Raw genomic sequence first — 70,877 nt, forward strand, 5'->3', positions numbered from 1 at the left:
CCCGCAGTAGGAGACAGACAAAAAGAAAACAGGATGGGTTGTTTTTTTCCCCCCATATATTTCAATTCACAGAGCAGTGCTCATCATCACTTGCAAAGCAGTGCGACTAGAAGAACAAAATTATCATTTATGGGAAATGGATGAAATTTTCCATCAGAAGACAAGGGTGGGAAGGGCTTTGAAGATCACTTTTAAAAAGAAAAAAAAAAAGGCAGAAGATTCCTGCTGCCTTCTGTGACGTTTGCATCTTGGTGGCCAAGCAGGAGCGAGGCTCGGAGGGTGCTGGAAGGAGGATGCTTCTTCCAACACCTCCAACATGGGGCCACCAGCCACCCAGCTGGGGAAACGTCTCCGAAGCCTGTCCCTGCACAGCAGCTCCCAGGGTCTCCCCACCACCAAGGTCCATCAGCAGCGATGCCCCTTAGCCATTCCACCGCAGAGCAGGTGGCATCAGCACCCTCCCGGCCCTTTCTATAGACTATAGAGCTATATATTAAATATATATGTGCAGGGAGTGGTTTGAAACCTTCACGCTGAGGATGTTCTTCCCTTTGCTGGTAGCAAAGGCCGCACGGCCATGAAGGACATTTTAATTGAAGAAAGGCAAAAAGCAGAAGGGGGAGGTGGGAGGAGAATTGTACTGGCGATGGAAGGAGGGAGGGAGGGAGAAGGCAGGAGGTGGGAGGCAGAGATAACGGGGGTGTGAGCTATCAGCTCTCCCCGGGCTGGCAGCAGGACAGGGGACAGGGGTTAAACCAGCTGCGCAGCCGTGATCACCCAACCCCAGATAAACACCAGCAGCCCCACACCGCCCCAGCCCACCCAACGCCCTGTCCCAGCACCCGGGATGGAAACCAGCCCGGCCCTGGCTGCGGGTGCTTTGCTCAGCCTGGCTGGGGGGGGTCCCCGTGTCCCTAGAGTGGGGCTGTGCCTGGACAGGGCTCCCCACACCCCCCAGGCTGGAGCCTGAGAAGGGCCCCCCTCTTTCCCCCAGGGGGAAATGTCACCCAGAAACTCCAAAAGCAAGTGTTGGCTGCCGGGCTGCTGGGTGTGAGGGGGCTGAGCAGCTAAGCTTTTGGGGGGATGCTTTGAAAAAGTAAGGGATGCTTTAAAAGACTCTGTTTAAGTAGGTAATGACTCTGAAAATTATAGAAATTAAAGACAAGAAAATATCTGCGGTGCCATTCCTGTTCACCTGCTCCGTGCTATGGGCATGGTGCTGCCCATGGTCAGCAGCATAGTGCTGTAGTTATATATATTTATATATATACACACATATATATACACACGCATGCAATGGACCACTTGGCCTGTAAACACTCCCTAACTAATGTTACCAGCTGAATCGGTTTTTGAAGCATTTGTGCACAAGGCTGCGATAGCAACTTCTTTTTTTTTAAAAAAGAGGAATTACCGTCATTGCCTATGAAATCGTGACCAAACACTGCCGGGGCGCGAAGGGAAGCAGCATTGCCCCCGGCAGCCCCCTCCCCACACCATCCCCCACACCAAAAGAGGGGAAAAGGCCATGGGAGTTTTTTGGGGACCTGCAAATAATGCACTGGGGGTAACGCGGCAGCAGCTGGTAACGCTCGCCTGCGGCGGGGGGATTGCTTCACCGCCCGTCTTCCTTCCTGCCGGCCCCGCGTGCTCTTCCTCCCGCTTGCTCTCTCTGCAAAAGCCCAGCCCAGGCTGGACGGCGTGAGCCAAGCAAGAAAAAAAATAGCAGATCCTTTTGCAAGGTTTTTGCTGCCTGTTTATGACTTTTGATGGCCGGGGTGGACCGTCCTGGCATCCTCACTCCAAAACGCAATACCAAAGGAGTGATGGATCCGAGCGACGAGGCAGGAGAGAGGCAGACAGCAAGTGGAGGCTGCTTTGTAAAACTTTATTTAGAAATATTCTTGATATATTCATTATATATATATATTTATATATACACACACATTACAACAAATGTGTTTTCTAAATAGCACATCCACAGTGGGTTGAGACTCAGGGTACCAGGTCTGGTTACTTCATTTCTGCAGAAAAAATGCAGAAATCTGAAGGGAGGGTGGCAGAGAAAGGAATGGGGCTGAAAAATCCAAAAATTGTAAGGTGGGAATTCACTCACACGGCACGACATTGCCCCAGAGTGCTGTTTCCAACAGAAACGGGGGGCGATGGTCCACACGGCAAGAGATGAAGCAGGCAAGAGCAGAGGTGGGCAGAGGAAATGTACCATTCAAATCACAATTAAAGTACAACTGTACATACCCCGAGAGACCTACAGCGCAGCGGGCGCACGTGTGCACGGGGGTGTTGCGGGGGGGTGCTGCCAAGGTTGTACCATTTTCCCAACTGTTCAGCTACCGAACAGATTTTGTAAAAAACAAACAAACAAAGTTGTGGGGAATGAGGACTTTCTGAGTGTCGGTGATTTTTTCTTGCACTAGTTTAATATAAAGTGGGTAAAACCTTACCACAGGGTTATTTTGAACGCTGAAAACCAAGAATGGCTTTAGCTGTGTGACAGCGTCCCGCTCCCTTCCCGGAGGGCCCCCGCCTGCCAGCCCCCGCCGACCACCTCTCCTGCCCCGGTGCCAGGAGCAGCCCAAGCCTCTTCAGCATCACCCCTCGCCCACCAGCACCTCTCCCCTGGCCCAGCCCTGCGGGAAACCCCCGTTTACAAAAACCCCCATGCATGGGTGATCTGGACCCGGGAAGGAGTTTTCCTCCTTTTCCCCAGTTTAAGGAGGTTGATGGTTTTGGAGAATTTGGGGTCTATACTGGAAACCCTTGCTTGGGCCAGGACCCCTTCCCAGGCAACTAATTCCACCTAATGTGCCAACCCACGCGCCAGCCTCCCACCTATTATTTACAAAGAGGCATTAAAACCAAGTGGGGACGGAAATGACGGGGCTCTGAATGAAGCCTGGAGGGGCTTGGGGACACCCGCCCAAATCCTCTGTGTTTCCTTGTACCTCGGCACCCTTGAAAAGGAAGGAGTGCGCCGGAAAGTGTCCCCGCCAAAGGACTCCTTCCCTTCAAAAGGATGTATGTGGGTGCTTTTTTTTTTTTTACTGTAGCATGGTAGAGTTTTCTGTGCCTTGACATCTCTGCAGAGGGAGAGGACGGGCTTGGGGCAATCGCTCCGTCAGGCATCAGGCGGCGGGTGAGATGGGCCTGATGCAGCGGTGGTGGCACGATGCGGTCCTCAGCCCCCAGCCACCGCAGCAGCAGCCTCCTGCTCCCCATTCCTTCTGTCTCCCAAACGCTCTCCCGGGGGCAGCAGGGATCAGAAGATCTGCTCAAGTCGCAGCCATCCATTTTGCAGCCATCTGAGTGCTCGGGAACGGAGACTAATCCCACCGCTGCTTTTAGCGCTTCTCCCCAGGATTCAGAGAGGCTGTGGGCTCCCACCAGCCTCAGGCAGGCGAGGACCCTCCTGACGCTGGATTAAATCCAGCGCTGTAGCCCAGCCTGCAGGCATTGGCGCAGCTGAACCACCACCATTTTCACACAATAAAACCAAAAAATCCAAAGCATACCATTAAAACCCTTTTATACCCTATGTACACACACACTGTTGATGCATCATCGATTCCTTTTGCCTTTTTGCTGCTTTTTGAATTTAAAAATCCCTCAGTCCAAGGGGATGCTTCACTAGCAAATTTTTTTTTTTTCCCTTACCAATTCAGAAATTCATCTTCCTTGAGAGAAGCTCTGGCCCTACAGACACCGCTGGGAAACCTCTAGGAGAACACAACAGGCTTGGAGCTCGCCCGCTGAGCGTTACCAGCAGAAAAATCAGGGACTAGGAGGGCGGCGGAAAACACCTATGTACCTTTTCGTTCAGTGGATACTGCATGACAGCGTTAAACAGAAGTAATCCCACGTTCATAAATACAACCACCCCAAACAATCCAAAGTTAGACAGCAGAGAAAGGAAGAAAGGGTGGGGAGGGAAAAAAAAAAAAGAGAAAGAAAAAGAAAAAGTCTTAATCCTTTTAATAGTTCTTTTGCTGAGGGTATTTTTTCACCTCTTTAAAAAGATACAGTCAAAAGCTCTCGGACAACAGGAACACGTGGCCCCAGCTCCTGCTCAGACCAGTTGTACATGCCACAGGCTGGAGAAATGCTGTAGCGCTGGCGGGTTTCAGCAGTCTCCAGTGCCACGTGGAGCTGGAAAGCTTCAGTGGCCTCCACCGGCAGTGGAAGAGGAATTTCATGTCTCAGCCAGGTGACTGTTTATAAAGTGACGGTCATCAAATGGTCTGAGAACCCTCTAAATGCTGGAGGCGTGCTGGCCACGTCTCCTTCCCCTCCACAGAGTCACATCATGAGCAGTATGTACAATGAAGATGACTTCAATGCTTTTCTTCTTTGTACGATCACGTACCTAAATGCCGAACGTCCATCTGGTTTGGTCTTGTCCTCAGCCAACGCCCTGGCCACTCTGTCCTGGGCTGGGGAGGTCGGGGAGCCCGAGCCCCCGGGGAAAGGCAGAGTCACAAATCCCACGGACACAAATTCCAGCATCCGCACGCCGGGGTCTCGCCTCCCACCTTGGTGCTTCGGGAGCGATGCGGAAGGTCATCACCGCTGCGCGTTGCCTTCTACAGGGAGAATGGCATGGTGCAGGGTCCGCGTGTGCTTCGAATCCAGTGTTTCGTGGTCTTCCGTGAAGCTGTCCGGGCTTGCTGCTCCATCTAAAGAACTGCCACAGCTAGAGTTAGGAGACAACATGTCCTGCAGGAGGTCTTCCTGGACTATCCCAGAGTCTTTGTTCACTTTGCCCCTTTGGTTTCCTTCTTCCTCCTGGTCGTTGAGCAGCTTGGCCAGGAAGTTGATGTATTTCATAGCCAGGCGCAAAATCTCATTCTTGCTCAGTTTTTTGTCGGGCGGGTGGGTGGGGATGAGCTTGCGAAGTTCTGCAAAGGCTCCGTTGACGTTCTGCTGTCTCCACCTCTCCCGGCTATTGGTAAAAATGCGACGAACCACTTTCGTATGAGGACCTGCAATTGCAACCGTGCAGCATTAGAAGCCATGCGTAACAGGTCATTTATTACTTTGCTGAATACGTCACCATCTCCCAAATTAACCAACTTATTTTAGTGACATCAGCAAGGCAGTGAAACAGGAGTTTCCAGCTAGCTGGAAGCTAACCCGATGAGCTCAGGTAGCCATAATTTCTGTTCAATCCAGTGGAAGGGAAAAATGGAGTTGCGTTTTTAGATCTCTCCTGAGATGCCTATATTTACCTCTCCAAGGAGGAAGGCTTGGGCCATGACACATGTGCAGAAGGCTGCTATATTTTTAGGGTATCTCAGCAACGCAGGTCCTATTAAAAAGTTATCTCACTAAATGGTTTTATTTTCTACCCCAAAAGCATCTTAAGGACATAGCACTGGGACGGGATGAAATTAGCTTGAGCAGAGGCTTTGACAGTTCTTAAGATCCAGAGATCTTCCCGGATGTAGGCAGGATTCAGAGCTGATAAAGTCTGTAGGACTGCCACCAGCCCTCGGGTGGTTTCTATGGAATGAGGTGGCAGGATTCACCCCGTAGCAATGAGGACAGGTAGCAGTGTGACCCACAGAGTGAAAGCAGTGTCCTTGCTGGAAGGGTGGTCACAGGTGGAGGATGAAGCAGTTTCACAGCTGACCTGAGGACCGCCTGCTCGCTCTGCACATCAGTGCTGCAGGGCAAAGACTCCCTGTCTGGCACTAATTGGAGTGTGGGTCCTTGGGTCCATGGAAACCAGTTCATGTAAGGAGACGCTACCATAAGATGCTTTTATTATCACACCATTTCCATCCCCACCTTCAGGAGACACCAAGAGTGGAAGGACATGGCGATCTCATTAAACTATGGGAGAATGACTGTGGCAGAAACTCCCATAAGATGGGAAGCACCACATAGAGTAAAAACCATCACAAAGTACAAAGCACAGATTTGCAGATACCATATCGGTGAGTTGTAGCCCAAGGGACAGGCTGTGGATATTCCCATTTGCACCATCCCTCCCCTGTAGCCCAAGTCTGAGACGCTTGCCTAACTACTCCCTCCTGGTGGGAGCAAGTCCGGGGCCGTGGTCAGCAGTTTCAGCCAGCAGCTCTGCCATCACCCACTGAAACCAGCATCCTGAGGGGCATTTAAACATATTTAAATCTATTCTCATATAGCAAAACTCATGGCTGCTTTGACTGTGGCAAAGCAGCCAAATGGATGTGATTTTGGGGGCATCCTGGTCAGGCTGCACCTTGACAGGTCCCACATGGCACAACACAAGAGGAATCCCACGTTCCAGCTGATCAAACACCATCATGCTTTCCCCCTTCAGGGGAAACCAAGCCCCCTCGGTCTAGCACATCACACGAAATACCCCCCACCACAGGGGGGACACACTCCCAAGCACATGGGGACACACTCCCAAGCAGCCAGATTAAAGCTACCGGCTTCTCCACCATGCAAACAGCCATACAACTCAATTCTCCTCCCACCATGCTCAGGAGCAGGACGTCCCCCCAAAATCACAAAGAGCCCCTGGCATAAGCTGGGGGGATGTCAGAATGAGAAACTCATCTCCAACCTCTAAGATCCCAGTCTGATGCTTTAATAAAGCAAATTTTCCACTCCCAAACAGCATGTAAATGCCCTTCATATGAATTAATGTGCAAGAGCTCATGGAAAGGGAAGGTTTATTGTCCCTGATGTGCCCATGGAGTCGTGGGGAAGGTGGTGGGGACTAACGGGACCTCAACACCACCGGGCTGCCCAGCACTGTTAATAAGGCAGTGGAGAATGTGCTGCAACCTGCTCCAATAATACAACAGCTTCAACACTAAAATGCTCTTTCCAGACAAGACAAAGCAACCAGCCTTGAATCCAGAAGGAGATGCAGCCTAAACCCTTTTTACTCCCATAAGGGTATGAAAAAAAAAAAAACTTGGATACTATTTATTTAAAAAAAACAAATCAATCTCAAGAGACCTCCAGTCTTCACAGGCTTCAAACATGTATCTCTATTCACCGAAAGCTGCCAACTAAAAGGCATCTATTCATAAAATATTGAAATCGGAAAAAAGACCTGTTTGTTTTCATCCAGGGGCAACCAAACCAAGCTCCAGTATGTAACACAATTTCTGACACCACTCAGATTTTTGATTCCTGCATCAACTGAATTAAATATATCTTTTAAAAAGAGATCAGATTTTGGCCAAAGTGTGTCAAGCAATGGAGAAATTTAAAATGCCCTATAGCTGTGTTATAGTAGAATAAATCTATTTCCTGTAAAGAAACTTGCCTCAAAATTAATTCAAGCAGTCGGCTGAGAATTTTTGCCAGGTTTTTGTTCCAATTGATTGACTGATGCTTTTTTAATTGCAGTTAGAGACCTGAGGAAAATCAGTAAAAAGATGACCTTCCAAAGTTACAGAATATCCTTGCAGATACTTTTTTTACATTTTTATCTCCATTTGTATCTATTTTTTAAGAAGACATTCAATGCACCAAACTTTCCCAAAAATGGATAAAGAAATAGTTGCAAAAAAACCCCCAAAACCACCAGCACTCATTTCCTTACAAAGGAATCCAATCACCAAGTGCCTGGCAAGACCCTCCTGCCCTTCCGCACCTTCCGAGGCCTTCAGAGCCACGGGGGCGATGCTCCAGCGTGCCGCAGATGCCACCCGGCAGGTGACCATCAGAGCAATGAGCGATGGGGCAGCAGACCACACAGATGCCTCAGCATGGGATGCACATCCCTACAGACTGCTCCTGTTCAGACAGCATTGCCTGGTACCTATTTTCCCCCCAAAAAAATTCTGCACCCAGTCTTGCAAATTCACATGAGCCAGAACCCGCAGGATCGGGCCCAATGTGTACACCTGTGTTAAAGCACATACCTAAAAAATTAGTTACAAGCAAATAACTCTGTAATCCTTAATACCTAATTTAACAGCAAGTCGAAAGCTTTAGTCAGACACGGCGATCTGATGGACTGTCACCGTAGCCGCTAAGCCCGTGAACCGAAACCCAGACAAAAGCCAGGGGCTGAGACAAGCCCTGTCCCACGGGGCTGGGGTCTAAAAGGACCAGGCAGACGGAGGAGGGCAGAGAGGGACTGACAGATGCAGATAACGCCCTGAGCCCCTCATTTCGTACCGTATTATTTTAGAGTGATGTGGATTGTGGTTTGATCTGATTTTAGCTTCGCTGGGTACGAGGAAAGGGACAGCTAGCTAGAAAGAAGGAAAATTAATTGTCTGGCGACTGAAAGACAATCGCTAAAGAGAAAACACGTTTCGATGTATCTCGCTTCTTAACTCTGCCGCAAACGTGTCAGCCTTCCACGTGCAAACTGTTCTTGCAAACACCCCTTGGTGTGGGCAGCGCTGCCGCCGGCACGCAGCCTCCCGCAACCCACGCAGGGAAACCCTGCCCTGCCTTCTCCCTGCCTTCCTTTCCGTGAAACGATCCTGCCCCACACCTGGGATCTCTGCTCGGACACCAGACCGTCACCCTCCACATCTGCTCCCAGGCTCCGCCACAAGACCAGACACGGGATGTCTCTCCGCGCCGGCTGCAGCACGGTGCGGGTACAGCCTGCATCAAGCTGCAGATAAGCTGGCGAAGGGACCAGCCGCGGTCCCGCTGCCACCCTGCAGACCTCAGCACAGGTTTATCTTTTTGCTCCTGGGCAGCTGAAAGGCGGGGCGGGGGGGAATATCTTTCTGCCCAAGGCTGGGGTCTGCGTTACAAATGTCTCCTGGCTGAAAGGGTTTGCAAACACAGCCTGTCACCGCAACGGCCCTGATCCAGCCTCTGCGCTTCAACAGGGACTTAAAATTTAGTGGCTTCCTTCGGATTTGATCTCTAAACAATTTGTAGAACAGGGCTGTAATTAACCATCCACTGAACTGCTTGGCTGCGTGAACGCAAATCCACCGAGCGGGCTGCTGGTCGTGAGTGGGGACAGAGCCTTACCGGGGGGAGCCCCCTGCCCCCACGGGCATTCTATTTGCCCGTTACGATTTGGGGCTTTAACCCCAGATAAAAGTGCGGCAGCTTCGCCCCCTTCAGCAGATGGGGCACCCCCCGGGAGCCAGCGCCGGGGCGAAGCGCTCTCACCATCGGTGATCTCCATCTCGTAGGGAGAGGGTCTCCTCTTCACCCGGTTGCTGCCGTACATGGAGAACGAGTCCGGTTCGCCGAAAAACCCGCTGCAAAGGAGAGGCAAGAGAGGCCGTGAGGACAATGCCGGCAGCCCCACGGCACGGCACGGCACGACCCCCCGTGGGACGGGGAGGGGGAGCTCCCGGGGCCAGGGGGAAGCCGAGCAGCTCCGTGACCCCAGAGGAAGCTCACGGCTCACGAAGCCGAGCCCGGGGTCGTGCGGCGACACGACACGCGGCCGCTCGGGGTTCACGCACCGAGGGACGCCAGCCCTTGGGTGGGCAGGGGAATGCTAGCGGCGTGGGGCACCCCAGCTGGGGGCTCCCGGGCAAAAAACACCCCCTCCCCGCGGCTTTCTGCCCCTCCCAGCCGGCAGGAGAGACGGCAGCGTGGGGACCGTCCCCGCACGGGTGGGCTCTGCCCTCGCGGGAGCATGTCCCGGCCCTCGCCCGTATTTGCGGGACTCGCGGGAAGACAGAGAGAGTCCCGGGGAGCTCCGAGGGTCTAAACCGGCTCTCCATAAGTACCGCGTTTACCAGCAGACCCCCGTACTGCACCTCAGTGCGGGGTCACCGCCGAATCCCTGCTCTGCCCGGGGCGCTTCTAAAGCGATTATTTTAATTATTTTCCCCTCTAGGAAGGGCAGTTTTTCGTTTCGGGTTATTCCTCCCCCTTCTTCCTTTGCAAAGTTGCATGCCGACCCGCGGTGACCGAGCCCCGCGCGAAGGAAGGGATGCCGCCTCCCGCCCCGCCCCCCCGCCCGGGAGCCCAGTGGGGCTCCCCGCGGGGCCGCTCCGAGGGACCCCGCCGGGGACACGGACCTGTTGATGGTGGCCAGCGGCTGGCCCAGGTTGTAGAGCATGGCCCTGCCGGGGGGCTGCAACGGGAGCGCGGGGGGGCTCAGCTGCACCATGCGGGCCTCGCAGGCGGCCTCGGCGGCGCGGCAGGGCTCGGCGCCCGGCGCTCTCTGCATCGCCTCCCCCGCCGCCTCCCGGCTCTTTAAGTCCAGGGAGCCCCCCCGGCGCACCAGCTCGATGACGGGCACGGGGGCGGCGGGGGGCCCGGGGGAGGGCCGGCCCGCCTCCTTGGACGCCCCGTTGAGCAGCAGCTGGGGGTCGGCCGGCGCATCCATGCCCCCGCGGCTGCTCTCCGGCTCGCTCCTGCTCTCCGCTTCCGAGTCGTGCCGCCGGGGGGGGCGGGCATCGCGGGGTTCACTGGGGGGCGGCGGGGCGGGAGGCCTGTCCATCGTCCTGCGGAGAGAGGCGGCGGTGAGAGGCGGCCCCGACGGGGCGGGGAGGGGGGAGAGGAAGGGGGGGGTAGAGTGCTTCGGGACTCCTACTTCGCAGGCGAGAAGTGGGGGGGAAACACGGAGTTGGGGCGGCACTAATCACCCCAAAGCGGTTGGAGCTTGCCGGCGGGACGGGCCCCGGCAGCGTGGCGAGAGGGGGCGGGGTTCCGCGGAGCCATGCCGCCGAGCCGTGCGGTGCTGTGACGTCATGGAACGCCCCGGCCCTCCCGTGACGTCACGGAGCCCCGCGGAATGGTGCGGGGCTGTGACGTCGCGGAGCGCCCCGGACCCGCATGACGCCCCGCACAGGGGGCGGCCGGGCCGGACCCCCCCCCCCGGCTCCCACTCCACAGTCACGCAGCGGGGCCCGAGCGGCGCCCGGCCCGCCGCCACTACCCGCCGAGGGCTGACATCATCAAGGCGGCTGATGCAGCCAGAGGGGCTCGGCCAGCACCCGGCGCGCCGCGGCGGCCCACTGTTAAATTATGCGGCCAAATTACGGCCGGGCGGGAGGAGGCTCAGCCCCGGCCCCGTCCCACCCGTCCGGGGGCTTCCTCCCCGTTTCGGGGGCCCCGGCCGCGCTTGCCGCCCCGCCGAGCCGGCCCCATCGTGCCGGCAGCGGCCTCCGCCTCACGGGCGGACGCCTCTCCTCCCCTCTTTATTTTCTTTTTTATTATTATTCTTATTTTCAAACAGCAAAATAGGCCCGAAGCCCCTTTTTGGGTGAGAGGGAGGTTACCGCGGCCCGTGACGGAGCCAGCCCCGCGAAGGATGGAGGAAGGCGCCGGGCGCGGAGCCGCCCCCCCTCCGCAGCCGCGCATCGGTCCCCTTTTCCCATAGAACGAATACTGTCGCGGCTGGGCACATCGCGTCGAGGGCAGGGAGCGATATTGCGACTATCGTCACGCTGTTACTCCCACCACCCTCCTCGCTAGGCTTTTTTTTCCTATAAAGAAGTGGTTGCCACACACCGGGTCTCCTCCCCATCCTTCTCACTCCTTTGCCTTGGGAAATTTTTTGTTCTGGTTTCTGCTGGGCTGAATTGCAAGGGAAAAAAACCTGGTTTTTTGGCCATATCTCACCATCTCTCGGAAAAAACAAAACCCAAACCAAACCCCAACCACCCATCCTAAAGCACAAGCTCTCCGCCTTGCCTCCAGCCCCCTCGAAAGAAAAATCTAATTGCCTGTTCCGATATTGTATAGGAAGAGATTACTCACATGTGTCATATTTAAGTAGGGACACCGCAAGTCTCTCCTGTTTCAACAAAAGCGCTCTCGGTGTCAGGCTGAATTTACTCCTCCCACCTCAAGGTACTTACGACTTTACAGAGAGGAAGGACACCCGCACCGGGATAACACTGCTAAATCCTGGGAGGAAGAGAAGGGGGGGAGAGAAAAAGAGGAGAGGGTGGATCTCGTGGGCCCGGATTGCCCGAGACCGGTGGGGAGCGGGGTGCAAGGGAGAGGGAGGGGGAGGCCCCCGTTATAGGGGACAGACGGACACCCCAGGGTCGTTCCCCCCCGCCGCCGCCGGGACGCGCCGCCTCGCACACGGGGCAGAAACGCGCAGCAAAAAAATAGATAAAAAAAGGCGTGGGGGAAACAAAAACACACACACAAAAAAAGGAAAAATAAGCCCTACATTTGGGGCGAACTAGGCCGTTTTTTGGAGGCATCGCAAGCCCGGTCTCCCCGGGAGGAAATCCCAGACGGGGCCGGAGACGGGAGTTGTTTTTCTCCCGCTGAGCTCGCACCGAGCGGCGGCGGCCGCGCCGTTTCTCCCGCCCCCGGCTGGAAAATATAATTCCTAAAGGGGCAAATTCACTTGCCGGAGGGGCCGGTTCCCGGCCGCGGAGCCACGGGACGGCCAGGCCGGCTCCCCCCGCCGCGCCCGCCCAGGGAACCGGGAAAAACACGGTCTTCCCCTTCGCAAAAAACCGAAATAATCCCGATGGCGTCTCCTCCCGCTTTCGTTACAAAACGAAATACACAAAATCGCAAAAAATACCGGCAGCATTTTGCCTTCTTTTTAGGGGGCATTTCGTTTGGAAAAATAAGGGGCTCGGGGGGGGCATTAATTCTCCGCCCGCTGGTTTATGCTCCGCAAAATCCTTTTGTTTTCCAGCCGCGGGATCGGCAGGAAATCCCCGGTCCAGAAACGCACCTCCCGGCCGGCCCTTCGTGGGGAAACTGCCCCAAAGCGGAGGGGCGGGAGGGAGAGGTATACGGGGGTAGCCCCCCCGGAACGAGCGAGCAGGCCCCAGCCGCGGGCTAGGCTGGGTCCTGGGGGCTGTGTGTGCCCCCCTGGGAGAGGCTGAGGGGCGCCGGGTCCCGGGGGGGACACACGCACGCACCCCACAGTTTCAAAGGCGAAAGCGTCTTCTCCTCCTCACCCACCCCGCATCAAAGAAGGAAAAAAAAAAAAAAAAAAAGGTTAAAACCCAACTGCGGAAAAGACGCGGTAGGTTTTTTTTGTTCCTCCCCCCTCTCGCCTGTCTCTCACGTGGGGCAGAAGCCCCCCAAGCACCCCTCACTGCCCCCCCAGACCCTCACCGCCCTGGCCCGCTGCAGGGCCGGATCTCTCCCTACTCACCATTTGCTTTTCATTGGGAAAAAGTGAGTGGAGCCATTTTGTGGCCTACGCATCACGGCTATATTTGTAGTAAGTGTTGGGTGGCTTCAGCTGGGTAGGCTCTAATTCCACATCACGTCCAGTTTCCTATTTAGTATGGAGAGCGGAACACTACTGCAATGTGGCCGAGAGAGATAAAACCCCAGCAGTGGCCCGCCTGCCCTGATAAGCTTCTAAACCCATTATTTATGAAATGATTCATTATTATTTGGCAATTTTATCGAAGGAAAGCGGAAAATTATTGCAGGGATATGCATAGGAATAACTCCGGAATGCATGCCTTCTAGCTTTTTATGTGTGTGTGCTTAGATGCTCTTAAAAAGACACTGCAAAAAAAAAAAAAAAAAAAAGTAATAAAAAATTGCACCGCGGCTGCCCGCATCTGAATAGCAATTCTTTATTTTAGTCCTCTTGGAGGTTATTATGCCCCTACTTTTTTTTTTTTTTTGCATTTTTTTTAATTAAATATGGAACACCTACTCCATTCTTAATTAAATTTAATGAGTCAAAATAAATTGTTGGAGATGCTGAGAGAGAGGGAAGGGGTGTGGGCTGCTTTGGGACGAGAGGAGGTAAATAAAGCACATTGAGAGGAGATGTTTTGGAGGGAAGCGGCCCCATCCCCAGCTTTTCTCCCCCCACTGTGGCTTTTGGCTGAAGGGCTAAATTGGGGCCAGCTCCCCGTCCCACCTCCCGTGCTGAGGCGGGGGGAGGCCGAGCGTCCCTGCGGGGCCAGGGGATGCTGCGGGCCGGGGAGCGGAGCGGGTACCCTTCGCCCTTGGGAAATTCGGGATGCGAACGTAGGGGAGAGCTCGGTGCTGACGGCAGGGCTGAGCGAGGAGGAGAGAGGCTTGGGGAAGGGCCTTTCGCCGACCCGGACCGCTGCGGGTTGCGGGGCTCGGGGCTGCGCGTCCCGTCGGGGCTGGGGTTCAGACCGGCTGCCGCGGGCTCCGGGCCTGGGGGAACGGGGCCAGCCCCGGCCCTGGCCGAAGCCGCCAGGCAGAGGAGCGGGGGCCGGGGAGGCGGGCGGTGCGGCGGCTGGGAGCCCCGCGCCGGGCTTGCAAAGCGACGGGACGCGTCCGAAACCCTCCCTAAACTGCCCCAGGGTCCCGGCAGAGGAAGGAGGGGGGAGAGGCGGGGATCGCTGGAGGGTCCCGGGTCTGCTACCCCCGACACCCGCGGATAAAGCGGTCCTACAGACAGCGGTGGGGAGCGGTTTTCGATAGCTCGGGGGATCGGCCTGCCCGGTCAGCCGAAAATCAACGAAATCTCTACCGGAGCGGGGCGGTGAGGAGGAGGCCGGGGCTGAGCGCACCTCCCGGGCCGCCCCCCGGCCCCTGCTCGGGGCTGGGGCGAGGCTGCAGCCGCCCAGCAGTGCGCGGAGCCTGGGGCCGGAGGGAAAAGCCGCGGCCCCGGCCGCCTCCGGGGAGACGCGGGACCGGCCGCACCTGCCGGGCGGACCGGGGAGGGGGGGGGGTGTCAGCCGTGGAGGGCTGGGGTGCGGGGGTCCCTATTGTCTGCCCGCCACCTGCACGCCCTCCCGCAGGGGGAAATGCCGGAGCTGTTATTCTTCCTTTCACTCCTTCCCCTCAACCTCCCGCTCTGGACGCGGCCGTGGGAGAGGTTTCCACAAATCCTCCCCGCGCCCCCCACAGCCGCCCCGGGCGCAGCTGGGGTCGGGCCCCGGCAGGCAGGAGTCCGCACGATGCCGGCAGCGTGCGTGGGGCGGCGGGGCAGGGACGGTCACGACGCGTGGCGAGCCCGCCGTGCCTCCCGCCAGGAAACACGACCATTTTCAAGCCGGCTCCTCTGACCAACAGGAAACGTTAAAGATAGAACAGCCGGGGCTGGGCGGGGGAGATCAGGAAGCCGAGCATCTTCTGTGCACCCAGGGCCGCTGCGGGGACATCCCCACCCGCGCCGGCCCTCACGGCACCCCACTGGGGTGGGAGTCGTGGACGTGGTCATCCCACCTCTGCCCACACGGCTCCCCCTCGCTGGGCAACCCCACCCCGAGCCTGCGGGGGAGCCTGGGGTGGCAGGTAACCTGCACGTTTCCCCACCACCCCACTGCCACGGGTGGTCTTCCCAGGTGGGCTGCCGAGCAACCCAGGGCTCAGCCCCTCTCCTCGCTTTGGCAGGGCAAGGAGGCAGCAAGGCCAGCGGGAGGCGTAGGGAGCACCAAAATGATACAGAATTAAAGAGGTCAAGGATGCTCCAAGCAGGCCCAAGACCTTTTGAGGGAGCACTGTTGGTTTGGTTACAACAAAGGAAAGCCAGAAACAACAGAAGCAAGAAAGAAAACCCAGTAACAAAGCCGTGAGCTGGGCTGCCCCTCTACACATGTGGCTGTCTGAACAGGCAATGGAGCCAGCGCTTGAGCTGAGTCCCCATGGCTCAGGGTTAACAAAGCCAAGCCTGGCTTTCCATGTGTTTTTGACTTCAGGCCACAGTAGATGCTTCAGGAAAAAAAAAAAAAAAAAACAGGCGCCTTGAAATTACTCAGCACTACACGATAAAAGGAAAACACCGCTTTAGGGAAGGGTGGTTTTTTGTTGTTTTGGTCATGTAAATTAATGCTGCGCTCCCTCAGAGGTTGCTGTCCGGGATTATATGATTTGTGTGACTGAATATAACACCACACCCTTGTCCTGAGCTGTGGGCAAGTAGTTTGGCTTTTGTTTTCAAATTGTTTCTAGCCCTCCAGCATTTGAAGAAAGTCTTTAAAATATTAACCAATACAACTGTCATCTTCCTGTGTTTCCAGACATTTTACAATAGGAAACAAAGAACAAAACCCTGCAACAATAGCTCAGAGGTATGAATTGCCTCATTCATCTCACTGGAATGTTCAAAAACATTAACTATTTTTTGACTGATTCAGCAGAAAACATGCTGCCAGATAAGAAGCTTGTGCTGGATCCAGGGGAGATTCAGGGACTGGGAAAGGTTTTATTTTTCAGCACAGCAAAGTAGCACCTTTCCTGAAAGGAAGCAAATATTCTTGCTGATGGAAGAGGCTGCGTCAGAGGAGAAATTCTGACACAGCTTGAAGGGAGCTGCTGCCTTCCTCTCCCTGTACCGGCTCCGAGATAGCAAATGGCTTATTTCACCCCGACTCTTAACACACAAAGGCCCACCAGGGTGGCACAGGTTGGAGAAGACCCTCGTGCCTCCATAATGAATTAATGAGCTATTAGTGCCCGCTCTAACATACCATGAACTAACAGAGCAGTCCTTCACCTGTGAAGGGGAAAGGCCCAGGACTTCAGTGCAGGGTGTTTTGATCTCTAGTTGAACAGTCTCAGAGCAGGAAAGACAAGGTCAGCACCATAGGCTGAACTTCTGCCATCATTAAAACAAAGTTTGTTCAAACTCCCATTAAAGCATGTCACTGCGCTACAGCCAGTGAGAAAACAGATGGCTCGACCTTCATTCAGCCCTGTTCTCCCCTCAGGAATGGTGGGAATGGGAATGAATTGCTGCTTCCAGCGCTGCCGTCTCATTTCCAAGACCAAGAGGTCAGGACAGAGCCACATTACGGCACAGCCGCGCTCACCGAGCTGTGTCCTCAGACGTACTCACCCAAGGAGGGCAGAGCCGACAGAGCCAGCACCGGGCACCTGGGCTTTCCTACACCAGCCCGTTCCTGCGTAACACAAGACAAGACACTAGTAACCACAAAAAAACGCCTGCTACACCTAAAAATTGAACACAGCCAAAGCCTTCATGAAAATGGAATCGTTAAACAATAACTTGTGGAATATTATCATCACAGGGTGATGGAAAGGGGCTATTTCATTAATAGATCGTTGTGCTTGATGACAGAATATTTGTATGTTAATACAGAACAAAGTAAAATAAATTATTTTTGCTTACCCAACCACCCAGTATCAGAATTCTTGAAGAGCGTTCTAAACAATGACTGGGAAGTGGCAAATTAATAAATAAAGGCTACACCAGACAACTGAAGATTTTTTTTTTAATGGAATCTTTGACCTTTATCAGCTATACATACTTCTTAAATAAATAGAAAACATTAATTCAGAAAATAAAAATTAAAAAAAAATATCACAAAAGTTTTAAAAGTGCCAGTTTTTCCAATTTCCTTCCAAGATTTCATGATAGAGAGAGTTATATGTGCCATTTTATGCCAGATAAAGCAACAGTTATACTTCCCTTTCCACCACACACCCCCTACCCCAGTAACCCAACCATTTCATCAAATTTCTAGAAATTAGTGCTTTAGCTCTGTTACCCCTGCTCTGCCACACACAGTATCAGTGGCTCACAATTGGCACAAACATGTAAAAGTCAGTGTTTTAAAACAGTCAACATAAGAACGTTTAAATAAGCATCATTCCTAGAAGTATATTAAGAGTACATCTTGGGCTCAAGTTGATTCACCTTTTAGATACTTTAAAATCATGACTAACTGTAAATTAAAGTGCACTCATACTTCAGTGCGGATCAGCACGGACTCAGGCATTTAGAGGTGGCTGTCCCTGACTTGGACTGAAAACTCAGTTCTGCAAAGTTTTACTTTGCTACAACAGTGACCCCTTCACCGATAGCTTAATCCTTGGGTTCCTGTAGTCTTTCACGGTGAGATTTGAAACAGTGGTTGCCAGCCATCTCGGAGAATGCTCAGAACAACTTTGGCAACTGCCTGAGTTGTTTCACATCAAGAATGGTGCCAACAGAATTCATGCTGTTCGACTGGTTTAACGTTTCAAGGGCTGGAGTATGCAGATTTCCTGGGAAAACCTGGATATCTCCTTCATCCTTCCTGCCAGGTTGTTCAGTGAATTCAACCCTCCCAGGTAACAATTTGGTTTTTGATTTTAAATCCTTTAAAATCTGAGCTGACCTTTCATCTGCTTTGGGAGGAAAAATTTCATTTGTGATATTTCTTAATACAGGGCTGTTTAATTCTGCATTAGTAGTCAACTCTTTGCTGTGACTTTTCAGATGAATGGGAAGTTTTCCATCAATTCTCTTAGATAATTCAGTCCAGTGGTTGAAGCCATCCAACACAGGGGTACAGTTTTTGTCCGGCATGCTTTCGTTTTTGACAGTGCCAGAACTGCCATCTTGAACCTGCAGTTCCTCTTCGTCTTCACTACTGTCATTGCCCTGTATCAGCCCATACCGCTTCATGTACTTCTTGGTTGCAAAAGACATATTGTTTGGTGAAATTAAGCTAAGACCCACCATGCTCTTGTCCATATTTGTATGCAAGATGTCTTGGAAAGAGAAATCTGCAGGAGGATTTTGGCCTGAGCGACTGAGAGAAAGTTGAGATAACTGATTTTCACTGAGATACTTGAGTGCTATAGCGTTTGCTTCCATGCTTAGATCAACAACATTAGGAGTTAAGCCACACATGCTGACATTGGCAAATGACATATAATTTAGCCCAGGAACCACTGCTTCAGGATTTATGCACGCTAAGATGCTGAAATAAAGCATAAAAAAGTTAGTTTAGCATTACAGGAAAAATATGCATTTCACAATATAACCTGATAATTTCAATTTTGCTTGCTGTACTGATTTCTCCTTCCTTCTGAATACCGCAGCTTGATCAGGCTGTTCAGTGCCAAGATTGTATGTGCTGCATATACTAAGGAGCAGCTCTCCAGCTACTCACACTGACAGTACCGAAGCACTGTGTTAGAGAATTGATCATATTCCCTTCTGATTCATTACTAACCACAACCCTCGCATGAAGAGCCTGCCTCTAGCAGGTTTCAGAGACTGTTTTGTTTTTAAAGTCAGTTTGAGCTCTTGGTCTATTGTCACCAGTGATTATGACACTGTACACATCTGACCCCAAGAGTCTAGGTGCTGCCATCCAACCCAAAATTTATATCTAGATAGAAGATACAAACCAAATGATAGAGACCAAGAACATCTCCTCTTTCCCAATGCATGCCAATTCCAGAATTTTTACAAAAACTCTGACATAATATCTGTTTCCAGAAGCCTGCAATGTTCTAGTTTTTGAAGGCATCCTTCAGTAAGGGAAATGTTCTTTTGTTCCATTGCTCGGTACACCAATTTCTTGTATACATTAGGTGTTTAAAGGCTGAAAAGGACAAGCTCTGGTACACTGGTAGTGATTATAAACCACTGCATTTAGTACTGTGTCATATACTAGTTCATAAACCCAAACTCCTCAGGTTGAGAGTTAAAAGTCTTCCTATTTCACTGAGCACAGATTCTGAAGTTTGCTTAGGGAGAGTAAACTCCTCGCTCAGGTAAGCAACCACTAATTATGCTATGGAGTTGCACTGTTGCTTCCTTCTCTACTGAGCTGTAGACCTTTTCTCAGAACTGTTTATCTGTCATGAAAGTGGCAGAAGGAAGAATCCCACGCCGCTCCCCAAGTTTGAAGAAAAAACCCAAGAATTCCAGCTTTGTCTTATGGGTTCACTTATTAGCATATTATTGACATTAAAAGAACACTAAGAGACTCTCCAGCCATGAAGATAGCCCAGGAATTCCAGAAAAATGTCTGATGAGATTCGAGTGAGAGAAAAAGAGCTTAGAAACTGGAAACAGCTTTTGATACATAGCTGAAGAGAAGATTAACTAGGACATGGTTAGATTCTTTTTGTTTACCTAACAGTTATATACTAGTATCAAGAAGACAATAAGAATGAAAGTGAAGCTGTACCAGGCAGTCAGCCTATGCATATATAAATTCCTGTGCCTCAAACACCTTCTTCAGAAATTACTTCTGCTCCTTCTTTTGTTTCATCAAGGCTGTTTCCCTTCCCAGCCACTGCAGCCTCCCTGTTTCAAGTCAAAGCACTCGCAATAACAAGCGACTAGGACAGAACCAGTTTTGATTACGTATCAAAGCCATGATAACAATTTCACTCATACTGGTGAAGTGCAAGACAAGGGTTAAAGTGCAGTGACAAAATATATAGCTGCTTAACATTCAGCCTCCCAAGTCCAGTGATTCTCTGCAATACTTTGACATAGCCCAAAGGATTGAAATTACTCAAGCAGCTTCGTTATTATCCTAGGGAATTGTATGCTACTGCATGCACAATACTTTAAGAATCACCAGATGCTGTAACAGCAAGAGCTACTTGTGTTACATTTAAATAATCTGAGTTTTGCTAGCAGAGCTCTTAAAGCTATCTGAAATACCCATAGCATGAGCCAGTGTTTCATCTTTGCAGGAAATGTGGATCAAGTTGCCAAACAAATCCCCAGTGGCAGTGAACACAGTCCCTTCTCTTTGCTCATTGAGCCAATCTTCATTTTTGGTTGGATCTACAAATTACTACTCAAAACAACCAGTATTTTACCTGGCATTCTCCACTTTGTGTGTATTCTTCTTCATTTTGCCAGGCGAGTCAATTGTTACTCCAAGACTCTTCAGCTGTTTGAGTGTAGCACTAATCACACTCTCTTTATCCACCACTCCTGTGTCAGTCGCTGAAGACAGTTCTGATGTATCATCGATATCCTCATACTTAGGATCATCATCATTAGTAAATCCTGATTTTACAGGCAAGTGATCTTGCTCTTCCGAGGACTTTAAGAGGTGGTTTACCTGGCCCTGCAGAAAAGGGAGCAGGGGAGAGACCACATGGACAAAAACATCATGACATGCAGTTGTTGTCAAAAGCCAAAATCCTAGTTTATTCTTATGCAACTTAAAATACAACTTGATGGGTTAACAGCTTGTTCTGACAAAAGAAGCCAAATTCAGATTCACTTTGGATGCAATCGCATAAAATCACAGCAGTGTAGTCAAACACTGGCATATCTTATATCTCAGGCTTTCTGTAAGAGTCTGTTCTGAATTTAAACACATCACATACTGATATTCTTCAGGATTAAAGTATCTGCCCTTTAAGGGAGTCAAAGGTAAAATGCTATTTTAAAGGGCACTAATTTGGGAAGTTATCAACTGATAACTTCTTTGAACTAAACAGTTACTATTTATTAGGCGGTAGACAGTACTCCATGTATGCATGGAAGAGCGAAGTACGGAATAACCACTTAAATTTTAAAAAAATGAAGAACCACAGACTTGAAACATCTCTGTAGAGCATAACATGTGAACTTGAAAACCGCATGCAGTTTTCATTCATGCCAATACCACATCATAACTTCATCAGTGTGCTGTTTTGACTGTTGCACTCAATGCAGAATACCAAGTTTACATGAATTACCAGTAAGTCCTGGTACAGCTTCTGATCCTCTGATGGATGCCGCGGCAGCAACGAGGCGGGTGGCTCTGAGTTTTGCTCGCTTGTTACCACCACATGGCTGCTGGCTCCCTCTGTTGTTTCTTTCTGTAAGGACACGCTAATACTTTCTTCCAAAGATGAACTGCGAACAAGTGCTTGGGAAACATTTCCAGTTCTGAAAGAGAACACCAAGATAGCTAGATATTTCCTTGAAACAGAAGAGGCACAAGTATCACTATGTGTACCTTATCTTTTCATGAACACCAGAAAAGGAGAAAAAAATCGAGTACTGGAAACAGATCCTAACATTTCTTGGTTTGTCTCCTGCTTGAGGCTTTGCTCCTTTCTGCAGCCATTTTCTTTCAAAAGTCGTTTGAGGACTGAGGAAATACACCTCGCAGTGTTACAGTCTGACTAGTTTTTCAAAAGAGGATTTGAAAATGGCAACGGCTTCTCTGAACTAGCCAAAACTTAATGACACACTGTGACTTAACCTTAAAGCAGATTAAATTAGAGTTATTAACAATTTGGAGTTTGTCTTATGTTTTCAGCATTTTTATGGACACTTACAAGCCTTCAGGAGTAAGTATCTTCCATATGTTCTGAAACATGACTTATTCAAAAAGTTGTTTTTACCAATGTAACTGATAATGAGATTCCTGTGGTAGTTTAAAAACTTCTCAAAGACATTGTTACAACTACACATATACGCAGTGCACACTATCATGAACTGAACAAACACCTAAGTTGAAATATTTCTCAACAGCAGAGCTGAAAGAGGAACCATAATCTATCCTGAAGTTTCCAGATAAGGGTAAATATTCTAGAACGAGTTACAATGCGATGCTCTGCATCCCTTTCAGCTAGCTGGTGTGTGCATCGCATCAACCTTTCGAGGCCAGACATATCAATAGTACTATCAACCTGAAGAGATCCTTAAGCGACCCTCCTCCCCCTTCCTGTTCCTCCTCAGGAGACAAGTGTAAGATAAGGGAATTTCAGAACTCCACTGATCAATTGCCTGTGTTGAAAGCGATAAGATTTAAATCACGTAACATACTAGATAGTCAATGTAGGTTATCAGTTACTGTTACACTAGCAATTATTCATCATTCCCAAAAATGTTCCCCCCCCCGCAAGGAATCTGGGTGATGCTCTACAGTCTTACTATAAGATATTTATACAGCAATTTTACAGGTTTATGAATCCAGAACCTTAAGATGGCATCTCTCTAAAAGTGTTCAAAAGACTGATTTGAATCAGTAACATTTATGGTAGCACTATACATTTGCAGATAATACTTTTATCAAGGACTCTGAATATTTAAGTTATAGCTTAATTATCATCATCTTTCCCAATATGATTATTTTAGAAATCTAATTTAACTGGAAGGATATTCCTCCTCCTTTGGCTTTTTATGCTTAGAGAATATTAGATCATTAAGTGCTATTCCCTGTGTAAAAATAACATCCATATAGATAATGAATATATATTTTAAAATAGATTCCCAAATTAATCTGAGATTAGTCATTGCGCTAAAGAACCTGAGCTTAAGAATAATTAAGAGCAGTAAAGTTGGTACCTGCATTCACTACACACAAAGTAATTTGCTGTAAAATGTAGAGAAATTCAGGAAATAGTCATATAATCATAAACCCCTCCTCCTAAGCCCCTCAGAATTGACAGGGTTCTGAATGCTGACAGGGAAAACCCACTGCAGGAAAACAACTGACTACAGCAGCATCCCCTTTCCCCCTCAGGATTCAAGGTAAGAAGGGGAACGCTGCCAGCACTGTACATGCTTTTCCAAGTTAAAGGCTTTTGCCATCAGCTGCTGCTGATAGGTAGGCTAGCTAAACGTGCGTGACACATAAATGCAGACTCCAAAGGCAACTGTGTTTTGGTGAGCTGTACAATTTGAAGCATAATTAAAAAACAAAGATGGGAAAGAACACAACAACTGAGTCAGGTGACTATCTATAATTCCTGAAAAAAAAAAAATTTATGAGAGTAGTAACTTATGAAAGGCAGTTCAGCTTATTATGTGAGCATAAGATATTTCTGGTTACTTACTGGAGAGTGTTCTGATTAGTTCCTTCTTCCACAAGATGAATACTGTCTACAAAGCTGGGCATGTCAACCGCCTTTAAGGAAGAAGCAATACTTGTATTACTTGCATCTTGTTCAGCATTAATTGAAATATTTATGTCTTCCTTAGAAATCTCTTCATCCTCTTTTTTTCCTTGTGGTATGGAGTCGTTTTGTTTGTCTGGAGCTGTATTCCAAAATAAGCTAGCACCTAGAAGAGAATTCAGAGATTTACCCATTTAAAAGACAGCATTACTATCTTCTGAGACCCTTTGGCCTTGTAAAGCTAAAGGAATCACTTCCTCACATTCAGGTTTTTTTCACCATTTTAAAAGCAATTCAGGGTTTAGAACAGCTAAGAGTTGCCAAAACATCATTCAAGTCCCAGTTTCTTCCAAAGCATACTTGATGAAAATAAATGGTTGTACTAAAGCCTTTTAATGCACTGACCTTGAGCCAGTTTGAAAGCTTCCATCAGACTAACCACAATATTTCCATGGATTTAACAGGAACCAATACATTAATATGTAACTTTACAGAGACAGCTGCCTAACCTGCTAAAATTAAAGCAAGTATGGTTTCCTCTCCATGCATGTGAAAACAGGACTTACAAAAAACATCAATAATATATTTAATGGAACACCAGAAGCTATTACTTTTCAAAACAGTGCATTAACTAAAAAGATGTGGATTTTTTCTTTCAATAAGGCACAGATTAAAATAGAACACCTTACTAAAGCTATTGGAAAAATCATCCTTCCAGTGACGGCAATCACTGCCATTGCAGCCCAAAGACAAAAGTAGGTCCAGCCTAAACTTGCAAATAACACCTAGAGAACTTAGCTGGTTTTTGTATCTAGGTACATATTTGCGTATATTCAGCATTTCTGCAAAACTTTCCCTTCACGCCTAAGTAAATCACAGAAACATGCAGAAAAAGTGATGCCAGTCTATTTTTAAAGATTAAGTGTTACCTGTGCTCACAGCAATGCTCACACTTTTCCTTGTGTGCGAAGCTGGTGAGGACTGAGTTTCCATAGAAACAAGGTCCCCTTGCTTCTCAGGCTGTAGAGCATGGCTAGTTGCAGCTGGTTCAGAGGAACAAGCCTGACGAGCCTGTGCTTCCAATAAGCGTTGGATCTGTAACGGTTATCAGAAAGTTATAATTTGTACAATGAAATACAAAGTAAAATAGGCAAAAGTGAATTACTAAATTAGGCTCCTCTAAGGTCTGGATTCAAATCCAAGCTGCATTGCCACAGAAGTCTGATACCCTTCCAGTTCTCAGCAGTGCATGCACCATAAATCAACGCACCAATTCTGATGTTGGCAGAGCTAGCAAAGAAGAGGTTTTATGCATGCTGGCAGAACTACACCAAGACAACTTGAGTAAAGCCTATTTGCACTACACTTGTTGGAAGTAATCTCTGTCCCTTTCATTCATGTACAAAGCCTATTTTATGGAGGTATCAGCCAAGTATTCATATGCCAACTGTCCCTACATCATGCTCAACTGACTTTGTATTAATTACAAAACTAAGCACTTAAATGATAAAATTAAGGTTGCCCAGGCAATCTTCACACTCGTATTTGCATCCAACCCTGTTCACCGATTAGTTCACAGCTCCATGGAGAAATATCATAACAGTGAAGGCTGCATTTACACTGTAATGAGGGGGCTCCCTTCTTCATGCCCAACGCATGCTTTGAGAGCTTGATTTTACATGCAGCAACTACATCTAAAGTGTATTTCAGTTGCAATTTTCTGGTTGAGGCAGGAAAAATATGTATTGTGAGCAATTGTACCAACTTTCCCATTCCTATCATTCACCACCAGCAGCAAAATTTAAACTCTGGCTCTTCAGCCCCAAATCATACCCTGCAAAATACAGGGCCATGAGCGTAATTCAAGAGTTCAATATTTTGAAGAAACATAACCTGGTATCAAAAGAGAACTTGGGGAGACCAACAAAGCCCAGTTCTTCAGCCCAGCAACAAACACCTGCCAGTCTGCTGCAGACAACTGAAGTTTTCTAAGTAACAGCCTCAATAGCCTCAGAAGCTGCAGGCTTGAAGGTGGGCAAAGCAACTCATAAGAACATTCTGTGCTTCACCCATATGCTTACAATAATTTCAAAGTCTACGGCCTATGCAGTATTTTTTTTTTTTTTAATAGACAAGCACATATATAGGAAAGCATTTATATAGAAGGCGTATTCGTTTGCATTATAAAGCATGCTGCTAAAAGGGAAGTCTACATGTTATGGAAATACAATAAAAATAAGTGCAAAATCTAATCAGGAGTGAAATAGTTTTCATTTGTTTTAAGGGACACCAATTAGCAAAGCTAATCAGGACTCTCCTCCATCCCCAAACTGGACCTGGTATGACAGGGACAACAAGAATAGACAACAGTTAATTTAATTCCTTTGGTGAAGGATCTATCAAAGCATAATCACTAAGAGGGCAGAGGAGAAAGCTGCCATTTCCACAAACCTGAGCTTGAAGTAATTTGAGTTGCCTATCTTGCTCTGTAAGAACCCGGTAGGCATCTGGAGATAATCCCATCATTCCATTATCTGATCCCGCTTTAGAAGCGGGCATGTGGAGGCACGGCGAGTGAGCTGCACAAAACTGTGGACTAGAGGGGCTTGCACTTGAAGGCAGTCTTGCTCCAGGTGCTAAGCTATCGTCAAAAGAACAGTTCCCCATTTTCCCATGATATCCCATGCTTATAGGGCTGCTTGTGGTATATCCTGGATTGCAGCAAATATTTGGACAAACGATATTTTGATGGAGCACGGTACATGGATTGTGTTGAGCCATCTCTGATTCGATTTCTGCTCCATGTTTGGGGCTCATTTTACCAATTTCTTGCCATGAGTTTATCAGATTATGCTGGACAGAAGCAGAAAACTGACAGCTGCATGCACTGGCTGGACAACAAGGCGGCACTTGCACTGGCACCTGAAGTTCTGGTGGTCTTCTGCAGCTCTGTGATGAAAAAGCAGAGGTGTAGAGGAGTGGCTGTGTAAGAGCAGGAAGCTGCTTGGAACTGGATATTGATGTTCTTCTAATTGGATGCTCTCCCTGCTGTGCGACCCCATCGGGACTTAATACAAGTCTTTCTGATGGCCTTCTGGGATGATCCACAGATGTATCTGGGGAAGGCCCACTACAAGGGGTTGAAGGAGAAGAAGATCCAGAACTTTTTCTTGATGGAGGGCAAGCTTTCTTACAGTGCAACTGTTGCTGTAGTAGAGCTTGCTTTCCTCTTGAAGGCCTCGAAGTTGGAATTTTCTGATTTAAATTGCCTGGTAATTGCCTCAAAGAGGGATCTCCCATATTAGCAGAAAAGTTTTGCCTGTCTTCAGAGCGCTGGGTGCGATAATACGGGGATCCCAAACACCATTTCTTTTTAATAGGCTGATGTAGCACTGAGGGTAGACTTTTAGCATTTAAAGTTCCCACAGGCTTAGACAATTGTCCTGATTCTATGAAACTCCCATCCAAAACAAGTGACAGTTCAGGAACCGAAGGAAAGATCCTGGTAACCTGAAGGGATGATTACACAAGCAAGATTCAGATAATTTTAAAATATTGTCCTTCTGCTCTTCACATACAGAATTTCATCAAATAAAACGTTTACATTTAAAATCAGTATATGACCATTACCAGCTCCAAACCAGCTACACATCGAATACTTTTCTAAAGACTGGAGAATCCAGATACAGAAAAAGCAGCAAGATCTCCAGGATCATTCTTCAAACAGAAAATTGCTTTCATATGGCATAATAGCCATGTCTACCGAATGAATGCTCCACGTTATAGTGGAGCACATTTCAGACTATGGACCTTTCTCTTTCAGGAAGTGGAATACAAGTTCCCTCTTACTACTCTTAGACCCAGAAGACAGCAGCCCCCATGCAGCATAGGTCTAGAAGGGTGCGACAGTTGTGGATTATCAAGTATGTTGTGTTGCAGCTATTTCATTATATTTGTATATGCTTCAGTAAAAATGGACAGACCAGTGGATCTTTATTTCTTTTACTCAGAAATACGTAAGAAAGGGAATTTTCAGCCCCTCTCTTTGCCTCATCACAACTCTTCCATTTAATGGTAGCAAGAGTCCCAAAGTAGAACATATTTCTGTTCCCAAATCCTAGCATACACAGAAATCGAAGTGTCTATAATCCTGGCACAAAGGCAGGTTGATGACAGCAGGAGTTGGGACCCTTGGTCCATTTCTTCAGTTCTGTTTTTCCATGCTAGCACTTGGAGACAGAAGCTTTAGACTCTCTGGTCCCCTTACAATGAGTTTTGCTGCTCTAAGTGTCACATCTTCTAAGGCCCAAGAAGCCTGAAGCAATTATTTACTTAGTTACCTGTTGACTCACTGGGTGAGGACTTGGTATTGGTCTGGGGGATAAATCCTCATCTTCTACACCAGAGTCGTGATCGCTCGCTGACAACTTGTTGGGTGAACAGCCTTGGGAAGGACTAAAACCAACATAAATCAAACTAGAAATGTTTGCTTGTCAGATTTGGCAGCAGTAACATGATCTTCACGTTTTTCACTGTGCCACCTACAGTGCAGTATCAGCATCATTTTTTCAAGAAGCAGTTGCTATACATCTCCTCCCTGGTTAGCTAGGGAGCTCACACAGCAAACAGATCTAAGACCAAACAGTGAAAATACAAATGCTGCTTTTGGGCAAAAAAAGATACTAACCCTCCCTCCTCATCCTCAGACATGCACACCTTCTAAGTGACATTCTAACAGCAAAGCACTGATTTATATTAGAAAGATAGGGAGTGTGACAGTAAAGATTGTTTAAATTGACAGTAAACATTGTTTAAAGGAAAATAAAGGCCGTCTTACAGCCAGACAAAAACTTGATGGATAGTCAGGTTCTCAAAAATCCCTAAGTTTTAACCTATCCATGTCTCGCAGGTCTGAAGCGTCAGAAGGAAAAAGGAATTTTTCCCAACTTATGTAGACTTCAGTTAGAGATTTGCTTCAAAGGACAGATGTAACAGAAAGCTCAGTACCATGCACTAAGTGCCATCAGCAAGGAAGCCTTTTTAGAAACATCCACCATACAAATTACAAGCACCGGTATCAAGAGTAGAACTACCAGTAGTTTCTCTAGGAATATGGTCAGCTTGACTGCTTTGAGGAATATAACTCTAGGAATAAACAGAAGCTCATTCACAGATTTTTAATGCGAGGAGATCACTATAGGCACAGCTAACCTGACACCTGCATAGCAGAGGTCAGAAGAACTCATCCAATAAATTTTTAATTTTTGTCTATAAATGACATCTGAAAGATTTACCTTCTGACAGGAAGTTTCTTGCAAACTCTGCTGAAGAACTCAGTTTCTGCATTTTGGTTTTCTGCACTCAACTCAAACTGGAGAGGGCTCTTGTCTGAAGGTTCAACATTCTGAAATGAAATTTCCTGTATTTGTGAAGCATGAAACTTTCACCTTTTACTCACTGAGGTACTACTCCCAAAGAAATAGTTTTAAGGATGTTTATATCTGATTATTTGCTGCTTGTCCTCTACTTTCAATTCTCAATTCTTTCACCACTACAAGGAGGCAGGCAACTTCCCTTCCTGTTTAACACTGTTCCCCCTGCTACTCTAAAGTAGTTGGCCTAATTATAGCCATGAGCAGATGCTTCCTTGCTGTAACTGCTTAGATACTCCTCCACAAGCCTTGACCACTATAGGAAACAGCAACTGTTCCTATACTGTTTCACATACCACAGCTGGGCAAGCCCTGGAGACAACAGAAGTGAGCCTCTGTTACTAACAGCTTTGTCATCTTCAGAAAGCTAAGCTGTGCCTAGGCTAAAGATGGGAGTTAGCCCTGAACAGGGAAATTTGATTGGAGAGAGAACAGCACAGGACACACATTACACAAGCTGCTTCTCTACCAAAGTATAGGGGCACATATCAAGCAGATTAACAGTTCAACTTCAGGTTCTGCACAAGCCCAGGAAAACACAGAGATTTCCCAGAATTTCCTCAAACCTTGTTGGTCATCTCCCAGACATTGTATGATCAAACTCTTTCAAAGAGTTACTTTGCACAAAGATAAAACTGTTCCTGCTTTGTTACTGTAGCGCAGCAAGAGATCTGCAGATTAGTAACCACCAAATTCCCTTTGCATTCAACTTCAAGCAAAGCACAAGTACGTAGCTTTGCTGTCCAGAAAGCACTGGTATGTATCACCCATAGCAGTGGTCAGATGTGTCCGGCATGCTCATAGCATACCAGATTAACAAATGCTATAGGAAATCAGAATCTCTGCTTATAAAGCCAAAAGGTTACTAGTAAGAAGAAGCACTAACCAAGCCCAACACAGCACACTACAGATTCTTAATGCTGTTAGAAAAATGAGCAGTTCCTGACTTTGGAGGTCATCTCTCAATCTGAGGCAAACTCTGAATTTACAGTAATCAGTGTAAAAAGGTAGCTTTATAGAGCTACATAATTTTCAAACACTGCAGTTCCATTTGGGTCACATCTAACGTAAGTACTTAAAGGAGGATTCACAATAAAGTCAACTTTTAAAATACCATGATGCAGTAGGAAAACAAGCCACTTACTTTGTAGAGGTGTACTGTTTCATTGCAAGTTAAGATCTGAAACCCTAGTTCAGTCTGTCCACTGCATGGAACGCACTCATAAAACTCTGGTTCCTTGTGTGTCAATGAATAAAGCACAATAAGAAAACTCCCAGATTCCGAAAAAACCCTAAAACAGAAAAAACACCCACATCTTAAAAAAAAAATTAAGAAGCAGGAAGAAGGCCCTTAGTTTCTCAAGATACTGTGCAAACTATCACACAGTTCAGCAAACTGGTGAATCACTGCATTTTAAGTGGTGTTGGGCTGTAGACAGAGCAGATGTACTTATGACCGATGCCACATCTTGAGTGATGCAAGAACCAAAGCAAAGCAGAGAAATGGGAATAATTTGTCTACTTGCTAGTTCAAACCTTTAGGATCACTTAGTACTTTAAATGAATTCCTAGAAGACTTCAGTCATAGCATACAGGAAAACATCTGTAAAAATGACACTGTAATTTATTTTTTTTATAAATCAATTGATGATGTACTATAAAGACACTGTTTCACTTATCCCTAAACATTCCAAGAATGCTCATTAGCAAACAGATTTTTTTTTTAATTATATCAAAGCTTTTTCCACAGGTTGAGAACAGTGAGTAACAACAGTCAACATTCAACATGAAAAGATCAAGGATAATGAAAATAAATTGCATTTCCAGGAAGAATTAGTACCACTTCCAGAACAATTTTTCTTTTTATAGCACTTGTAATACGCTTGGGGGGGGGAGGGTCTTTAAATAATATGCGATAGAGAAAGTAAGAGGAACAAGATCCTTGAAAAACACATTCACACACAACTTTAAAGTTAAACTTAAGAGTTAAAAATGTATGATGCACAGATTAAGCAGTTAGTCTGTATAGGTTAATTCTGTTTGCATGGTTCATCAAATTTGCCTAATCCACTTCCAAGATGGAATCAGTGAAAGTTAACGAGAGCCAAGCATCTAACTTGCCTATCTAATAGTCTAATTGGGCTCTTATCTGTATTTGGGTGTATTTAAATTGTTAAGAGAAAAGAGTCTATTCTGTAATTACAGACACATCTGTTCACCAAATGTGGTTTTATTTCATGATTTAAAAGCAAGCGTGGTCGAGCAGAAGAAATCTTATGCATACAACGTATTTTAAAGTTTCATTTACCTGAAGAACAGTTTAAAACTATAAACACCTGAACTCTCTCCCAGCTTCCATATAAAGAGAACCTGGCAAACATTACAAGTGTAAAGATGTAGAGAATGAGGAATGATAATCTACTAATATTACAATGAGAAAACCCACCAGAATGCAAAAAACCATAAAAACAGAGTATTTAGCAGGAAGTCATAACAAGACAGTGTTAATCAAGACGCTTCAATATGTTGGTCAGATACAACCAGGGAGAAAGCCTATGTCAAAAAAAACACCCATAAGAAAAGTTCAAAACCAAACCCCCACCACTGTTTAAATTACTGTTTCCTGCTTGCTGGTTCTTATTTAAACTAAAATGCAGTGACGTTAATGATATTAATGTTCACCCTCTTCTATCTTTGAGATATCAGCCCAGCTTTCTAAGACTTCAGTCACAGAAAATTTGTGAGGCGGAAGTCAAAACCAGAAAGAACAATTAAAACAGCCTTACCTCCTATATAACATATAAATCAGATAATTGCCTCAGCAGAGCCCATGTTTCCATGCATTTCTGTGGAATTCATTTTTAGGTAGCCAATAGCTTCTATGTTTTATAAATAAAAGTGACTTGCCTTTCTTGAATTGAAGAACTGAATAAATATCGCAAGCAACAGGCCCAGACTTGAGGACTACAGATATGAGTAACTCCACTCAGCCAACTAGAAGCAAGAAGAAATATCCAATTAGAGACAGTCCCATTACCAAGTTTCCACAATGTAATTCCTCAAATACATCTCAAATCAATGTGTATTAATCTGTACAAACAGAGTAAAAAACTTACACTCCAACTAATGGCAGAGCATAAGCCTTGGGATCAGACTCGAGCAGCAAAAGCAATTTTCGTGTCTGGTCCATAGTAAGGTAGCTGAAAGAAAGCAGAATTTGGGGGTTTTTTTTAGTATTTTGGAAGACAGTCTTTCATAAAAAATCATGAAGAGACAAATACAAGCTTACAAAGTACTGTAAGAAAAAAGTTCACACACACAAAAAAAATCAAAACCATTCTTCCTCCACACTTACAGCAGCTCCTCAGCTCTTCATCAATTCCCTGTGTATCAAAGAATTATCAAGCACAAAAATTTGCTTAATATTATGGTATTCACAACAAATCCAGAAGTGTATGTCATGTTAAATTTGGAGAGTTAACATTCAGAGAGGCATTCACAAGGTTTCTCTCCAAATAAAATGACATTCAGTTGCTTCAGATTATTGCCCTGATCTATCCTTAGTTCACCCTACTAAATTAGTTATCACTCAGAATGACAATTCCCCAATACTATCTTATAAGCATGATTAACAGAAAAAGCTTTGGTTCACATTAATCTGATTCTCATTCTAGGGCAAGCACTGATATTGTTTAAAAAGATGGATGCTGCTTATATTTGTTATGTTAACTGGAGGCATGTCACCCTGCCCCACTAGGAAGATCCTCCTACCGAAGTCAAAGGCAAGAGAGGTTCCTACTGAACCAGTTGAAAGTTTTGCCCCACCCCATTTCCTGTTTCTTGTTTATAACATTTTAAATTTTTCTAAGTACAAGAAGTTAGGTTATTTTTATGCCAGCTATTTTACTAAAAAGCAAAGCACTGGTTGAGATCTGGCCTACCTAGCTGCTTTATGAAATGAAACAAACTGGCAGGCAACTTCGATAGCTTTAGTGTCGCCCTTTACTCACCCACATTTATAAGTTCCTTGAACTTGTGCAATATTCATAGGACTGGTCAAATTTCTTGCTAGGGCTGTGGGAATAATTGGGACAGACTTCACGGGAGTGTATTCCAAGATATTTGCTGCAGTAATAGAAGCCCAGTGAAAATTAAAATGTAGATTATCCAAGTTTTCTGTGAAAACAACATTAGCTCTAACAGTGAGCAGTTTAGAAAGATCCAGTGATTCTTTACTGCACAGACTGTGCTGCAGACCCTAGAAGCAGGATAAAAGAGAAAAAAAGTAAATATACAAAATTGTCTTCACATGACTACCATGATTCAAGTTGTATTACACTAGGAACTCAAATCATTCATCATAGCTACTATTGCAGGAAGCACTGTATAAAAAGCCGTTAACCCAGGTCTCTCAAGCCATGGCTATACTGAATATAATAAATAATGTAAAATACACTTGAATTTAAGCTATGCATATTAGTATTGCTTTATGATATATTTAAAAACCTGGGGTTACTTAAATCATATAAAAATTAATAAAATACAAGCAACTAGAAGGCTCAAGGTGATCTGTCAAAGTTTTCTTACTTGCATTCAAGAAATGTGTATTTTGACATCTGTATGTATTGCCATGAGAAAGTATAGGTGTGAAGTAAGCATTATTTGTATCATAAAATACACACAACAACAACTGTAGGCAAATGTTCAAAGTAATGGAAGGTGTATTTACTAGATTATGTGCCTACAGCAGAGCACAGAAGCGACAGGCACACATTTCAGCTATAACTACTAACCTACATAGACATTACATGCTTTCTTGCAAATCACTTGCCTAGCAATACTATTTATCAACAATTGTGCAAATACTGCAACTCATTCATGATAGATTTGAAAGAAAATGCTGTTTTTTCTTGTTTAACTTTGTTGCAATCGCTGTTGTCTTGCTGGTTTTGGCGGTCAGACCAGCTAAAAATCTTTGATCAGACAGCAAGATTTTAGTCCAAGATTGAAAACTCTGTGATCCTTACACACTTGTGAAGGCTACCTGATTTTAATAGTTTCTGATACACTTTCAATGACACTCGAGCAGCTCATTTCACATAACCAACTAAATAGTCTTGCTTCAGCCACAACTTTGCTGTGTTTGAAATTGATGGCGGATGGAAATCAAGCCCTGTACATAGTCCAGTGTCCTGCCTAGAAGACAGTTTATTGTTTAAGAGACCTTAACAGTTTAAGAGAGATGCCTACCTTGAAAGCCAAGCCAATATCTTCAGCACTGTGCACTCTAGTATTATCTGAAGAAGGTCCCCAGGCATTAACTGTACATGGAATCAAAAAGTCTCCAGGAAGAGACGCAGTTGGAATTTTGCCCGATCCACCAGCAACTTCTCGACCAGGATCAAAGCGGTCTATTGTTAGCGTTATGCCTTCCCCATCTTTAAAACAAATAAATAAAGTTAGAGTCCAAGAGCAACAACTCAGGCTCCTTGATAACAGCTTAACCAACCAACCAATATTGTCTGTCTACCTGACATTTAAAGTTACCTTCATCTACTGCAAGAGTCCCAAGCAAAAAACAGGAAAATAATTTCTTTTCATGCTGCTTAGCGTGGCGATAGGCAAGTCGCAAGGTTTTCTCCATCATAGATAACTTTGGGTTTCTAAAAAGAGAAAATAAGCAAGTTTAAGACCCAAATTATTTTTAATGCTTTTTTAAGTAGTATTTATTATATTCCAATAGCTTCCATATTTTTTTGTCCTTTGAAAAGAAAATATACAGAAACAAGCCAAAGCCCTAATCAACAAAAAGGCAAGAATTAGCAACATTGTATAAAAACTCAGAGGAATTTCAGCTCACATTCTGTGCATCACCCTAACCATTCATATTCAAGAAAGCTCTATTTTATCTGGAGCAGCTCCACAGAATGCTCTGTATGGTCATCTCAACAAGAATATTTTGGCTTGACTAGTCCAGCAAAATAACATCAGAGGGGAAACTTCTTTCCCCGCCCCCCATAGAGAATAAATAGCGAGGAGAGAGAAGAGCCTTTTTCTATGAAGAATAAGTAACAAGGAGAGAGAAAAGCTTTTTCATCTGAAGGGCAACACTGGCACAAGAACTAGAGATGAACACAAGTGAATCATTTTAATAGAAGGGTAAAAAAGTTAGAAACACTTAGACCAAAACACAGAACCTCTAAAAAGTCTTCTAAATTTAAAGAGAAGACTAGGCCAAAAAGCTTAACTAATTTTGACGCGGTGTTCTCTCATTTTAGCACAATATTCAGTGTGGATGCTTAAAGTAGCAGCAGACTGGGCTCGATTATACAGGTATATAAGCATGGACAAAGATTAAGTAATTGTAAAAATCACTATTTATTAAACAAAGGTAATAAGTTTGGAGTCTAGGGCAGTAAATACATCAACATTATTTTAGCTTGAGATAGCTTATGTGATTCTGACTTGGAAAGAGGTTAAAGCTGAAAGTGAAGCTACTGGTTTATGTGAATACTCTGATGATGGCTCATATCCTACCTGCTCAAGATTAGCTAAGTAAAGCACCTTCATAAAAAGTAATTTGTTTTGAACTTTGTTAAAACTTGGAGGTTTTCATTTTAACTCAAAGAGTATTATGTGCCAAGGACAAGTGAAGGCCCCTCTGACCTGTATGTAAGGGCTGTCCACCCTTATATGCACATATATGAATATACTTGCTCATATACTTGCTTTAATAGCTACAGTAAGATTTACGTAACATCTGTGTAAAGATTACCCTTTTAAGTAATAAGGATCAACTTTTACCCTCCATTTGTTTTACAAGTCAGGTTTGGCACATCCTGCCCTAGAAATTCACAAGTGCTTCAGATTTGCCTCCAAACAAAAAACCATCAGAACTTTTGGCATTTTAATCCAGATTTCTGAAGCTAGCAAAATGTTTAGTTTTAAATTTTACTTGAAGCATGCTACCTGCATCCAGTTTTTGAAAAATATTGAGAAAAACTCTGTAAATATTTAGAGACAAGGAAGAACGTGTTAAAAGAAAACTACAGGTATGTGATTACTTTTGCATTTTTCCATATGGGAAGGAAACTGTAAGTTACTTTGGAGTGAGGCACCTCCAACCCACTTGACTGCGATACACCACAGAAAGGGAAATTCTCAAATCTTTCCAATGAAAATCCCTATACACTTATAATGAACACACTGGTTATTTCTTTTTCCTTTGTGCCTTGTTACACACTAGACTCAGAAGATAAAATGAGGCTTTGAATCATATAATTCTTAATTTATTTTAACCTTTAGCCACTTAAAAAAAAAAAAAGGTTATTCATACCTGTAATAGGTGATATGTGAGCCAATGACATCACCCATAGGGATCGGGTCCCAAAGTGCACACTTTGACAGAGGAAAACTGAAAGGGACCATCCTTTCGGGAACAAATCTGGGAAGAAGATCACAGAGATAAGAAAGGAAAATGAATTAAGCTCAGTACTTTCAAACAGCAGTTATAAACAGGAACAAAGGAATAACACTAAGAAAAACAACAAAAAGGATACATAAGCTGTTGGTACTTTTTTTTTTTGTTTCAAGACCAGGTCAATGAAGCATCAACTTTGTCCTATGAAGTTGTCAAGGGTATGAACTATATGTTGACTAAAGTCAACACAAAACTTTCATTTTCCACCTGACACTTCCTTCATGTAATCTTGGAAGACGTGTAGGCCAAAATACAAGTTTGCAGATAAAGCTCAAGAAAAAGCTGCTCTGGCTATATCATAGGAAAGGAAAAGGTTATCAGTCATTAAAAACTCCCATTGCACACAGAAAGTCTTGATTTAGCAAACTTAACATTAGATCAGCTTCCAAAAGGCCTGTTTTTGTCACTTTTTAAAGTCAGCATTCAATCAACTTAAGCTTTGAAGACTTCTGAAATAAAGCCTTGGCTTAACTCAAACAATATAGTGCAAACTTTGCAATCAGACTTCAGAGGCCTGAAGAAATTCGTATGTAATCATGTAAACTTATTTACACCAGCAGGATTACGTTTTTTAAGAGTTGCCTAAACCAAGTATATTAAGTAAAATACAAAACATTTGACAATCCACATAATTTGGTAAATAGCTCAATACTTTTTAACAAACAAAAACAAAGGACTTCCTTTGTAGGTATTTGAAGCATCAAGCTTTGCCAAGGTACTTTCTTTGCATTTTCTTAAGTTCCCAGGAAAGGACATTCTCTATTTTTAAGGCGGCCCTCTAAGCAACTCACCTACCTCTCATGTTTCCAGTGACAGTTAATTGATTCCCATTAAAAGCTAAATGCCCAGCAAAATAAGCCCTAATTTATGCTTGTAAAACGGGAAGCTTTTTTAAAGCCCCACTGTTTTCACTAGCTTTTGGCAAGCAAGGATCCGAAACACACCCCCACAGCTCATTACAACAGAAGTCGCACTGGCAGAGCGGTACCGGGCCCAGGGTGTGCCTCGAAGGGCTGGGGGCGATGCACCACCCTCCCTCTCTCGCTAGGGAGGGTACGGCGGGCCTAGAGCGGTTTCTCCGACGCGGAGGGGGTACCTCAGATCCAAGCCGGCCAGAACAGAGTCCATGCGAAGTGGCCGCAGCTCTGCCCTCTCCTCTTCTCCCTGCCGCGGGGCTCCAGCCAGGCGCCAGAGGGGACCCGCCAACGTCCCTTGAGGGAGGAGGGGAACGGCCAGCGGCACCCCTTCCCCAAGGCCTAACTACCGCCTTGCCTCCCGCCACCGCCAGCCCCGTCCCGCCCTGCTCCGGCGCCTTCCTCACCCCACGACCGACCCCTCGTTCCTCACCGCCAACGGCCTCCGACCAATCAGCAAGCACAACCGGCCGCGCTCCCGCCCCCACTGCTTGTTCCGACCCAATCGGAGCGCGGTAGGGAAAACGGCTCGCTCGACCAATCAAAGCGCACCCCGGGGACCCAACCGCCAAAGCGCGCGCAGGGGATTTAAAAACGCCACTGGCCTAAAAAACGGTCAGCGGGAGGGCGGGGAGCGCGCAGGCGTAGTGCGGCGGGGTTGCCATGGCAGCGCGGGCCGCCGCCATCGCGGGCCGGGCCGGGGCTGAAAGGATCGTGGCGGCTGGCGTGGGTTTTGAAACGGACCGGCACAACCCTCCTGCCTGCCCGGTCCTGCTGGACCGTCGCTCCGGCCTTGGCCTTTCCCAGCCAGGTGTGCCGGGGCGTGAGCCACCCATGGCGCCCGCGGCTCAACTAGGGCCTACCCCCGGGCACGCGCTTGTGACAGCCGCCGGCGCTCGGTGGCTGGTTGGGGGTGCGGCGAGTCCCTTACGGGGCAGCCCCCGCGGCAGCGGTACGGCTCGGCCGCTTCGCCCCGATCCCAGCGGTCACACGCCGCTCGGGACGAGCGTTCACCAGCGGACGGTGCGTCGCAGGTTGCACACCAGACTGGGAGGCGGGCTCAAGGCGCGCCGGGGGGCAGCCGCGGCGCGCACCGGATGAGAGAGCCGCAGCTGCCTGCCCTGCGCGCACGTGCCCGCCCCGCCCCTCCCGCTCGGCGCGCGCCGCCGGGGACCCGGAAGCACTTTCCCTCGGTGGGAACAGCTCAGCAGCGGGTGCGCGGCGGTAGCGGCTCTACCTCAGCCCCGTCCTCAGCCGTGGCCTCAGTGCCCGCTGCTCCCCGCCCGCTCTACGGCCGCCCCCTGGCCGCCGCCTCGCCGCCGCTGTCCTGCTGCTACTCCGCCGCCGCCTCCTTCTCCTCATGAAGCCCGTCGTCGTTTTCGTCCTCGGCGGGCCCGGGGCGGGCAAGGGGACGCAGTGCGCTCGCATCGTGGAGGTGAGGGCAGGGGAACCCACCGGCGGGGGGGGGGGGTGGGGGGGGGGAGGTACGGGACTACTCGTCCCGGCGTGCCGTGGGGCTCCAGCTTGCGGGGGGCTCTGTGGGCGCGGCTGCGGCGCACGCTGGGAGTTGTAGGCCCCCTGGTGGGGTTCGTGCCTCTCCTTGGGGTGGTCGCTTGGGTCAGCGTGTCCCCTTTAGCCCAGAGGCGGGCCCCGCATCTCCCTTGCGGTCTGGGCTCTTGTCTAGCCTCGATCCACCTCCCGCTCTTTGGAGGCGATGAAATAAAAATAAGTGACCCACGTTTCCCCATTAGCTGGTGAAGTGGTGGGGGCAGCCCCCACCCCAGCCCCTCTGCCCCCCTTCCAGCTCCTGTCAGGCAGCCTAGCCGGGGGCCGGCCTTTTTCCTTCTGCTTTTTCTTCCCTCGGCCCCCCGGGATCCCACTCCACCAGTGGGTCTGCCTGTGCTGGCATCCACCCTAGGCAGTGGGACACCCCTGTGGGCTTTGGAGGCTGCCTCAGTGTGGCGTTAACAGCAGCGGTTTGGGTGGGAGCACTGGTCGCCTGCTGCACCTTGGCAAAGGGACAAAACCGTGGCTCTCGAAGTCGCTGAGCGCTTGGGTGGTAGTGCGTTGTCAGGCCGGTCTTGCAGCCCGACCCGTGTGGGTGGCTCCGTACACGTCAGTGTGGCCACGTAGGTGACTGCGGGGCTGCCACCCACACGCCTTTGGCTGCTGGTTTTGTGGCCTGGGAGTAGAGGCGAGGTGGCTTGCAGTGGTTGGGAATACATTGACGTCAAAAGAGTGGGATTAAGGTCCATGTCTACTGAAGCCTGTCCCAGAAACATAGGAGCTGGTATGGCAGTTGTTGCAGGGTGTTGGCTTGACTTTCTGACCCAGTGCCATGTCTGTAAGTTGTAAAAGTAAAGTGTTAAAAATAGAGCTAAAATTTTGTTTTATGACAGAATGTGATAAAGGTCAAAGGATGTCCTGACCCTATAGATGGTTAATCTTGTTCTCTCTTTAAAAAGCCTAAAAATCACAGTATAGGTTGAGAAGCCATTCTGCTATATTTTTTCATATTTTCAGTTTTCCAAATACATTTTTACAACCCTCTGAGATAGAACAAGTATCTAAGAAAGAACAGTGAGTGCTACATGGTCCTTTTTGAAAACAAAAAAACTGCAGGGATAATTGCACTGTGTTCAGGTGGATAATTACAGAAGTAGTTAAGGCTGAATGTTTCCAAACATGTGTATGTTGGACTTGAAACAGCTTTTTTTTTTTTTCTGAGCAGTTGTATATACTTTTCTTATTGAAAGCCACGTAGGATCCAAAGTTCATCCATACCCACACTGAAAGAAATGACGTAAGAACTGTAGCAATACCCATGTTTCTGAAACTATCGGTGGAAAAAAAACCCTGCAACTCCTGGCACAGGCACATTTTCTGTGTTGTCTATTTTGGTGATGCCCTGGCAGTGCTGTTACAGTTTATCCACGCTGCCATTATATCCCAGTCCTCAGTGTTGTATAACTAAGTTGTGCAAATTTGGTCCAGACTGAAAAATGCCGTTATGACTTTAGTTCTAAAGGATTTTAACCTCAAATTACAGACTCTCATTCAAACCAGCTTATTCATTAAATTAAGTTGTGGAATGAAAGGTTCATAATGCTCATAAAGCCTTTTTGGTAAGGTCAAATTCTGCCCCTGGCACATAGCAAACAAATGAGCTTAAACTGTAAGGGAATCTTTTAGGCTGTCATTAATGGCTTTCACCAAACCATTAATGTAGCCTCAGGGCTGAAGTACCTTGTGTGGCCACTGGCCTGTGTTTAGAAGTATAAATGCCTTTGGCACGATAGGCTAATACAATTGCATAAAGACCACATTATTAGGAGGAGTTCAAATGAGTCATTGCTACTCAAATTGTATTTGCAACTAAAAATGAAAGGAGAAAGTTAACTTTGCTTGTACTGTATTTATTTTCTTTTCTAAGCCTGGAAAGGGAAGTCCAATTACTAATAAATGTAAATTTGCCTTAATTCTGCTAATCCTGTTCACTGCATGGAAAGAAGTTAATTGAAGTCAGCGGGTTGCCAGTAGAAAGCACTCGGACCTGCTGACTGCAGTGGATGGCCTTCCTGCTCACTTGGACACCTCTATAGGAGCCGCTGGCTAAACTTTGAGGGAGAGAGGGTCTGAGGTAGTTGAAGTGAGTAGTTGAAGGGAGAGTTAGACTGATGCGAATCTGCTGGAAAACTTTAGAAAAAGGCAACGGGAAGTGTGGATGAAATGCAGAGGTACTGGAGAGCAGCACCCTTTTTTAAGCACACAGCCTTGGCCTGGCCCCTCGCAGCCCCCCAGAGAGCCCTATTGCAGGCGGTTGAACAACTTGCATGCAGTCAGTGCTGCCTTGAGGTTGAAGGCATATTTTTGTTTGGATTTTAAACCCTGTTGGCAGCTTGCCACAGAGAAAAGGGGCTGTAGCTGAGTAATAATAAACCTCATTCATCCTTGTTGCAAATGGACTGAATAATATTAGTTGCCTTTTGGAATGAATCTGACCTAGTATCCTGCTGTAAATCTGAAGTTTGTGCTGAACAAAAAGTCAGTATGAGCTATAAATATTTTTTTGATTACTATTCATGCTAGAGATTTGGGACAGAGCACATCACATGTGGAAGAAGTCTCACTTTGCTGAGGTGAGATCTTGTGTGATTTTGCCATTAAATGATTTCATTAACAAACCAAGGGTAGCTGTGTTTTGTGGAGTAAAGGGGGTATTACTTGCTAACCTGGGAACGATTTCTCAAATAAGTGTTGTAATTGTTTTGCTGACTATGCTTTACATCCCCAGAAAAGGGAGATGGCTATCATCTCCCATCATTTGTAGGCTAAATATGTATTTGTTAAGCACTAGCCTAAATCATAACTGCTCAATATGTGTGTGCTGGAGTCCCTCATTCTGGAGAAGGCATGTATTCATGCCAAATTTGGATCAAAATGGAGAAATTATTTGAGGGAAGAAGACGCAATAAGAAGCGGAAATGGGTACAAAGTGTACAAAAGGGAACAGCAGGTAAGTGATTTGCCTTCTTTATCTTGGCAGATAAGGTTGGAGGAAACACCTTAACCAGACTGGTTTTCTCTGATACCAAAGGAGAAAATTTATTTTTTCTTTTCTACCGAGGGAAGACTCATGTGTATGTACACAGTCACAGAATTGTCAGTGAAATGCAAATGCAGCGGAACTGCTGCTCTGGACCGGTTCCTCCTATTTAGGAAGGGATGAAGGAGAATTCCCTCTTAAGTTTTTATCCTCTCCTTTCCAGCTCTGCAGATTAACTCCTGAAACCTTCCACAGCTCTGTTAGGTGGAGCTTGCCATCATCTGGGACTGTTGTGAGGCTGTCGTGTGAGGCAGAATATTTGAGCAGAATGGTGTCATTTGAATGCAGGTTCTTGCAGTAACCTTCATGCTTTCCACAGTGTTTTTATCTTCTGTGACTGTGAGATTATTACATGTGTGTAGGACAAAACGAATGTTTTACTCCTGACTTCAGAACTTTGCTTATAAAATGGTTATGGTAAAGTCAAGGAAAAAAACCATGTTCTTCAAATCAGCACAAAATATGCTTTCATGTACTTAAATTTTAAATCCTTACAACCTTTGACTGAAATGCATAGCTTTTTGGTTGGTGGAAAGAATAATAACTAAATCATTTGTCTTTATTCCAAGCATGATTTGAGTTGTATTTTTTGTTTGTTTGTTTTGGCAAGGTGATTCTGTAGGGATTTGGAGTATGCAAGACATCCCTCTCTGTGTAGCTAAAATATAATTCACCTCCACTGTAGCCCTATCCTGTATGTTTGTGGTAAATCTAAAATTAATTCCACAAGATGGGATGCTGAGCTTTCTTCTTTTATAAGAGCATAAGTTAATATCCAAATGGAAATAGCTGTTAAGTTGCCTTGGAATATATGATAAGGAGATTTCCTGGGGTGAAGAAAACAATACAAAGAAGAACTCATTGTATCGGAAACACTCCTCTGAAAGTGGGAGTGGATTTAGGTTTTGCTGTTGTATGTTAATTGTCTTTTGGAAGTCCGCGGAGGGACAGCGTTAACTTCCTTGAAATAAAAATGTTTTTTGAATTGTTTGCTTTAAACTCAACTTCTGAGATCTCTTTCAAGAGTGCCAAGTATTAGTATTCTACTTAGCCTTCAGTTCTCATAGTTGTTTTTTGGAATATAAGTTTGTATTTCTGAACTTTGGAGCTTTTTTTAAAACATAGTGAGTGATCATTTAAATCTACCCCCTGAAGATTTATCCCTATATGTTTCCATTTTGCAGAACACTGGGTATTGAATTTTGGACTTTCCCAAACATACTGGGTGCCTTTTATTGAGCTCAGCATTCCTGAAACACTGGGGTGCTGTTTGCCCCCCCTCCCCCTGGGGGCACTGTCAGTGGGATCTCCTTTGTGTGTTTTGTTTTGTTAATGTGGGTTTTTGTTTGTTTTTCCTCCCCCAGAGGCAAGAACATATTTCAGGCTAAGAAAATGTCTTCAGTTTTTTTTATTGGAATAAGCAGACAGAAGGTCTATTACTGCATTATAATTTATACCCCAAAGTTTTAATTCCATGTTCTAATTGCTAATAGAACAGACAAAAGCTTCTTAGGTTAAAAAAAAAAAACAACAAAAAACCAAATGAAGGCTGCAGGCTTTACACGGTTCTATTTTTATTTTAGCCAGTTCTTGAATGGTGTATGTAGCAAATTTTGGTTGTTTATTAAGGTTGCCCGAGATATGACAGGTCAGAACTAGGGCAATAAAAGTTTGTATTTTATTTGTTTAGATCTTAAGCCCTGGGACTTTCATTTTCAGAGTAACAACGATAAGCCAAGATAGGAGTCAAGGTCAAAGTAGTAATTTGTGTTTCTCTTGCTTTTTCTTGGCTTCTGCTTACTTAAGGAAGTCTCAAGCTGTGTGTTCAGTGGAGAGATGTGTTTGTTGCTGGACCACACAGGGCAGAATCAGAAATAAACCTTGTGCCCTCGAAAGCTGGCTGTGCGAGGAGTCCCAGCAGCAGCTGCTGCACACCGCTGACCCTCTCTTACTGCCTCAAGGAGATTTCTAGGGCAGACTCCGCCTTATTCAAGTGTGACACAGATATGACTCATGTATTTTCAGTTGGATTCATCTATTTATTGTACTTACCGAAAACAAAGCATGTTCTGTCTGTGGAGTAGAAGTTGCAAATCCCGGCTGACAGAAGAAAGCTTAGAAGTGGCTATAAGACAAGGGAAAGAAGGGCATCCCAGGGAGGCTGCAGTCTCGAGTTGTAATCTGGACATGTGGAGCATACAGCTTGCATGTACCAGTTTGCCCTGCTGAACGGGGACTGATTTACCAGGCCACTGTGTGACAAAGAAGTGAGCAATGACTTGCTCTGCTCTGTACAGTACTGTGAAGTGCTCTTCTGAGTAACACCTCTACGGCAGGATTGATGGAAACTTGAGCTTGCCTTTCCACAGCACTGTGATTTTAGGAGTGGTTTGGTTTATGTTTTTTTGGTGTGATGGTGTGTTTGGTGGTTTTTTTTTTTTTAAAGCAAAGAGGGAAGATATCTATAGTGGGGCTGAAGACAGCTGATTTTTATCTTTTTCATTCACAGTTAATTTTTGTAAGAGATTTGGATTAGAGTTCTCCAAATACAAAAATAGTTTTACAAATAATGAGAACTTGTGTAATAGCAATTTACTGATTTAATTTTTTTTTCTTATTATAGTATAGCATGCCAGTCCACTAGCATAGCAGAAAACATTCTCTCTGAAACAAGTTTTAGAGTAGTTAAGTCTGTACTTTCTTTTATGTCTCTGTAATCTAAAAATCTGTCCAGATTTTAGGTGCTTGGCATCCAAGTATTTGGAAAACTTTTTTAACCTAGTTTCTATTTCAAGTCTTCCCTTCAGTCTGACGTTATGAATCTAACATATATGCATCCTTCAAGAACTGGAGAAACTGCTTTTTCATTGTTTGGCAGCCACAGTCCTGTTCCCGTTCTGATTTTTGGAGGAGAAGAACTAAGCAGCAGCAACAAGTCACGTTCTGGGGATTGCATCAAGATGTGCTTGGCACTGCTGGAAAGTCATGCTGGCACAACGCAAACTTCAGCAAGATGCTGTTTTGCCTCCGTTTTTGTGCAGTTACATCACAGTCTCTTTTTGCAAGCTCTTGGGGATGTGGTGGTTTTCTCCAATTCAGGACATTTGCTGAGGGTTTGTCTCACCTAAGATGAAAGAAAACTTTGTGCCCTGTATGAATTATTAAAACTGGCCAAGAGTAGTAGTGTGAGCACTACAGTTCTGAAGCCTTCTCTCTATGGAGCAACAGCCAAGCCTTTCTCCAGGCTTGTTTGCATTGTTTAAACTGATGTGTTGTCTTTGGCTTTTGACTCAGTACAGTTAACAAATAGATGTTTTGCCCCTGAAGGAGAGGTTTGGTTTTCTTATTTCCTGGTTAATCGATTCTGAAGGTTACTCTAGAATACAATTTACTATTATCTAAATCAAGTCTATTTATGCAACGGCACTTTAAAACACTTCTATCTTTTACTTTCCTGCTCAGCTGTTAAAAAACTATTTTAGTTTGCTGTTGCAAAAGACAGAGAATTCAAAAAATTGTCTGACTCAATTTTGTTTTTCATGCATGAGAAGGGAAATGCCAAGGAAAATTAAATGGTTTGGTAATCCTCTAAAACTGAAGGGATTATGTTTTCCTCCTGTTTTCTCCTTTGTAGAAACTTGATGTTAAAAATACCATCATTCTTTAACTTTAGCTAGAAGGACTACATGTTAATTCAGGGCTCAGCAGAGTAAGGTTTCTTGCTTACAAGGAAAGATTTATTCTGGTTTATGGCTTCTGTAGTTCATAGTTAATATTTAGATTTGCAATTAAATAGGCATATCCAAATGCAGTGCACATTAAAGCAGGAGTACAGTGAGCTTATAGAGGATGTCTGTGGGGCTTTTTCTTCACAGTTATTTAGAGCAAAATCTTTTTTCCTTTTTCTTGCCAGCTGTGTAGAGTTTTAGAGATTTAGGTAATTTTATCCCTTCTTAAATTATGACTATGGCAGAACTAACTTTCCATGCTTTTGTGAGTGAAATTGGAAAGCAACTGAAATGTTTTTAAAGTCACTTAGTGGGTTGTGTAATATTTCTGTTGTACTTAGTCCAGTAGCCAAGTTTTTAAATCTCAAGTTCACAGCCTTAAAAAGTGTGTGGTCACATTATTATGCTGCTTAGGCACCTTTTTTGAAATTTGCTTTGGATGTTGCTGCAGCCAAGCTGATAACCCTGAAGTTTTTTGCTGCTGCTGTTTTGTGTAAAAACTTTAGGATGAGTCTGTATAGGTGTACTCTCTTTTGGATCTATAGCTAGCTTAGCTAATCACCAAGGAGATGTCTTTAGTGCCTGTTTTTGTGGACTCTATTTGGTCAAGGAGCATAGTACACTTGGTTAGTTTTCTTGTGGTGTTTAATTGAGCTGGGAAAATTATTGGTTTGTACTCTGAAATTTCCTTTATAACAACGCATTTCTCTTTCGTAAGAGTGTGTGTTTGCACTAGGTGTCTATTTATGATGGTAAATGCCTGAGAAATTCAAGTGTAATAAATCCTTTTCACTGGTGTTTGCATTAACAACTTTTTTAGATGTAGTTTGAGGTGAAAAAAAGAGTAATGGTGTTTGCTGTTTTCCCATACTGGTATCAAACTGATAGATTTGGACCTGATCTCTTGGCTCTCTTTTTGTTTAGTGTTCATGGTGTGACGTAGGGTGGCACCAGCATAGCTGTTTACGTTCATCTGCCCCCTCATCATTCCAAGAAGGCACTAGTCTCCCTCAAGGGCTGCCTTCCTTGTTTGTCATGTTCATCCCAGAGAAGGAGGGATGACCTTCAGGTACCCTGCCTGTACCTACGCTTTGGAAGAGCACACGTGTAGGACTGTTTGTGTAGCTGCAGCGTTAGATGCAGAGTTTATAAGTGATTTGGCCAAGGCAGGGGAGGAAGTTGGTGCCAGAACCACGATGGGAGCATAAGGATTTCTGACTCGTGCTGTCCTGGAAACATTTCTCCAGCTCCAAAGGACGTGGAATCACATCGTGCTTTTCTTTACTAAAAGTAGGTAATTAGATGAAACTACAAACCTGTTGCATAAACATAGCAAGGAAAAACACTGTCCCAACTTTTTCACTTTGGAAATCAAGACTTGACCTAGCAACTGATAACCACTTTCGCTTTTTAAGTAGTTGAACTGGTATAGCTTGTATCGGGTCTGGTGATTGTTAAATGTCTCATTGCACGGTGTAACGTTTCAGGAAGCTCTTTGGGGACTTTGAGGCAATCTGGTTTCTAAACATGACAAAATTACCTTTGAAAATAGGACACGAATGCTTGACCAAAGGCCTGTTGAGCATTTTACCCAAGGATCTCTCAACTGCTGTGCTTTCTGTGCATACTGAGTGTGCTGTATTGTCAGATTACACGCTGACGGTGGAATAGATCTGTCGCTAGCAAGATGTTATTACCTGTATTTTTCCATTGTAATGCAAAGATAAATGTGATTGACACCATGGACTGATGCTAACTTTGCACATGTACTAATTCAAGGGAGTCTATGCCTGTTTGTTTTGCACATTTCAGAAATATGGCTACACGCACCTTTCTGCTGGTGACCTCCTTCGAGATGAACGAAAAAGGCCAGGCTCACAGTATGGAGAACTCATTGAGAACTACATTAAGGAGGGGGAAATTGTACCAGTTGAAATAACAATCAGCTTGCTGAAGAGGGTAAGGAAAAGGCTATTTCCTTGCTGGTTCAAGCTTGCAGAATAAGCAACAAAGCAGTGGCTGTATGCTGGAAGAATTGCCTTTCCTCTGTTTTTTCTGGGTGGTTGGAGGGCAGTAGGTGATGGCCTCCGATACCTGGGGATCTGTGTGAATAGGTTATTTCTATTTTAATTTATTAGTAGCTATAGGAAAATCACTGAAACTCTGTATTTCTTATTTCCCTTACCTAGCTTTTGGACCTCTTAGTCAGCTCAGTTACATTTGAATGGAGGGTAGAGGCCTTAAAGGTACTAAGTTTCTGTAAGTTTTATCAAAATAGCCAGGTGAAGAAGAAGAGCACCTGATAATGTTCCTGTGTAAGGAAAAGCTCCAGCCTTTATCCTTATTAGATGTCCAGGAAAACAACCACAGTATCTCCTTTAAGACAGAAAAGGCTTCTGTTGCTCATGGCACTAAATTTATCTGGAGTTTTTCCATTGGAATTAACTCTAGATCAGGGATGTTTTGGCATCTTAGTATGTAATAGCACTTTCCAATATCTTGTAGAAAATCAATGTTTAAAGCTGGGATTCTGTGTTACGAGATTTTGAATTCACTATTTCATAAAGCTCAGTTTGAAAGAAGGCTATATTGGTACATCAGTGTATTAAGTAGCATGAATTTGCAGGTGAAACAATATGTTTTGTAAATCTGCAATAATCCTAACATAAATGCTTCTCAATTTACCATGTCAACATTTTGGGTGTAATTTAATAAGTAGATAGATGGTTGTATGTGCAGGAGATGATGAGTTAGATTCTCTTTTATCAGGCTATGGATCAAACAATGGCTGCCAATTGCCAGAAGAACAAGTTCTTGATTGATGGATTTCCCAGGAATGAAGATAATCTTCAAGGCTGGAGTAAGACTATGGATGGAAAGGCGGATGTTTCTTTTGTTCTCTTTTTTGACTGTGATAATGAGGTAATGAAGTGTGTTATTCTGTAACTTCCCTTCTTTCTATATTGTGACAGTCATTCAAGAAGAATAATAAAACTCTCAGGTAGTGAATGGACTAGTGTAAGAGTAGAAGGAAAATTTGTTCTGTGAGTTTCAAGGATTTTTTTGCAACTTGCTTTTGCAGATGAAAAACTGCATGTTTTTGAAATAGCAGGCAGATAATTACACTTGGTGTAATCATGTGCAAATAAATTATATTGAAGAAGTACTTCAGGCAATTGCATTCTTAGGGAAAAGTTATAAAAACTTTGAATACCTTATCCAAAATTATTTGGTTAATTTTCAGGACACATTACTCTGTTTACTCTTAGTAACTGTTGTTTAACCCAAAATGAACTTGATAGCAGGGTCTGCTTTAATTCTAAAGTGCTGGCAGCAGCAGCCTTTATTTTCATAGTTATGAGCTCTGCTATGGGATAGCCAGTAATCAACGTTCTATTCAGCAAGTCATTAGATTACAACGGCGTTTTGACGATGATACATTATATTCATTTAACAAGTGCCATGATATGCTGTCTTTTTAATATGTCAGTGCCCTTGAGGCATAAAAACTGTTATGAGAATTCCAGCACCTTAAGCTGACTTTCTTCCTTTTACATTTTTCCCCAGTTTCCTGAGAAATTTTATTACTTTTGTTTTTACTTAACTGCAATTTCTTTAGTCTCAAAGAACAAGTGAGGAGTTATTTTTTTCTATTTAAAAACTTAAATAAGATTAAAGGAATTTTTTCAGTTGGTGGGGTGTTAATTTGGGGGTTACAATTTTTTTACTAGATCTAAAAATAGACAACAATGCCTACATGATCTTCCGGGTTTTTTTTTTACCATGGTTGTTCTTTGTAGGAAAAAATAATTTTTAACCATTGTCCTCTTGCATGAGTAGGATAAGTATATTCATGAGGTGTACATGTGTCAGCGTTGCTTACTTTACGTTTGAAAACTTACTTCATTGGGCAGCTTTTAACTATAGTTAGTTCTTCAGTTTTTACTTAGATGTTGATTTTTTTTTTTTTTTTTTTTTAGTCTTTATTATAGCAATGTCAATTAAGAACACATTAACGTATATGTAGCCTTACAAAATTATTGGGAGAACATACAGTGACTTTCTTTCAGTGCAGGCATATATTAGTAGTATCATTTGACATGCTGCTTTTCAGAAAGTCTGAACACATCCTTTGAAAATGAGGTAATTTTCTTCTTTAAATGTCTCACCTTGGAGACCCAGTCAAACCACAGAACGTGATGTTGCTTTTACTTCCACTGACCCCCCAAACCCATTTTAAGAGACCTCATTTTGATAAACTGATAAAGTGAGAAGATTCTTCTCTGGAAGAATCTAACTTTCCATGTGAATTCTGGTTGCAGCCACCAGATGTGGGCAGTATTTTGCGTTCTCAGGCCTGTTTAGATTTTCAGGATTTTTGTTTTGTTCCTGTTTTCAAGATAGCACCTTGTGTTCTTGGTTGTGATAATCTTTTTGATGTTTTTTGTAGATATGTATTGGCCGCTGTCTTGAAAGAGGCAAGAGCAGTGGTAGGAGTGATGATAATCGGGAGAGTCTGGAAAAGAGGTACTATCTCCAAAACTTTTCAGTTCCCTTCTGTTTGTATTTTACTATGTAATGCTTTTTTCCACTGTGCTTTCTCTTAGAATTCATACTTACCTGCAATCTACTAAGCCTATAATAGATTTGTATGAGAGAATGGGAAAAGTCAGAAAAGTGGATGCCTCTAAATCTGTTGATGAAGTAAGTATATAAGCCAAAAAAACATGGGGATGACAGTGGCAGGGTACATATTTTTGGCATTCTTCTGAGATGTGTGTATGTGTGGTTAGTGTGCTAATTAAGCACTGATGTGAATTACTGAGGGAGGCTGTGGAACTCCTGAAGAACTGATTAAGATGTGAATAACTTTAAGAAATCCATTAGTTCTGCTTGAACATGAGCTGTACTAAACACATTTTCAGTGTTTCTGTGTTTAACAGTGTCTTTCTCACTTTTATGAGCTTTTGCTTTTCTGAATTATTGCTCTTCTGTCTGAGTTTCCCAGAATTTATGCCAATTTCACTATTAAAGAACTACTGTGAATGTTCTAAGAAAAAACTATATATTTTTTAAAATGCTGTCAATTATTGTGTGTGCTGGTTTAACTTGAAGTTACTGTTTGACTAACACTTCATAAAATTAATATTCTTCTCTCTCTTTTTAGGTTTTTGAAAAAGTTGTACAAATTTTCGACAAAGAAGGCTAATTCCCAGCTTGAAAGTTCATTTAAACTTGTGCTTGAATCTTGCTTGAATAGCTGCTACTGCAGTCCACTCTTTGTAATTGTTTTAAAAGATTTTTTTTTATTGTTTTTCACATATCTAATGATGACTGGAAAAGCAGTTAATTACAAATGGATGTGTTTTTTAAATAGGAAATAATTTCTTGTGGCTATAGTATACAAATTTCAGGGTTCTCCATTAGTAAAAGTTCAGTTACTTACATGTCAAAACCACAGTTAAAACATCTCTCTGAAGAGATTCTTCTGTCACAGTTCTGTGCCTATCGTGGGCAGCCCTTCTTATTCCTTATTGCCATACACCTTTTTTTAAATTTTTTTTAAAGGATCAACTAAACAGTAGCATTAAGCAATGAGGGACCCGTGTGCCCTTGTTTGTTTTTCGGATGCTTGGACCAAATTTAGCAGATATTTTTTTTCAGAATATAATTTTTGTCATGAAGTTCCCTGTTATCCCCAAACCTGAATACTGTTAGTGAAGCTACAGTTACTATGAGAATATGTTTTAGCAGTTCTCACAAAACTATTTAATATGCTGTTCAGCAATAGACATACAAAGTACTTTATGGAAAGTGGTGCTTTCTTATGACTATGGGTGTAAACTGTCTTACAGGTTCTTGAGTACCTGGATGACATGGCCCTGGGCTTTACCTTGTCTTCATTTGTAAAAGGTTAAGAATATAATTTTGAAGTCAGGGCAGTATTTCCATATTCATTTATTTTAAATGATAGTTATATTCTTAATTACAGCATGGTCTTCACAAGATGGCAAAACTCTTAAATAGTGTACAATATGCAAAATCTTCTAACAGTTCTGTCCTTTCTAACAAGTGGAAGGGATTTTCTGTATTATTATTATTGAAATGCTGTGTTACTGAATGCTTTAAGGTTTGTTACCTGGGGAAATATTTTTATGGTTAAACTAGTGAATTTGTTTCCCTAAAAATGGTATAATTTTAATAGCTGTTTGTTTAAAAAGATTGTAAATAACTGCACTTTTGTTATGATGTGGTCAGCTGAGGGGAAGATACCTGCAGAACAAAGTTCCAGTCCCTTAAACAAATTGGGTCCTGCTTTATCATGTTCTCTTGAATTAGCCAAGTACAGTTAGCAGCAATAGTTGGGATAAGCAGATAACTATTTGAAACAAACTGGTTTAAATGTTTGCACAGATGTGGTGTAATTCTGTCTTTTGTTTAAAGTAACCTCTTCTCTCCCCTATATAGTATGCATAGGTCTGTGAGGGCCCAACCATGCATTCCTTGCATGCCCTAAGCTTTCACTGAAGAAGGCTCCAGAAGGCTTGGAGATGAGTGTTTTAACTAATTGTAGTGATAGAGTCGTTCTTCCTGCATTAACTGACACTGTAATTGGTTTGTGATATGCTAATAGATGTTGCAAATTATAGGGAATTGCAATTTGGAGATCTTGGGGTTCAGCTTTATTGATGATTCACTCTATTTAGGAAAAGCTTTAAATTAAGCCTAGCTTCTAATTAGAATCAGACGTGTTGGTCCTCATCCTGCAATCTGATCTGTGCAGGCCGATTTGTATTTGTGTGAATTCTCATCTTGCTGAGGTTCTTGAGGCTGCTGGACTGGGGAAGAGATCAATATGGAAACAAAAGGTAAACTACAGGATCTTTTCCAATATGGTAGGAATTCAAACAATGGACTGAGCACAAATAGCTGTTTACTACTGCAGAATATATGGACCATGATTACTTTTGTGAGTGTGAAAGGCTAATGCTTTTGCTTTATGAATTTCCCCTTAAATAAAAATAATCATGGAATTTAATTCTTATTGTATAAGTATGCTGACATAGGATAGGATCCGGCAAAACTACATGTTTTGATATGAAGGTTTAGAATCAGGATTTTTCCGAACAGACTTCAAACAGGATTCTTTAATCTAATTAGAGAGATTTAATTATCTTTTGTTTCTAAGTTAATGTTTTTTACAAGTTCTGTTCAGAATAGAGTATCTGTTTTCTCTCATCATATACTTTTTTGTGTATTTAAGTGCTGAAACAAAATCCTTTGGAGCAAGTTTTTAGGAAAAAACAATGTTTTGGCAATATTGAATTTGGAGTGGATTGTAATGTGTCTGTGCAAAGACTAGATTTTTTTGTCATTTTATTTATTAAAGATGCCATTAAATGTTACCAATTCTTTCAAGTTGGACTTACGATTGAAATAAAGATTAAATAAAATATGCCAACGTGTTGTGTCCGTTTAGCAGCAAAACTGTACAAAGAATTTGAGAAGATCCAATAAACTTTGTTCTGTGGCTTAATATGAGTGTTTGGCTTACAGTTAAGCGTCAGAAGGGATATTTTTCATATGTATCTATCTGTATAAAGTGTGTATTAGTGTTACACGTTTTGTGAGCCTGCATACACGCAGGCATGTGTGTAAAACTGAAGTCCTGAAGACCCTGTTAGGCACAGGGTTAAATCAGGCAAATGCCTGTGGAATTGGTACCTTTTCTTGATTATAGTTTGTCAAACTACTCTATTTGTATAGTTGTGCCGTGATAATCCATTTGGCACATCTGTGAAAAAGGATGACTTGGGAAGTGGACTAGGAAACACAAACCTATTGCACAGCTGCTGCTGGAGACACTTTTTTCCCTTGATTTCTCATGCTTCCTTGCTCAATTAACAGCTGATTTCTTGGATGCCATTCTGCCACTTCGCAGCACATGTCTACGTGCGATACTGGGGACTGTGTTCTTAAAGGAGATGGGTGCAGCGTAACGTTCTTTAAAAAAGGAACTGAGAGGTTGCCAGGCTTATTATTTTAAAATAAGTATTCACATTTTGCATAAAGGTTTGTCACAAATGGAGTTGTTTATTTACGTGTAGGTTTTTCAGGAAACATGTTGAACTTGAACCCTTCCTCTGAAAAGATGTGCAGAGCTGGCCTGCAAAGGGATGAGAAAAGCAGGGGGGTTTCCAGCAGTGTAGGTATCTTTCTGCTGGTAAAACTACATAGACCTAATGTCTTTTTAAAACAGTTTTGCTGAAACCTCCTCCTGAGGCTGTAGAGGCTCCTTGGGGAGAGTCTCCAAGTGGGAGACTTGAATTGAAAATCCCTGCTGAAAAGGTGCCAATTTTTTGGAGTGGGGACAGGCGGAGGAGACACTGTTGTGAAGACCATAACCATGCAGCTGAGGATTGCCTCAGTGTAAGATATTCCCCACTAGCAACATTTGTCCTTAATAATAATAATAAGAGATGGTTCATGAGGGAGTTCCAAGGTCTTGTGCAAAATGCTGTGTCTTACGACAGTGGGGACATCTGTGTGCCGCTGCCCGGGCTGAACTGGGGAGAATGGGAGAGTTAAATGGAAAAAACCCCTCTGTTCAGACTGGAGCTGCCAACTGTCGTTACCGGTTGGCAGTTTCTAGCTGCTGGCATTTCGGAAAGTTGCAGTTTAGGGGATTACTTTTCTGCTTAGTTTGAAGTTGAATACCAGTTGGGTCCCTGTTGTGATACAGATGCCTCTGAACGCTACGATCTGTGGCTACTCAGCTGGCCGCCTGCTTGGGGGGCCAATGCTTGGCCCCTCGGCAAAATCGGGTTATATCTTCAAGGCACAGCGCAGCAGGACTTGGAGGCTGGGCACCTGGGGCTGTGCGCTTGCCGCGGTTGGAAGATCCTGGGGTTGACAGCTAATGATGAAAACTGCAAGGCGATGCAAAGAGGATTCAGCTAATCAGGTAACAAAGGAGACAGTAAAAAAAAAATAAATGTAAGACTTATGGTTTCTTACAGCAGTAGTTCTCGCACTCGTTTGATCTGCAGACCTTTATAAACCTTCCAGTGGAGATGGGGGACATAGATGAATTTAATCTTGCTGCTTTCTGCTATTTTTCATGGATTGCTTAGTTTAAGATGGTGGTTTTCAGCCTCTGGTCTGTAGAGTATTTCTGTTGGTAACAATAGGTGTTTTTACTGAGTCTTCTAATCTGCTCAGCGGATATATTCTCTATCCTCTTTGCTTTCTGCCTTTTAATGTCTTTTTCCTTACCTTTCTGAATTGCAGATGCTCTTTGGGGTGGGGAAGGGGATGCTCTTATCAATCTTTATGTGCCTTGCAGAAGAAAGAAAATCTTTAAGCACCTTCAGCTGAAGCAAGCAGAACCTACTACTATTTCTGCCAACAAGCTTGGTACATAACCTGTTAGAAAACTGGCATAAAGCTATTTTTTTCAACTACAGAAAATCCCTGTGTAATACCTCTGCTCTTTTCCCCTATATGAGGGAGATCAGATGTGTCGTGTCTTGCTTCAGCACAGTGCTTAGCAGCAGTTGCATGAAAAAACCTCCTCAATCACTAGATATTAAACTACAATGGCCTGTTATGCTTTGATGGAAGCAAGTGAGATGATTGAGGAAGGGAGGAAAGACGCTTAAAGAAGCTCAGTCGATTCTGCTTCACGAGTCAGACTTCAGCTTTAGATACATATCTGTTCCACATAGCGGTGATGCTTGTATTTACTCTAGCTATTTCATGATTATGCTGGATAGAAATTCATACAAAAGCACTCACTGCCTAAAAGTTGCCTGTCTCCCCTCCTCTCTGCCACCTTGAATTCCAGGGGTTGTGGAGGCAGGAATTTGTCTTCAGGGTAAAGCTGTAGAAGCTAAACTGGGCAAGGTGAAGACAAACTGAGCCATGCTCGTGAAGAAGTAAATGCACAGCTTATTTCACTGTGGGCATCAATGCCAGGCTATTTTGTCATCCTGGTTTATAACTGCATTCAGACAACAAAGTAGGAAATTTTCCCCCTCAAATGTTTGGCAGAAAGCTTGCTTTTGTCTAAAATGTTTCTTAAGCACTGTGCGAACCATTCAGTCCTAAACCAAATACCAGTTTGAGTTGTTTTTTCTTTCTAATTTACAAATAGGAGGGTTCAGTTTAGTTTCTTGTAATAGCTGCTGCAGCGAGGCGACTCTTGGAAAATACAAGGCACCATCCCAAAAGATATTATCTGCTTTATTCTGGAGGGTCTTTTAGCACAATGCCGTTTCTTCACGGTAAGAAATGGCAAAGATTGCTGATTGCTGTGCAACTACCGAAGTGTAACGATATGTGAATGGCACGTGGAAACGGTGTCGCGTACAGCAGCTCTGCTTGCACAAAGCTAAACTTTTGTGCTCAGCGCGCATTTTTATTTAGTGCCATGAGATGTGAAAAGAGATTTTTTGATAGCTTCTCACTTGGCTCAGGTCTTATGAGTGAAGCTTAATCCATCATAAAGGTCTTCAGGAACTACCAGGACCTACCAAGATATTTGCAGGACGTAAGATGTGGTGGACCTCTTTCCTGACTGAGCATAGTGCTATCTCTGCTACCACTGTTGTCTTCTAAAAGGGAACCAGCTGAAGTCCCCAGCTGTGGTCACCAAGTATCCCGAAGTCCATGTTGTGTCCTAACCCAAATACCTCTGTCCTTGTATGAATACCTTCTCTGGTTTTGTTGGGATATGAGGGAAATCATCAGTGCCTTTTGTTTCAGGGGGGAGGACCGGCACAGTCCAAAGTTAAGCTGCTGCCCCACCTCATACTCCATGCACACAAACCTCTGTGAGAGGGAGATGCTCTTTGAGAGCTGTAGTGGCTTCTTTACTTCCCTTTTCCTTTCCAGGCCATGCATCCTGCATGGACATGATTTCCCAAGGCGTGGTAGTACCTCCCTACCCCAACAGGGGAAATGGTAGCTGGACCATCGGAGAAGCCCCTGGGCACAGAAGACAACAGTGGCGTGAAACACCCTGGATGCATTTTTCAAATGAAAGGATAATCAGCAGCCACATTTTTGCTGGGTAATCAAAATGTCAATGGAAAATAGAAACAAGGATAACTTTACCATGTTCTTTCTAATTTAAAATTTTCTGCGGAAAGAAAGTGCATTTGACCACTTCCTTGCGACAGAGCTCAGGATTTTAAGTGCTGTTCCTGAAGCAAGCACTGCATTTGGCTTACCATGTGTGACTTCTTGTGAAGCTTCCCTGGGCTCTTGGACGCTGTTCTTGCCAGCGAGAGCAGATTGCTTCCAGCAATAAACATCCCACAAAATTATGTATGTTCTTTAAGAAAAGTACCAAGATTTTCTGCTAATTGCAAAAATACATAATGGATGCCTTCAGCATCTGTTATTTATTCTCTAACCAGCTTTCATCCAAAAGTAACCTTTAAACAAACATTAAGATTGGGTAGTGTAACTGTTCCAATGTGTCACACGCATCTACACCCTCCAGTTTAATTATGTTTGAAACACATGCTTATAGTTGACTTCTAGTGAGAAGGAGTTGTTTGTATCTCTAGCTCGGAGACGTTCACAACCTGAAGAAGACGGTGCTCGGTGCCAGAGCTGAAAGCATGTCTCGGGCATTTAGCTGTGCTCTTTTTGGAAGCCAAAGCCCAGCAGAGAGGGGATTTTGCTCACACGACAATTGCTTCCATCTACCACGAGGAGGGGTGCAAGGCTCGCAGAGGAGAGGATGCAGCTTGAACGTATCATTCGTAGGCTGTACAGTATTTCCCGTATACTGAAAGACCTAATTTTTTTTTAAAAACGCTGTTTTTTTTTTTTTTAAATGGTGTGACTTAAAGAAAAAATCCCCATAAAGAAACAGATATTTTTGCATGGGTTTTTTGTTGCACTGAGATCTGCTGTATTGGTAACTTGGCAACAGTGAACTTCGTGCTTTTTTGTCAGTTTATTTAATTGCATCTAATGAGAACAACTAGATGGGGCCAACTTAATTATTGTGGCTGTTCTGTGCCATTCATGATAGGTTTGTCATTCCCACTCTGAACCAAGTGGGCAGCTTTCCGAGATTGGCTTGGGTGAGAGCTCTCCATCAGCGAAGGAGTCGCACACCTGGTACCACGGCAGAGATAAGTAACCCTGGTGTCCCTCCATCCCAGAGAGCCTCAGCAGCGACGTCTGTCCTGGGCTGGCAGGGGGAACACTGAAAGTGAAGCTGCTGGGAAAAGCTGGGTGGTAAGCACCCAATTCCCTTTCACAGGGGAATTTTAGAGGGAAAAGACTTTGACTGTGTAGCTACAAACCGAAATGGTTTTGTGTGTTGATTGATTTTTTTTTCTTTTTTTTTTTTCTTTTTTTTTTTTCTTTTTTTTTTTGGTCACAATCTCCTAGTTGCTCTTCCATCCTATTATTCCTTCCAAAGGACTCCGGTGGAAAAGCATGGACTAGTTTACTACTTCGGCCAGGGCTGTGCAGGTGCTACCTGGGCATCCTTCAGCAATAACAGCCCCAGGCTTCCCAAAAGGACCTCAGGGTAGGGCAACGGGAAGAGACAGGATGAGGTTGGCATCTTGGCTGGTGGAGGGCAGAGAAGAGGAGTCTGGAGATGCTGGCAGGGTTCCATTGACAAAGCCTTGTGCTGGGGCATGGCCAGTAACTCTGAGCGTGGGGCACGAGCAGGACCAGTACCAGCAGCAGTCCCCAGTGTAGGCTCAGCAGTGGGGACTTGCAGGACCAAGTCTGAGCAGAAGGTGAGGGTGTCTTGCTGGCAGTGCAGACATTGGAAAAAGGGACAAGAGATGACTTGGCTTGTGGTTTAACAGCTTGTTTTGCTTCCTGCGCAGCCTTGGTGCTGGACAGGCTCTGAGGAGGAGCAGCAGATGAATTAGGTCCTTTAGGAAGGACAGGCTTACTGTGGTTTAGAACTTCGCTGCATCAGTTCAATCAGTCAAGAGTCATTTACCCCCAAAGTTATTCCAGGTGTTTAGGTCAGGCTGCTAAACAAATTCTGCTGTTTCCCAAAATATTTAGAGGAGGGTTTTTTTTTTTTTCTGGGAAATTCATCAGTGCAATTTTTTAGGGCATCTGCTTATTCTGGAAGAGAGGTGCCTCAAGAACAAGTTAACAGAGTTGTGGCCAGAGTCTGAGAACCAAAACCAGTTTGGGAGTTCAGTCCCCCTTAGAGGGATATGACATCTCTCAGCAGTCATGTCCAACCTGCTCATGTCCATCTTTGCTGCAGAATAAAAGACTAGATAATTATGCTTCAGACATGTGTTTTTAAAAGTTAATAAGAACATCAGTTAACTTAAATGATAAGGCACAAGTCACCCTAATAGTAATAATAATAACAACTGTAATAATAAAATGTAATAACCTTAATTTTGAAAAGTAGTGAAAAAATGACTCCTCCATTAACTGACACGGAGAAGGGAGATTTTGAGTCCTTTTGGGAGAGCAGGTAGGTTTCTGCTGTCTGAGAAGGCACAGGGTCACCACAGCAGCTAACGACAGTAGACAGGAGTCATATGAAGAGCCTTAATTAGCTTGGTTGTTATTCTTCCATCATGAGCAATTCATTAAATCCTGCCTCATTTACTCTGCTGTCCCCTCTCTGGACTGCACAGTCCCATAAAAATATGAGCTCTGGGGGAAAAGAAGAAAAGTGGGGAGATGAGAGCCCCCACAAATGGCCAAGGAGATGCTGAAGGGTGCAGAAATGGGTTAAGGTAATTGGCAAAACCGCACAGGTGACAGTCCTTGGTACAAACACAGGGTAACCCCATGTGCTACTAATTGATCTAATTGGTTCCAGCAGGGAAACCAGCCCAGGTGGGTGAGGACAGGCACTTGCTAACTGGGCTCCTGCTGGTCTCCAGAAGTTAGTGGTGCAGCATTGCAAGCTGGAACCCAGGCCCTCACCCCAGGGAGGGAAGTGCTGGTCCTGCAGCCCCTGCTCTGGGATCCAGGGAAGGAGCAGAGGTGAGAGCTCTGGCTTAAATTATTACCGCGTTGGTTTGCTCAGGGGCAAAGCTGCCGGCTCCTTCGGACTGTCTGAGTGGGACCGGGCTGTGCAAGGGGAAGGTGCTGGGGGTGTTTTGGGGCAGCGCTAAGGACATATGGCTGAGTAGCTTCCTTGTTTTTCATCAGTGTTGCTGGAGGCAGAGCAGGCACCAGAGCTCAAAACCTTGGGATCCCTTGGGCAGAGGTCCCCATCAGCTGTGGGGCTTCGCTGTGCTGTCTGTCGGCCCCTTTCCCCACCAGTTAATGCCCCAAAGCTCCCAAGTTGCTGCAGAGTTTGATGTTACTCAAGGGGACTTTGGTGCCCCAAAGCCTGCGTGACTGGAAAGCGTGCCAGGCACTTGGAGAGCATGAAATTTGGTTAGAAAACATCTGAAGCTTGTATTTTTTTTCTTTGCTTTCTGTTTTCCCTTTTTTTGGTTTGTTTGTTTCTGTCCCATAACCACAAGAAGTAGGAAAGTTGTTTTTCCTTTTTAAAGCAGGCTCAGATTTCTGTATCATCTCTTGGAGCTTCATTTAAAGGGTGGAAAAAAAGAATCCTACCCTCTAACTCCAGTATTGCAAGCCTTCAGGAACCCTTGCTAACTAAATGTAAACTGAGAGAATGAGCAAAGGATGAGAGGTGAAAGAGAAATGCTGAAGGTTAAATGAGTTGCCAGACACCTGCAGCACGTCAGTGAGCCTTGCTGGCTGGTGGAGCTGCCCTGCTTGGCCAGGCTGGTGGCAAGCTCTGCCTGCCAGGGCTCAGCCCTGCCCGCACATCGGCACGTGTCCTGCTTAGGAGCTGGGATACTTGGTCTTTTTTTGGCTCAGTTTTAAGTTGGAGCAAGCTCTAAGTAACATGCAAGTGAGTGGCAGGAGTACCCCCTGCCCCCTCCTCTGCAGGGCTGTGGCATGGGATGGAGGTGAGACAGAAAGACCACGACCCCATATTGTCCCCTGCCCGCAGCAGCACAAGCCCTGCTCTCTATCTCGTGTGCAGGTGATGCCATTATGGCTTTTCTGCCTCAGAGGGTGTTTTTTAACACCTGAGAGGGGTGACAGAAATGACAACTGTTTGCCACGGTGCTGAGCTGCTGGCTCCCCGCTCTGCTGCTGCTGCGCCCAGCCGTGGGGACAGACCCTCCGTTCCCCAGCTTAACTTGCAATCCCAGGCTTGATCCTTGGTGCTTTTAAACCTGTGATGATGCCAGCAGAGGAAACGGGCTGTTTGCGTGCTTAAAATTTGGAGTACATGATGGTGGAAAGGAGGGGTTGTGCTGCTGAGGGAGGAGAGGCTGCATCAGCCTGATCCCCCTGTAGGACATGGACATGGGGGATGGGACACCAGTGGGGTGGTAGTACTGGGCTGTGTGTTCCAGGGGTTAGAGCCTATCTAGGGGATGGGTTCATCAGGTGGGCATCCATGGGACCCCTCTATGGGCTCTGCGCACCTGGATCTCCCTGCAGATCTAGACACTGGTGGGCCCCAAAACCTGGTCCTTTAGGGGTGACACTACCGGCATCCCATAAGGTCTCTAGGAGTGAAGGCACCACCAGCAGAGTGAAAGATCCTTTCTGAAGGAAAATAAAGCCCCAAGCTGTCCTATTATTTTAAAAGGAGCTGCCTCCCACGTGTGACCTTGGGCTGCATTTTGATGGGTACCTGCTGCAAGGGTTTAGTTTGAACCAAATCTCCTCTCCTTCTGCTGTTCTCCCCTGAAATGGGAGCTGTCATCGTGCTACTCAATCTTTTAAGTCGGCCTGAATGCCACTTGTCTCTCTTCTTTAATAAAAAGAAAAAGTCTTTGGGACGCCACATGACGCAGTTGCTCTGTTTTAAGGTGTGCTCTTGCTCAGTCTTTGGTGTTTACCTGGTCTCCTCTGCCTTGTGGCTCAGGTGAAAGTGCGTTCCCAATGAAAGGTTTATTTTAGTGAAAGTGGGGGAGATGGCAGGGTCTACAGGTCTGTGAATAGACCTGTTGTTGAGGCCATTGTGGTCTGTTAAAATGGGAACCCATTGATTGGGAGGGGAGGAACGATGGGCATCCAAGATGGCTGCGGGTGCCCCTTGCTCTGTGGGCAAAAGGAGACCCTGAGGTCATCCCTTGCCTCCCAAGTGGGCTTGTGGGCTGGATGAGGGTGAATAAGGTGGAAATCAGGCTCTTGCTGCTCTCTGATAGAAAACACAGCCGTGAAACTTCTTGAAATACCCATCATAAGTAACACAAACCCACCAGCACCTACCAGCAAGATGTTTGGGATGGACCAGCAGTGGGAAGTTCGCTGCTGAGCATCAGGCTGGTCTGATGGGGAGACGTATATCTCGGGTGAGACATGATCCCTCTGCCAGGGATGAAATAAGCTCTCACAGCAGGTACTTTTTCCTGCTGACCTGTGGTCTTTTCCCTTTTTGGCCCCAGACCGCAGCCTACTTGATGGCAACATCTTTAAGTAAGTCAGTCAAAGGGTGGTAGTGGAGAAGAGAAAGCAAACAGGAAGGGCACGGTGGAAGGGCAAGTTTCAGTGTGACCCAATGCTGGGGTGGGGATGCAAATTGCTGGTGCGTGTGTGAAATGAATGGCTCCAGCAATGACATGGTCAGTCTTTCGGTGAACACGAGGAGGGGGAAGCCGTCTGGCTCCAGGACAGTACCTGATGGCTTGCGTAGAGGTGCGACCAGTGCGTGAGGCTGATGAGAGGTCATCTGGGCAGGTCATTCAGAAAATCTGGTTTGCTGGCCCCGGGTGTGGGGGGACATAATCACCTTGGCCTGATGTTATCTGGGAGGCTGTGTGTCAAGGAGGAGGCAGTGAAACAGACAGGCAAGCAGGAGCCTCTGGCTCAGAGTCAAGGGGTCCCCAAGGAGCGGTGGTGCCCGGTGGGAGAGGGAACGTGCTTTGCCAGTGCTGGGGAGGACTGTGAGGGGTCGGAGGAGAGCTGGTGTGAGGCTCAGCGCTGGCTTGGCCGAGTCTGGTTTAAGCTGACTCAACTTTATCTATGTCCTCTCTGACACTGGGTGCAATAGTTTTCAGACCTGTTTTTAAGCATGTTGTTTTATTGTGGTTGGCAATTGAGTATCCCTCCCCAGTAATGAAATTTCAGTAAAATCTCTAATTTTTAAGAAAAGTTTCCATTTTTATCTGTATGTGCACCCTTGAAACTAGAGACTAACATAGCACAGATCCTGATGGGGCAAGGGTGAGGGCTCTGGACATCACTGTGCAGTGAGGTGGTCCCAAATCCCACAGGGTCCCAAGATGTGCATCTCTGAGAGTTAGGCATCCAGCTCCTCATGGGTTGAGATGAAGTGTCTTTCCCAAGGGTTCTGGGGCATGAAAGATAAAGGACCCCAAATCTCCCAGCCAGCATTAAACTAGCAAAGCATCCTCTCCCTCTTAGTCTACCTTAACAGGCATCAGACTGAATGTACCTATTAGCATAAAACCTTGTTTGTATTAGTTGGTTTAACACTGAAATTGGTGTATTTCTAGGGTAATCAAGAAAATGCATTGCTTTATTATAATTTTCAATGACATTCTTATTTTCAGGTGGCAACTGCTGAATAAACAGCCATTGCCTTTCTTTGTGAAGAGATTATGTTTTGTTGTGCTTGCAGAAATGACTTCTGCTGCCATGCGTTGCACTTTAAAAGCAAAAGAATAATAAATAAGCAACAAAAAGCATCTCACTTAGATATGGTGCCTATACGGAAGGAAAAATCAGGTTTGGTATCGTGTGCGTCGTTCAATTTATTTTATATTAATTTGATTTTTTTCTTTCAGTGCAGCCTGATTAATTCCACATGTTTTCCCCCAAGGTTTGGACAGTAAAACTGCTTGTCTGAGTCATCAACTAGATAAATAATTGGCAACTTCAAGGTCCCATCTCCTAAATCATTCCACAGTTGGTTGTGGCCCTAACAGAGCTTGGTTGCTTGTGCGTTCGAGTCAGCTGTAAAGTCTAATCTGGGCTTTCACTGGCCCCGGGAGACCAACAAACTGCCGATTACGGAGCCTCACGTTGGCTTGTCTTGGCACATCTGCTGGAAGAACGCAGCTAGCCGCTGGGGAACGTGCGGTTGGGGCCGGTATTTATAGCCGGGGCGGAGGAGTCTTCCCGAAACAAGCACCCAGGGGTGCACACCTGGCACCCGCACCGCCCTTCCTGCAAGGAGCCGGTGTGATCGCCCGCGTGGAGGCAGTGGGGCTGCTTGTTGCTGGGTGTCCTGAACCCACGGCTTGGGAGGTGCAGGGGTGCCTGGGGATGCCACAGTGGCCTCTGCGATTTAACAGGCTGATGCTGAAATGGGCCATCCCAGCGTCTTCATCTTCTCCCAGACGCAGGTATCGGTCCCAGGTCCGGCTGGCCTAAATGCAACCCCTACTCGTGGGTCCTGCAGAGTAGCCCAGGTGGTGGGAAAGGAGAAGCACAGCCGCAGGGGCTGCATGTGCAGCCCTGGACAGACCCCTCCTTGCCGGGGTCCAGCCGCGTGTGACCGGCGGGAGATTTAAGATGGACGTGTACCTGCTTCTTCGTACGTGGTAGTTGTCTGGTTTCTGAGAGAAACACGAGTCCCTCTACTTGAATAACAGAGAGGCTGGATGTCAGCTCTTCTGCCTCACTGGGTTATTTCTGGTTTGGCTTATTTTTTAGGGGTGCCACTTGGGTCTTGTGGAAATCAGATCCGAAGCGTAACCCCAGCATGGTTGGAGAAGTCGTACTGCTGTCCTGGGAACTTGCGAGGAGCTGAACTGGATGCTCCCTTGCCTGGGTATGGTATTTGGGGGCGGGTATGCAGTTTAAAATGCGAGTAGGTGCCAAAAGCAGGATGAGAGACAGCTCAGCGGCGATCTCTGAGCTTAAGGAAAAATAGTGTAAATCTGGAACAGACCCATCGTCTTCAGAGCCGGCTCCAGGCTTCTCAGCAGGAGAGGCACAGCTTCTGCTGGATTGGAAAAATAAAGCAGCCCAAATGCCTCTCGTGAGAGGTCCTGGCCCCTTGGCTTGTATCAGGCGTGTTTGGAGCAAGCCTGGTGCCTTGGGAGGGATGCCACTCAGCCCCAAGGAGGTCACTGGGGTGGTGGGCATGGGGGGAGCAGAGCCTTCCCCTCCTTCGGATGGTGTCAACGGGTTAAAGGTAAGTGAAGTTGAAAGAGAATGAATGGTTTATGCTTTGCTGGAAAAAAAGGTCTTGATAACATACTGCAATGTGTGACAGTGACACCTGTGCGTGTTAAATCAGCTTGTTGAGTTAAAGCTGAGCAAAACGGTGTGCTTTTGTGTATGTGTCCCCATCACGATTTGAGCTACCTTGGATTTTGTGGTGGCAATTTTGGACACGGGCATCCGAAACCCACTCAAGTCCTTGTCTGACCAGCGCCTGGTTTGGACGCTAGGTGCAGACGCTGCCGACAGCATGGACACCAGCTCGGCAGGTGACTGAGAGCTTGTGGTGGTGCTAAGCAGGAACCATAGTGTAGTCCTCCTGTTTAATGCCTACCTTAACCCAATTAATGCAATGATGAGAATACTCGATGGGCACCTTCCTACAAGGACTAATCCCTGGTCTGCGATGGCCTGTCTTTGGTCCTCTCCATGCTTCTTCTGTTTTCCCAGGGAGAGGATTATTTGTGCAGCTGAGCGCTTTATTTTGGTAGGCCTTGCTCTCATTTTTTCTTAGTAAGATTTTGCTGCTTGAGGAACAGTTTCCAAAGAGAGCACGGTGTGTGTCCATGTGTCGTGTGTACCGTGGGGTGTCAGCACGGGGCTGGGGGGGAGCTTCACCCCAATCCTGGGGGTGTCTGGGAACTCCCAAAGAGCTCATCAGCCCCTTTGCTGATGGATATTTCCCACACAAATGGTTAACTCCTCTGTCCTGCCAACTCTGAGGCAGCCACCAGGTCTCATTCCCTTCCCTAACCATCCTCTTGTGCTTAATAGAGGCTTTCTTCCCTCTCCTGCCCTCTTAACATTTGGTTTTGGGTCTAGGTCTAGCTTCTGCAGAGAACAGCTCTCTTGTCTCTGGCTGCTCAGTCCCTCCTTCTCCTCCTCCTCTTCCAGCCCAGGAAGGACTGGCCTGGTTCCTGATCTCCTTGTGGGGCTAGAGGGTCCCTCCATGTACAGTGCCCACTCAGTGGTGGAGAAGGTTAAAAAGAAGCAGAGAACTGGAAGAAGCATTTCAGCAGTCAGTGCAACTGGCCGAGCTGAATTACGTGTTAAAGTTTGCCAGTTGTCAGCGTGTTGAGTATTTTGTACCACTGTAAGATTTTTAGGAGTCCCAATGCAGATTTTCTATATTCTGTTTGTTGAGATTTGTGTGTTTTTCTTGTAGAAAGAAAACTCACCCAGCAATTTGCTGCACGCATTTATGCCTTTTTTTTTAATGTAAAGTGGAAACAAGCATCTGAAATCATTCTTCTCCTTCTGACAGCAACATCTGTAAAACCTTAACGCTGGAAGGAGGCAGGAACCAAGAGATTTATAACCCCCCGCTGAAATATTGGAACGACCTTATTTCCCGGCAATTAGCTTTGCTCAAAACATTTTTGTTTCCTATTAGAAGCAATCTACTAACATTTACATTGACGTGTTTAATAGTTGTCGGCCATCTCTGAATTCGAGCAGGCAAGGCAGGAGGAGAGGGGAGGAACATGCTTTGTAAACTGTGAGAGCATTTGTGTTGCATCGTGTGTTGTGTTTGTTGATAGTGGTGAAAACATCCATCATGCTATGCTCCAAAACAGGGAATGATATCTTTTGGGAAAGGGAAAAGAACTGGTGTTTGGCCAAAGCTTCTCTACCGCCGCAGTGTAACAGGACTAGCTCCAGTGCCTTTGCTGGAGAGTGGATCTTGATTCAGCTGAAACTCATGAAGAGTGGAGAGATGAGGAGAGAAGATGGAGCAGCACCTACATGTAAGCTGCTGCGGGAATGAGTAAGGGCTCTGATGGCCAAGTGGTGATGAGTTAGGCTAAGGAGCGGGTGGATCATTCCCCTTCTTCAGTGGGTGCAGCGATCTCCAGCAGAGGAAGGAGCTGGTGACAGCAGCTCCTGAGACCTCTCTGGGGCTGTCTGGGAGAGACAGTTTCTCACAGTCATGTGGATTTTTGATTAGGTGGCTGGTTTTTTGGTTATTTGGGGTTTTTTTTAGGATGTTGAGAGTATGATGTAATGGGACGAAACGGAGAATCGGGTATTTTAGGCTGAGTTGCAATGTGAGAAAAGCCTAATGTCTGAATATATTGATAGCCTGCGTTGGAAGCGGCAGCAAATGTTGCGACAGTATTGTCTTGTAGGAGCAGGAGAAAGAAATCTGTATTTCCTCCTTGGCTTTGAGATCAGGAAGATAAATGTTGTATCTAGATAAGGTCCTGATTGGATCTGAAAAAGAGTAATGGTTTAATTGTTGAAAAAACACAGTTCTAGGGATGTTGAAACAAAGTTGAACTTGAAATATTGGGGATGTTTAAGGACAGTGCCTTGTTTCTTTGTTTTGAAATTAACATGCTTTGAAAATTGAAAGAACAAAGAAATGACAATTTTGGATATTGTTAACTGGCTGTGGGATGTCCCTGTGATGGACAGCATGGAGGAGAAGCTTTCTGGGGAAATGCTGTAACCCTGCAGGTGATGGATGGTCGCCCTTGGTGTTCTGCAGGGTTTTGTTGTCTATTTGCTTTCTGGATATATCACCATGAGATACAATTTTTGAGGTTTGCTCCAGGATGGGCAGCAGATGGTGTCAACTCGATTTCATTTAAGTTGTAGATGATTCACTTACTTTGGCTGAAAAGGAGCTTTTCCTGGCCCAACTGCTCTTCCAGCTATGCCATAGTTCTCATCCCCTATGTTGTGCAGTTGTAACTGTTTTATAAGGCTGAGCAGTTAGCTGGAAAACCAAACGGTCCAGCTTAAAAACTAATCCATTTTGGAGGTGCAGCACTGAACTGTAGCATGGAGCTGCATGCTTCAAGGATGGCAGTTTCTTAATCTAGTTTTGCTTTGCGAGCCAAGGCTTTATGTAGTTATATGTGAATATTCAGCCATTCAGATGATCTCTCCCCATAAATCATCCCGGTGGCTGAGATGTTTCCCTCAGTCATGTAGGCACTGAAATAGCTGCTTCCTAGCAAAACCTAGAGATGCTCTGCCCGTGAAGAGGGTCTTCTGACAACCTCGGAGAGCAAAGACGTGTGCCCCAAAGAGGCAACGGTCACCTGCCCTCTCGACTGCCCTGGGGACAGTGGCTGGGTCATCTGTGGGGTTGGGGGCACCTCTGCTGAATCTGCTTGGGGGGACGGAGGTTGGTACGTCTCTTTGAGGTGTTACAGCGAAGTCTGCCCAGTCCATTCGTTTCCATAGGTGGCTGGAGCCTGACACCACGGGCTGGGACAGCAAGCCTCCACTGGTGTGTGAGACACCAGGGGCTGAGAGGAAGGGGAGGGGGCAGATGCAGGGCTCTCTGGCCCTTCGCCACAAGCTCACCTCGCCGCCCACCACGGAGGGAGGGTGCTGCTGTCAGTCGTCGGCCTGTCTCGCTCCTGGCATTCCTGGCACAAGTCTCTTCAGGTTCGCCTCTTTGTGCAGGCTGATAATGCCTCCTCTGAGGAGCTTATTTGTCTTTTTTCTTTCTGAGGGGCTGGGGCAGCTCCTTGGTCCCCGTCCTTCCTTCCTGAGACACAGGCTGAAAAATTCCCCTCCTCTTCAGCTGCAGGCAGGGTCCCTGGCATGTGCCATGGGCTGCCCTGGATGGTCCCTGCCCAGCCAGCCCCTGCACCAGCAGAAACACCATGTCCAAGCACTGCCAGGAGCAGTCCTGTGGCTGAACACCAAGGGAAAGGTGGAGGAGGGCTGTTTAGGAACGATGTTGGTTTCCCCCAGAAAGGGATAAACTGGCCACGGATCGACTTCTGCTGCCTTTAGCTGCAGAAGGTGAAGTGCTGAAGCCAGTAGGAGCTGGTGGGGGGCAAAAGCTGAAGTGAGTTTTATGGGGGAGGTTGGGGCATTTCTGAAAGGGATGAGCTGCCCTAAGAGGCCCTTGTGAATATATCTCTCCACGGTATCCACCCCAGACAGACTACTCCCCTCCCCTTAAACGTTGTTGTGGTTAGAGGAGCACCATGGAGGCCTTTTTCCTGAGGACCACGTCTATATGTTCCCTTTCATCCCCCCAGCTGTGAATGTTATCCCTGCGATGTGCTGCAAGGGCAGTGGGAGGACCAAGCCAAGGTCTGGACTCTGGCGGGTTGTTTGGTTTGGCCCTTGTTCCCAGCGCATCATCTGGTCACAAGTGACGCGTAGCTGGGAGAAGGGATGCAGACAGGCAAACTCGTCCCCATGCTTAAGTAGCTGGTGGGATTTAGGGAAGACAATGCATTCATTTCACATGTGGCATCAAGGATTCATCCCATGGGAAGCTCTTTTCTTCACAGCTGGCCCAGGACAGCTTCCACATGTCACCCTTCAAATGGAGGGTGCCCTGCCTCACTCCCCATCCTCTGGACAAAGAGGCTTTTCAGCAGTAGATTATCCTGGTGGAGATATAATCCAAGTGTGTATTTTAACTGAAGGATGTTGCTCTGTGCTTTTGGGGGTTCTTCTGTGCCAGAAACTGTCACACAATGTGTGGGAAGGTCCCTTTTCTCTTTTCTTGAAGGCCAGGTTTGTTTTCACCTCCCAGCTGCAGGCAAGCTCAGCACACAGATTTATTTGAGGCTGGGAATGTGTGCATGCACGTGGGGGTTTTTTTGTGGGGTGGGCTTTTTTTTTTTAAAGAACAATGTTATGGCGGCCGACAGCTAATCCTAAATTTGGGATACCTGACATTGTAATGAGAAAACAAACCTTCCTGCACTTAAAATGAGTGACAGGCCAGGTTTGGCCCCAGCAACCTTCAGAACTGGTTTGACCTTGCAACCAGACCTCCTGGGCTGACTGACAGCTTTTTACAGCCGCATTAGAGCTGAGCTGACCTTGTTTATCTGGGGATTCACCTGGGAGACAGCAGACATGTCCAGGGATATTAAGTCTCAAGCTGAAAATGTTTGCTCAGGTATTAGGGGGAGAGTTAATTTAGACTAAATACCTCCTATGTGGCACCAGCCACTGCTCCAAGGGACAATGTGCCCCTCAGCTGATGACAGTTGGTTTAGACTTTCTTTAGAAATTGGAGTCTCCTTCGAGTGGAGTTGTGCAGAGTCCTTCAACTCACTCTGAATTCCCCTTCACATTTAATATTTTGAGGGGTTTGGTAAAAAAAGAAAAGCCCAGGTGCAAGTTACTCTCTCTGCAGAGAGGGGTCTTGCTGCTGACACCAGGAGAAGTGTGTTGGACCAGGAGGATTCACTTTTATATCACAAAATGTGACAGACGTGAGCCGACATCTGTCCCAAGCCGCCGTGTGGCTGGTGTCCCCTTTCCCCAATACCCACCGAGCCCTTCCTTCCCGCGCAGGGGAACACGCTTCCCCTGCCGCAGCGACTCGGGAGAGGGCTGGGGACCAGCAGCTCTTCCCCTTCCCTTGTGTGGACCCAGAAGGAGAGGACCAAGTTCCGGAGCTGCCCTACTCTCGCACCCTGAGGATGGGCCAAAAACAGGGGCACCCAGTAGCCAGTGCTCACCCTGTCTGCCCCTATCTACGCAGCCAGGAGCATGCAAGGGATGCTGCCTGGAGCCTGATTCCTTCCGATGTCACCCAGGGAACGAAGTCATCTCAGCAGAATAATACCTGCTCTGTGGGTGATTGCAGCCTCTGATTTACACCATCATGCACGTGCTCTGGGCAGGTGGAACAGCCCTCCTGCAGCATCTCTGGGCTCTGAGGGAGATGATTCTGGATGCAGGGAGACCTTGGGAATTTATTCTTTTAATTCTTTCTTTGGCCTTGCAGATAACTAAGAGTCCTCAATGTGTGTATGACCTCGCAAGTGGTCCTGGCTGCATCCCATCCCTGGGGAGGACGAAGTATTGCTGTTCCCCAGGGTCAGGCAGGCACCTTCGGGTTTTCCTCAGCTGCTTTTTGTGTTGAATCACTACCAATCTCTCCCTTTTCAGATTCCTCTGAAAAGCTGCTTTTCCTCCACTGGGACCATAATCACTTTTCAGGAGTGAAGGTTTCATGTGCTGGGATCCCACATGTGAGTGTCTGGTCTCTACTGGATGGAGCTGGGCTCGCAGAAGAGAGGCAGAGAGTGACTTGAGGGAAATCTGGAGCTGATTCCTGGTGACAATGCAGATTTCCACGGTGTGACATCCCTCACA

At 45.6% G+C, this 70,877-nt stretch overlaps 3 protein-coding genes across 3 annotated transcripts; 1 reads left to right on the forward strand and 2 right to left on the reverse strand.

Moving 5' to 3' along the window:
• Window positions 1–4,581: 4,581 nt before the first annotated feature.
• TAL1 (TAL bHLH transcription factor 1, erythroid differentiation factor) lies at window positions 4,582–11,058 on the reverse strand (the record flags this gene model as incomplete). Its single annotated transcript, XM_082003074.1, has 4 exons — window positions 4,582–5,000; window positions 9,118–9,209; window positions 9,984–10,497; window positions 11,037–11,058. The coding sequence occupies 4 exons, from the start codon at window positions 11,056–11,058 to the stop codon at window positions 4,582–4,584; spliced, it is 1,047 nt and encodes a 348-aa protein (XP_081859200.1).
• A 6,673-nt stretch (window positions 11,059–17,731) lies between these two features.
• STIL (STIL centriolar assembly protein) lies at window positions 17,732–37,473 on the reverse strand (the record flags this gene model as incomplete). The annotated part of the gene is made up of 16 exons (XM_082003268.1): window positions 17,732–18,542; window positions 20,410–20,663; window positions 21,283–21,475; window positions 23,374–23,599; window positions 24,363–24,528; window positions 25,885–26,943; window positions 27,774–27,888; window positions 28,728–28,837; window positions 30,010–30,157; window positions 31,773–31,859; window positions 31,982–32,065; window positions 32,876–33,123; window positions 34,116–34,303; window positions 34,413–34,528; window positions 36,202–36,309; window positions 37,442–37,473. 16 exons carry the CDS (start codon window positions 37,471–37,473, stop codon window positions 17,732–17,734), a joined length of 3,945 nt encoding a protein of 1,314 aa, XP_081859394.1.
• A 1,121-nt stretch (window positions 37,474–38,594) lies between these two features.
• Window positions 38,595–51,554, forward strand: CMPK1 (cytidine/uridine monophosphate kinase 1). Its single transcript, XM_082003314.1, has 6 exons — window positions 38,595–38,694; window positions 47,406–47,552; window positions 48,363–48,515; window positions 50,044–50,120; window positions 50,201–50,297; window positions 50,761–51,554. The coding sequence occupies exons 1-6, from the start codon at window positions 38,620–38,622 to the stop codon at window positions 50,800–50,802; spliced, it is 591 nt and encodes a 196-aa protein (XP_081859440.1). The 5' UTR covers window positions 38,595–38,619; the 3' UTR covers window positions 50,803–51,554.
• Window positions 51,555–70,877: the final 19,323 nt, after the last annotated feature.

Source organism: Phaethon aethereus, assembly GCF_964289735.1.
Source record: "Phaethon aethereus genome assembly, chromosome: 8".
Lineage (NCBI taxonomy): Eukaryota > Metazoa > Chordata > Aves > Phaethontiformes > Phaethontidae > Phaethon > Phaethon aethereus.

Coding starts and splice junctions, on each gene's coding strand:
- CMPK1 (XM_082003314.1), top strand. CDS start 38,620: ATGAAGCCCGTCGTCGTTTTCGTCCTCGGCGGGCCCGGGGCGGGCAAG. Junction 50,121..50,200: donor CGGGAGAGTCTGGAAAAGAG/GTACTATCTCCA, acceptor GCTTTCTCTTAG/AATTCATACTTACCTGCAAT. Junction 50,298..50,760: donor CCTCTAAATCTGTTGATGAA/GTAAGTATATAA, acceptor CTCTCTTTTTAG/GTTTTTGAAAAAGTTGTACA.